Source organism: Zingiber officinale, chromosome 2A (assembly GCF_018446385.1).
Source record: "Zingiber officinale cultivar Zhangliang chromosome 2A, Zo_v1.1, whole genome shotgun sequence".
Taxonomy (NCBI): Eukaryota; Viridiplantae; Streptophyta; class Magnoliopsida; order Zingiberales; family Zingiberaceae; genus Zingiber; species Zingiber officinale.
Window position 1 is genome coordinate 156,115,980 of NC_055988.1, and position 72,089 is coordinate 156,188,068.

The window sequence follows — 72,089 nt, forward strand, 5'->3', positions numbered from 1 at the left end:
GTGCTAACTTTGTGGATGCAGGATCCAACTATTATGGCTTATAGGTATTGTGTGTGTGATTGGACCCTTGGACATGTTAAGGGCATTTTATTGTGTGTGCATGATTGTATTATAAAATACAGCAGGAGCTGTATTTAGTTTTATTAGGATTTTATTTTTTGATCTAGTTACATGTACATTCCTTCGAGGAATATAGGATCGGAAAATGTAAAATTCTATTTATGTCGTGGATCGAATCTTGCAAGGCGTGGAACCTTTTGAGAATCAGAGGTGCAGCGGAACAAGAAGCAAGATGGATGCAACAACTAGATCCGGTGGCGGTGGCCAAAGATGGCAGCAGCTAGGGTTGGCGACACACGGAGGACAGCAATAGATAAAAGCCATAATAGTTGAAAATTAGTTTTTCTATTTATTGCTTTTTATACTGTGCTGTGTGTGCTTGTTAGTATGCATGTTAAGTAGGCTAGCATAGTCAAAATTCCTCACTTTAAATAACTAAGTGGGAGAGAGATTTATTTTTAAATAAATTCCACGGTCTCCATTACTGGTTTATAAGTGATGCAACAAGCTTGTGCGTTGGCTCTGAGTGCCTTTCTCCATATCGGATGAGCTTGTTTGTGGATCACTATATTAAACTTCCATTTTGGATGACTATAGGAAGTTAATTAAGAGCGTGTGATCTTCCCCATCGCAAGGGGCACAATCTTATTAATAGACTTAGTGTCAAGTAATGGTATACACTTAGGCACGTCTAATAGTATCCTCCCCATCGGAGTCACTGTTATTATTTGTGTGACCGAAGAAAACCAACTATTAATTTGTCAAATAAATAGGTTGACAAGATAATAAAATTAAAAACCCCTCTTACAAATGTTTAATTTTGTATACGTCCACACTATCGTGACATACAAAATTCACGGTGTTTGAGGTAATTTTATTTGTCATAAAGATTTATTGACAAGATAATTAATGGGTAAACCCCTCCTCTTACAAATGTTTAATTTTGTATACGTCCACACTATCGTGGCATGCAAAATTCACGGTGTCTGAGGTGTTGGTAAATTTAAATAACATTGTTTGAGGAATCAATGTTATTTTAAATTCAAAAGTTTTGACCAAATATTTGATCAAAGACAGATCAACTATTAATTTTATTCGTCATAAAGTAAAGTTGATGAGATAATAAAATTAATGGATAAAATCTCCTCTTTGATTTTGTATACGTCCACACTATCGTGGCATACAAAATTCATGGGAATTTTAAGGAGTTGATCTTGACCAAATATTTTTGTGACTCTTAGGATTTAAAATGTTTGTCAATCCCCTAGTTGTTATACTATAGAAAAGACTTAGTAGTCCAAATTGTAATGATTGAAAATAGGACTTGGACATTAAGGTAGATTGTCTTCTTAGAATTAAGAACAAGATAGGTGTATTTTATTCATACATGTTTAGTGGTATTATCTACCGGTACCTGGTGTGTAGATACAGGAGCCACTGATCATGTCTGCAATTCATTGCAGGGGTTCCAGGAAACCCGATAACTATATGAAAGGTAAATAATCGTCTACATGGGCACTACTGCAAAAAAAGTGGTATCTATTGTAGTGGGAGATGCTTATCCTCTGATAGGAATAAAATATGGATTTTAGAAATTGTCTTTACGTACTAAGTTTAGAAAGAACTTGTTTTCAGTTTCTAAACTATTAAAGAATAGATATTGTGTATATTTTGATAACAAAGTTATTGTCAAGAAAAATAGGGAAGTTATCTATTCTGGTACGTTGGTTGGCAATTTATAAATCCAATAACTCCTACGATGCAACAAATGGAAATTAGTAACACATCTTCTAACTTTAAGAGAAAGCAACCTTCGGAAATGAACCATTTATATCTTTGACATCTAAGGCTAGGATTCATTGGTAGCTGATGAACTTTTGGGTTCATTAGTAGTGGAAATCTTTCCAACCTGTGAGTCTTACTTGGAAGGAAAAATAACCAAGAAGCTTTTAAGTCTAAGGGGTATGAAGCCAAAGATATGTTGGAATTGGTTCATTCTGATTTGTGTGATCCTATGACTATCCAGATAAGAGGTAGTATCGAATATTTCGTCTATTTTATAGACAACTATTCAAGATACAACTACATTTCTTTAATGTGCCGCAAGACTAAGTGCTTTGATTAGTTCAAAGAGTGCAAGGCTGATGCGGAGAAACGTTAAAGTAAAAGTATTAAGTCACTATGGTAAGATCGTAGTGGCAAGTACCTCTTGGGACAATTTAGGAGTTACTTATCAAAAGTAGGTATTCAATCCCAACTAACTGCACCTGGTACACCCCAACAGAATGGTGTAGTAGAAAGAAGGTATAAGGCTCTTATGGAATAATTAGATCGATGATGAGTTATTACCAAATTTGTTTTAAGGATATACACTGGAAACGGAAGTGAACATAGTACCCTCTAAGTCATAACTCTCTACTTCCATAGAATTGCAGATTGGGCATAAGTCTAGTCTGAAGCATATTCGAATTTGGGTGGTCTAGCACATGAGAGACACTGATAAAGTTGGACAGGAATTCACTTGTTTGTGGGTTATCCTAGAGAAACGAAAGTAGGTTTATAGTCTTAAAAATCAGAAGGTCATTGTTAGCATCAATGACCGATTTTTAGAAAATGACTATGTAATAAACCACAAGCCCATAAGTAAATTTGTTCTTAAAGAAATTATAAAGGACATGTCTAATCTAGTACCAACTGTACAAGATGAAATATCACAAGAAACTGCAACACGTATCATAAATGATACACAAACAGTGGCTCATTGTAGTGGGAGGGTTGTCAAGCAAACCTAAAAGATTCATGTTTTGGGAGAGTTTTTGGACTTGATCCTAAATGAACATGAGTCTGATCCCGGACATATGATGAAGCACTCCAAGATAAAGATGCAGCATCTTGGCAAAGAGCAATGAATACAGAATTAGAATATATGTATTCTAATAAAATCTGGAAGCTTGTAGAACCATCAGATGGTGTAAAAGCCATTGGGTAAAAAAATAGGTCTACAATAGGAAAAGATGGATAGACAGGAAGGTGGAAACTTTCAAAGCAAGGCTTGATGAAAAAGGAAACTTTTTTACTGGTAGTCATGCTTAAGTCTATCTGGATTCTTTTATCTATTTGGCAAGTGGATGTCAAGACAACATTCCTTAAATGGAAGTCTTGAAGAAAGCATCCATATAAAGTAACCAGAAGAGTTCATTGCAAAGGGCAAAGAGTATCTTGTGTGCAAGCTCAATCAGTCTATGGACTGAGGCAAAACTTCAAGGTCTTGGAACATCCGGTTTATCAAAATAATCCAGACCTATGAATTTATTTAGTAATCGGATAAGTCTTGTGTATACAAAAAGTGTGATGGAAACGTGGTGGTATTTCTTGTACTATACGTAGATAACATTTTTGGTAGTTGGAAACAATATCAAAATGTTGTCAAAAGTAAGGGTATGGTTGTCCAAACAATTCGATATGAAGGACTTGGGAGAATGTATATATTCTTGGGATCAAAGTAATAAGGGATCGCAAGAAAAAAATATTTTACTTATCCCAAGCTTCATATATCGAAAAAATCCTTGCTCGTTTTAAGTATGCAAAACTCCAAGAAAGGTTTCTTACCTTTTTAGCATGAAGTAACTTTATCTAAAGAAATGTCTCCGTAGACATCAAAGGAGATAGAGGAAATAAAAGCAGTTCTTTATGCTTCGGCTGTCGGAAGCCTAATGTATGCTATACACAAGATCAGAAATCTGTTTTGCCAAGGGCATAGTTAGCATATATTAAAGTAACCCTGGACAAGGACTTTGGACTGCAGTAAAGCATATATTGAAGTACCTTAGCGGCACTAGAGATTATATGCTAGCTTACAAGGCAGTTAATTTGGTCCCTACGGGTTGCACGGATTTTGACTTCCAGTCGGATAGGGACAATAGTAAGTCAACCTCAGGGTTTTATGTTTACTTTATGAGGTAAAGTCATAACTATGGAAGAGTGATAAGCATAGGTATTTTTCTGGACTCCACCATAGAAGCTGAGTATATGACAAACCTCTGAGGTAGTCATAAAAGCTGAATGACTCAATAACCTCAAGATAGAGTTAGATATGATTTCTGGTTTGTCCAAAGATTATTACAATTTATTGTAATAATAGTGGTGCAGTAGCAAACTCGAATAAACCATGAGTCTATAAGGCAAGTAAACACAATAGAGCGCAAGTACCACCCAATACGAGAAATCGTATAAACGAGGAGAAGTTGTTGCTGCTTAGATTACATCAAGTGATAACCTGGAAGATCCTTTCACTAAGGCTCTTAAGGCAAGAGTTTTTGATAGGAGTGTTGAAGGGTTGAATCAGATGTATGGCAGCAGATAAGGCAGCTTAGTCTTTTAGTATAAGTGGGAGATTGTTAGGATGTATACTAAAAGCCTAGCTTTTGGTATAAACATTTATCTAGAAATAAGAATCACATTGGTCAAATTGTCTATATTTATGATAAATGTAGTTGTTCAATTAATTTATATTGTAGATAACATGGTGTGTGGTGTCACACACAGAAGATCATGTTATCAGTACCTTATAAATTATAAACAGTAGCTCACGACCAAGATGGAAAGGAACAAACCATTAGAAGGTCGTAGTGTAATTAGGTATTAGTTTATCTTAACTATATAATTACACTGGTACACTTAGAGTGTATTGAGTTGGACTATTAGAGGTCGTTTCTTTTATACTGACTTTATAAAGGAACTGATCCTGTCCGAACACTGAATCGATGGACGCTGGGCACGTAGCGCTCTTCCAACTGATGATGTGGATCTCTGACCGGCCGTATGGATCTCCGGTGAACCTGCAAAGAAATCGGGCCGGGAAGGGGTTCCCGGCGACGACCTTCCGACGCTCAAGTCAGGCAAGAGGAAAATGAGGAAGTGACTACGAAGATGCGAGATCGCGTGATTGCGTACCTCCGTCGAAGTCTGAGGGCTCTTATATAGAGCTGTGGGGAGGCTTATGCACACCTACTGAGGCGTACACGTGTCCTGTACCATGCCCTAGTATGGGTTTACTAGAGGAGCATGCCTGACACCATACTGCTACAGTCCGAGCACATCTTTGATGGGACAGCAGAACCTTCCGTCATAGGATTCTGCGTATGGCTTGGTCATCGAACATGCCTGTTGTCAGAAGATGTTCCCCAATGTCCCCTTGTCCTTGTCTCTTCTTTCCTCGAGCCGACCGTCCATCCGCTCGGCCGGCAGTGGTCCGACCGGGCGTAGGTATCGATCCGACCGGGAAGATTTCACTCCATCGCGTGCTCGGCTGAGACTGTTCCTTCACAGGCTTGATGCTTTACGCCTCGGTCGAGCGGATTGCCCGCTCGGCCCGGCGACCCTGCTCACCATGAGCGTCGGAAACCCGACTCCCGTCGAGTTGTCTTTGATTCCACTCGGACCCGTTCGGCTGGTCGACCCACCCCTTCTCCGATCGGCTAGCCTTCATGCTGACCCTTTTGACTTTTGACCTTCACGTGACGTTGACTCCCCTCCAGAGGGGGTCCCCGACCTTACTGCCGGATCAGGAACAAAGACCTCAGTTATTATGGAAGTGTGTGCTCTTAATCCTAATATAATAACCGCCGCAACTCGCAAACCTCCGTAATGCAAGTCGTAGTCGTAGAGGTTCAAAACCTTTAGGTGTGCTAGTGCAATCGTGCAGGAGGTGCTGGTGCAGTCGTGCTGGAGGTGCTAGTGCAGTCGTGTAGAGAAAGAGGTAAAGGCGCAACCTCGCTGTGACGCTGTCGCGGAGTCACCGCCTCGCCGGTAGAAAGGAGAGCAAACAAAAATGAAAAGAGAAGACTAAGAGAAAAGTGATGTATTTGTAAAAAAAATCCAAGAGAAAATTGAGAAGTAAAAAAATCCAAGTCGTCAGTCGCGGAGTCGCCGACAGAATTGCAAGAGCTCGAGCTTATGCGGCGAGGGAAGAGTAGGTGCAACAGTGCAAGGTTTACAAAACCTAATTCTTAAAACAATTTATATATATATATATATATATATATATATATATATATATATATATATATATATATATATATTATAAACATTTAAAAGTTGTGGGCCTCTCCCAAACTTGGGGCCCTGGGCAATCGCCCAGGACGACCCGGCCTCTAGGCCGGGGTTGGGCTTGAGTCCAATCTAACGGAGAAGTTCATAGAATTAGGGGTTGCACTTGAGGTTAGTACAATTTATCAAAATACCTCTGTTAGTAGAGAATTAAATAATCTGTATGATAATATAGATAATTATGAAATTATCCCTAATATGGTGCATGACAATCTATTTTTTGATCAAGTTAATCAAGACTTCGATCAAATCGGCATCAACCTTGACTTGGTCAAATAGAATATTGACCAAATCAATTCAAATAAATAAATAAATTTTAAAATTAAATAAATATTTAGAAATAATTAATTCAAATATTAAAATAAATTCAAATTTAGTACTTAAAAATGAGAAAATAGATTAAGATAAAATAAATAAATACCTTAACAAATTATTTAATAATCTAAATAATATCAATTTAGAAAATTCTATCCAAAACTAAGATAATTTAATTAACAAAAATTTAAATTTTAAAGATAAGAATATAGATAAAACTAATCTTATTAATTCAGCTAATAATATAAACTTAAAAAATAAAGAAAATATAAGTATAAAATTAAACACTTTGATAATCTTAAAGATAACATCTTAAATAAAGATAATCTAGCAAATTTAAAATTAACAATTAATAAAAAAGTTAAATATTAAAAATAAACCTTTAAAAAATATAATTCAAGCAATTTAACTAATTCAAAATTAAAAATTAATAAAAACTTAAGTATTAAAAATAATTTCTTAAAGAAAGATAATTCAATTAACTTAATAAATTTAAAATTAAAAAAAATCTTAAGGATAATTTAACTAACTTAATTAATTTAAAATTAAAAACTTAAATTGAATGTAAATTACAATTAATTAAAATTTGATTAAAACTTAATTAATTATAATTAAAATAAAATCCAAGTTTAATAATTTAGGGGAGACACTAAATTAGTTGACATCTCTAAAACAATAGTTTACCCGGCTGGGTAATTAAAACTAATTTAATTAGGGACAAAAGTTTAATTTGACAAATAATACTGGAGAGGTTTTGGATGATAGTATGTTAGGGAAACTCTGGCTATGCATGTCTAAAAAGATATGACTTCGACCTGGTGCATTTGATTTAGTAGAATTAACTGAAGTTACTCCTTATCAATCCTTGCTGGTTAGACAAAAAATTTGTATTAAGTTCAATGGATTAGACTATTTGAAAAATCTCGAAGGCATAGTTACTCTAATTATGTCCAGGTAATTGACCACACTTAGAAGTTTATCCAAATAATATCTGTTAGTTGAACCCAAAGCTAAACTTCAATCTAATACAAGTTAAACCAAGCCTTGAAATTTAACTTAATTCATATCATAAAATCATAGAATCCTTTTGTCTTAAAATTTAGATTAAGTGTGATACATAAAGGATTAAATTTAAAATTAAATTAAATTAAAGTTAAAGTAAAATTAGTTAACGTATTACATTATTTTAAAAATTCTCTTAAAAATGTTTTTAAAAATCTTTTAAAAATATTTTTAAAAATATTTATAAAATTATTTTAAAAATCTTTTTAAAATTTTTTTAAAAATATTTTAAAAATCTTTTAAAAATACTTTTAAAAATTGATTTTAAAAATATTTTAAATTTTTTTTAACAAATATATTAAAAATATTTTAAAAATCTTTTAGTTATTTTAAAAATTCTTTTTAAAATTATTATAAAAATCTTTTTAAAAATTATCTTAAAAACTTTTTAAAAAATAAATTTAAAAATCTTTTAAATTATTTTAAAAATTATTTAAAAGTTAATTAAAATTTAACCTTAATTTAACTTAATCAACTTTAATTTCAACGTTAATCAAAATCTTAACTTTACTTTAATTAAATCATAATTTATCTTAATTATAGGTTGGATAAAAGACTGACCGAGCCTAAAGCACTCAGTCTCATAAATCTCTATGTGCGCTCGGTTGGATAAAAGATCGGCCGAGCCTAAAACACTTAACCTTCTAAATCTCTATGTGCACTCGGTCGGATGAAAGACCGACCGAGCCTAAAATACTTAACCTTATAAATCTCTATGTGCACCCGGCTAGATGAAAGACCAGCCGAGCCTAAAGCACTTAGCCTCATAACTCTTTAGATGCACCCGGCCAGATGAAATATCGGTCAAACCTGAAGTACTTAGCCTTATAAATCTCTCCTTATGCGCCCCGGCTAGGTGAAAGACCGGTCGGGCCTAGGGCACTTGACCTTATAAATCTCTCCCTATGCGCCCGGCTAGATGAAAGACCGGTTGGACTTGAAGTATTCAACTTCATAAAACTCTCCAGGCACGACCAACCATAAGGCTAGTCGGAATTAAGAGACTTAGTTGCATATGTACTTCCAAATTGATCTTTAGTACACAGTTTATTAGATGATAGGTTGAGTGGATTTCTAGCATGACCAATGTATCATATGAATCTCTGATTGAATTTAGGTCAACGCTCAATTCATAATAAAACAACTTAACAGAAGGACAGACATAAGGGAAGTCATCCTTGTTAGCCGGCTGAGATATATTTCTCAAACAAGCAATAGATAACATTTTAACAATCTGTCAGAATTATCGGGGAATATTCTTTTGGGGCTTCCTTCAGAGGTTATCTTGTTTCCTATCAGTCAATTATTTATGACAGCATATTCCTTCAACGGTTTCATCAAATGGCCAAACCATAAATGACAAAAAAGGTATATCGATGGATAGATAAAAGATTCCTCGGATACTTGTTACACAACAAACTAGCAAACTCCGACACACGATGCCATTTCATGATCACGGAAGTTATGATAGATGGTATATAAAGGGGGCCCTCTTCGTTGGCATGGTACACAACTTACATCATCTGCACCTTATTCTCGCACGAACACCTTTCTCTGTTATTTTTCATCCGGAGTCATACTAACTTGAGCGTCGGAGGGTCTTGTCAGGGATCCCTTCCTTGATTTTGGTCACTAATCTTCTATTGGATCGTCAAAATATGTGCAGGATTACGAGGAAGCCTCTTCGAGAAGGAAAAAGTCTTGTAGCTTTAAGATAGGATCAGACGTAATTTGAAATATTTTTATATATTTATTCATAAATTTTTTTCTTAATTTATATTTACAAAAGACACTTTGATTTTTACGAACTAGGTAAAATTAAAATTAAACGGAGTTGAAGTGCAATTGGGCTGGTGGTTTTTTTTTTTTTTTGATAGAGAGGAGATATTTCAATAATAACATAAACAAAATCTTAGATGACAATTTTTAATATTACAAAACACTAATCGTGAATTGAGAAATGAAAGAAAGGAAGGAAGAAACTGAAGGAAAGAGTCAAGAGAAAACAAAAGAAACTAGACGGAAGAAAGGAGAACGAAGGACTATCGGGTCGTCCCCATTGCTTCCGGTGAGCGCGTTTGCTCGAGGCGGCCATGAGCTGCCCGTGGCTCGCTGCCGGGCTTGCGACTTAGTGAGGCGGTTGTGTAGGACCGATCGGTTAAGAACAGCAAGTGACGAGGAAGAAAGAATGGAAAGTGACGTTTCATTCAATTTTGGATATAAAAAATATGTTACAGCGGATTGATTTATCCATCAGTCCGTTGTTTTACAATAACTAAACAACTGAAAAGATTAATAATTCATTTTGTTTCAAATGATTAAAAAATTTTCATTACCAATTCTTAATTTTTAAATCCGCTGTCCAATTAAACATAACATAAAGAATGAACGGGGCCGAAACTTTCCTTAGTTTTTTTTTTGATTCCGCTCTCTCAATTAAACATAGCATAAAGAATGAACAGAGTGGGTTGCGGGGAAACGAAGCCGTCCATTCCACCACCTGCCGACGCGTTCTCGAATCCCGTCGTCAACCACATCGATGGTCGGCGGATCCAACAATCTTTACATCTTTTGACGTGTATGCATCTATATTGATTGATAGTGGATGTATCATGTATTTTTCCATTTTAACAATGGTTAAAATTAATCCTTACTAAAATTTCAGATGAATAAATTATCCAATGAAAAAAAAAATGATATGGAAATACAATGTGCTGCTTAAAATTTTAAGTTTTATATCATTTAACTTAATTATTCCATCAGATAAAAATCATTCCTTTCATTTATCATCTCGACTAAATAGATAAATAAAAAGAGGATGAATAAATAAATAAAATGATGGTTTGAATAATATTTATCCATTTATTTATCTTTTTGTCCATATCTTTTCATAAGGAAATATTTTTTTTTTTTAAAAAAATGCAAATATGATCTTCCAAAAAAAGACTTTGATTTGTTTGGAAAGAAAATTGGAAATAGAAAAATTAGAAAAGACAATTCAAACAATTAAATAATATAAAAAATGAGGGATGACGATGAGTATCTAGAAATATCTGTTTTAAATTTTAATCCAAAACTTAAAATGGCACATTCCAGAACCCTAGATCTCGATCGCATTGTCCGTCTGGTGATTTTGCTGCCGCCATTCTGGTCCGGGAAGGAGGCGACCTTTTTCTCGATATTTTCCGGGATTTTCGGCGTTGAAAAAGGTCATTTGAATGCCCTGACAATGACTTCGATGGACAAACCAGCCTAGTCGTTGGATATCAGTCGGCGGGATTTGAAGGTGTTTCCTGGAGGAACACTTGTGATTGTGCTGGGAGCCGATTTCAGCTTTAGTTGGAGCTACGGATTCGATGAAATTGATAGATCGTTGGCGCGAGATTGATTCACAGGACGATGGTTGTAGAAAAGTTCGTGATCGCGATCGTTATCGTTTTTCTTTTTCTCTCTCATGGTTTGCTGATGCACGGATCAGAAGGGAAACTGGTGGCCGCGGACTTGTCGTTGAAAATGACTGATTCTATGCTGATAGATTATCCTCTGCTGCACGAATACATGGTATGGGGTTCTTTATATTCATCCTTTGAGTTTCTCTATGTGGCTAATCCTTTTACGTCTGCACTGCAAACCTATTAGTGAGTCAAGACTTGTATAGTTCTTTTGCTTAAATTTTTAACTAAATAGACAATTATTTTTGATGCAATCAGGTAGCTTAGTCCTGATAGACGGGGTTGTGTTTTGGTGTTTGGACAATTTGTGTAGACAATATGTTGATGCAATTACACTGTGGGTAATATGATTGAAGGTAATTTAAGTTATACTGGTCCATCAAGATAGATGAAGACCAAATGTGTCAAGGTCAACCAAACATTTGCAATGGAGAATATTAATATTTGATAGGTGTTGGCAATGAAAACTTTAACATATGTTGGTAGATGAAAAGTTCAATAAGGAATTGGTAGTTGGAAAGCCTAATAGAGAATTGACAATTGAGTAGTTCAACAGATATTGACATACAGAAACTCCAATAGATGTTGATAGATCAAAAGTTCAACAGGGAGTTGATAGATTAGAAAATTCAATAGGGAGTTGCCAGCCAAAAATTCGAGTTGGCAAATTAGAAAACTCAATAGGGAGTTGACATCCAAAAAGTTTAACAGGGAGTTACAAGATGAAAGTTAAACAAGATTTGGTAGTGGAAGTCTAAGCAAGTCAAGGTTGACAGGATGTTTAATAAGTGATGGAAGTTTAGGCAACTTAAAGTGGATTGGATGCTCGACAAGTGATAAAAGTCCAATCTAGTCAAGGATGGAATGCTTGGCAGGTGATGAAGTCTCAGAAGGTTAAGGCTGACTGGATGCTAGACAAATGAAAGTTTTAGAGAAGTGACTTCTAGGCATATAAAAATCTTGGCATGTTAAAATTAACCTAAGGTTGGGTAAGTGGAAGTCCTTATCGGTCAAAGTTGACTTGAAGCTATACAAGGTCAAAATTAACCTGAGATTGGGCAAGTGAAAGTTTTGACAGCTTAAGGTTGACCTGAGGTTGGGTGTGGTAGCCCTAGGAGGTCAAATGGTAGTTTGGTAGATTAAGGTTGACTTGAGATTTAACAAGTGGAAGTCTTAGTGAGCCAAGAAATGGATAAAATCTTAAAGGGCTAGGTCTCTAGGCAATGGAAGTCCTAGTAGGTCCAAGTTGATCGGTAATAGGCAAAGGATGAAGTTTCAGAAACATAGTCTCTAGGCATTAGAAGTCCTGGCAAGTTATGGTCGACTTAGGTAGACGAGGAAGTCCTAGGGTCTCCTGACATGACGAGATGAAAAGCTAGAAAGAGTCGTTGAACGGATAAGGTTTGCATGTCAACTGTCGAATTCCCAGATGCTATAGTGGATCAGTTGACCAATTGACTCAAGTAGTCATTGTGGAGCGTAGCAGTCTAATACATTCAAATCCATTCGACTGATTGCTTTAGTTGATTGATCAAGTAGATTGCAGGAAACAACTAGAGTTCAATAAAAGGGGATTGCTTGGAGAATTTGGCATTAGTTTTTGAGTGAGTGCTGTTGCATTCTTGGGCAAATTTGAAGTGAAAAAGGTAAGTCAAAGCAAACTCCATTATATCCTTTCTTTGTATTTATTTTTTAAATCACTTGTATCCTCATCTTGTTGTAAGCTTAAGGTTGTTTCTTCATCTTTGGAGGGTATTTGAGAAGGTGATATAAAGGCATTTTGGGAGTGATCCATCAACGAATAGACCATAAAGTAGGAGTCAGAGGCTATTGAACTACGCATATCAGTGTCTTTGTGCATTTTTTGTGTGCATTGTGGTTGTTGTATTTATGTTGTCCGCTATGCACTAACGAATTGTAGTCACAAGCATGCAAAGAAAAGTGAGTGTCTATTCCCCCTCCTCCCACCGTCCCTTTCCCTTTAGTTGCATCTCATGTTCCTAACAAATTTGTCCAACTTCTAAAACGATGCTTGATTGGCAAGTTATTATCAACCTAAAAAAAGTGGATTTTTTTTAGGTGCACATGAACCTTAATTGTTAAATTGAATAATTATAAATTTTTGAGTGGTAGATTATTAGTTTTTAAATATGATGCCGGTGTCTTTATTCTTCCATGTTTGTGAGATTAATTCTTTGTCGAATAATCGAGGAGTTAAGGGTACATTTGGTACAGTAGAACAAAAAGGAAAACAATAAGAATAAAATTAGGAATTGAAATCGAATAAAATGGAAAAGGTAATGATTCATTCCACTACTTTGTTTGGTTGCAATAATGGTGCTATAACTATTAGTATCCCAAGCAATTGAGGGGGAGATTGTTGGTAACCTAAGTGGTGTTGACCACAATTTTGATTTTTGGTCAAATAGTTTAAGTTAGACCTTGCTTTGACTTTTGATGCGTGTCTAAGTGTGCATGGAGTTATGTGAACACACAAGAGTTTCCAATGACTTTGGGTCTGGTGTGTACGGTAAAGGGTGGTATGGGACACCTAAGAGATCAGAAGGACAAGGAGTATCAAAGACGACTGAACTTGGTGTAGAGAATGCAAGCATGCGAGAAGGATGACACAGGGCGGGAGCCAACGGGCTTTATGCATTCGGGTGACGAGAGGCTTGGTGGAAGAATACTTCGGTGGAGCAAGAAAGATGCACGGGGAGTGAGCAAGAAGACATAGTGCATCCGAGGGACGAGAAGCCGAGAGGAAGAATGCTTAAGTAAGTTGTGGCGAGCCGAGTTGAGTGACTTAAATTCGGGACGTGGGTAGACTCAACTTAGACAGACTCGGTTGCAGTGGACTTGAGTAGGACCGAATTGGATTTCGGGTGGCTGGAAGTCCAGGCGACTTGCACTTGTAATACTTATAAGGTTTGAAGTTGAGTTGTTTGGGAGGTCCGGGCGGTCGGAACTAGTTCCGGGCTCCTGGAATACACGTAAAGCATATATTCGAGTCAAACAGTCAGGGATCCAAATTAATCGATGATCTTGGCGATTGGAATGGGTCCGAATCTTCGGAAGGATGCCACGTCAACAATAGCAGATAGAAGGTGATTTGTTCATGGATGAGGTCGATGCGCTGACTCAACAAGGTCTGGGCGATCGGAAGAGCTTTTGGTTGATTGGAGCAGTGCCACATCAGCAATAACAATCAGATTGTAGAGGCTATAAAATGGGATCAGGAGCTCGAAGACAACACATGCACACTTGAAATATATTGTGTTGCTCTCCTTGATTGTTCCATTTCTTACTGCATTGTATTGATCATTCATCATTGTACTAAGAGGTTTCTCCATCTCTAGCCGTTTATTGAAGAGGAGAAAGATAGTGGACAACATGGTGGATTGGCCTTGGACGTAGCAATCTAGGGGTTGTGAACCAAGTAAATATTGGCGTCCATCTTGGTATGTTTTATTTGCATGTGTTGATTTTGTTTATCCTGATGTGTGTCCTTGCAAGGCCATTAGCAAGGGAAAGAAACATTTGTTGCAGGGCACTAATCACCTCTTCCCCCTCTAGCGATCTCAAGATTCTGCATCACATCGCACTAACAATAACAAGTCAAATGGTTCATTTTATGTTTCACCCCTTCACTTCATCTATTTTTTTTAATCAATATGACTCGGTCTGTATCTAATCTTTTATTGTCTGTTCGACACACCTAACTTTGTGGATCCACCCAACATGCTCGGTTTGAGCGATTCACTTGGCGTGCACAACTCGTTAGATTCACTAGGCCTAATAGGTCCAATTTGTTCAACCGCCCCTACCCTATCCATGGAGGTTGATCGTGATAATTAGGATGTTTGGTTCTATATGTTTACTTGACCTGATCAAATACCCACCTGGCACTGCCGATTCATCTGGTCCTCGACCCATTTGACACAGTCAATCCACTTGGTCTGCTCACTTGGTTGATTGGCCCAACTAGGTCACTAGCAAACCAGTCCAACCAATTCAATTGGTTTGATTGGCATTTCTAGTTTATTGATTTTATTTATGGCTATTTTAGAAATGAGTCATTTCTTAGCATAATGCACCATTCTCATTCTTTCCATTCTACCCTACTAAATACACTTGTAAATCATACAACATCATAATCTTCTTTTTGTTAATTCCTTGTTCCTCAATGATTGGATATATTTTCATTTGGGGTTAATTGACAAATCTATTGCAACATTTTAATATTCTTTTCACAACATTTGTAAATTAATGTCAAACATATCACTCATTTAATTTCCATATATTCACTGTTAATTTCAGCCAACCCCCACCTAGTGGAATAAGGCTTGGTGGTTGGTTGGTTACTGTTAATTTGATGATATGGTGATGACCTGACATAATATGAAGAAATTAATCTAGATTTATTTATGTAAATTATTGAGAGGATACCATGTAGCTTATCTAAAGCAATTCTTGGGCAAATTCTTCCTCTGAACAAACTAAGCATGACTTTTCTTTCCTCTTTGAGTTCCTGCTTATCTTCCATAAATTGTTTTAGAAAAACAGCATTCTGATTATTGTGATTTCCTATGTTACAACTATTGCAATTGTGAAAACTGACTATTGCAGTTGTGGAAACTATAATGTTAGTTTTCAGAATTTTCTTATTGTGTTTAGGCAAATCAACTGGAGTGGTGATGAAACTTAAATGGCTTCTAACACAAAAGACTATCTTTGTTTTAACCTATTTTTTATTCATCTAAGTTTTTGCTAAATAGCTAATGTTTTTATCTGATTCCTGCTGAACCACCATTTTTTACGAGTGCTTCTTTTCAATGACTGAATTATTTTCCATAAATTATCCTATGTGGATATCTGTCTGGATTTGATTACAAGATGTTTGTTTTCCTTGTGTAGGGTAGAATGTATGGTTACGAAGTTGTGAACACTCTTCACCCAAAAGTTAAGCATGCAGTCAACCAATGTTTCATTAGGAGAGGATTTGACTTGGATCTTGCTAAAGATGATTATAGACTTAATAGCATGCACATTGAGTGCTTAGAGTTAATAACTAATTGGCTTCATGTACATGGAAGACATTTAACAAATCAATCTCCAAGGTCTGTGCCCAACTTCTCCCTAGACGTAGGCAAATTTCCTGCTCCAGCTGCAGGTTCAACACCTTCTCTAAGTGCATCACCTAAACTTACAGATGAACAGCTAACATCTGCTCCTGCTATATCCCAATCACCAGATCTAGCACCTACAAGCTCTGCATCTCTCCATCATTACTCAATTGTTTTGTCAATTTCTTCACCAAAACCACTCAAAATTGCTCCTGCGATCCCTTCATCTTCACACGGGGATCAACAAGATAGAACAAAACTAGTTATCATTGCAGTAGTTCTATCATCGACTGGGACATCTATTCTCCTCCTGTGTATATTCTGTTGTTACTGGAAATTTTGCAGACAGCGTCAATACTTAGTAAATGGGAAAGATGAAAGACCCCTCTTGCATCTATGTAATGTCTCTGGTATGAAAGCATTCCACTTTCTTATAAACATAGTGTTTTTTTGGTCAGATACTGATAAACATAGTTGACAACCCTGCTAATTGAGATGCATTTCTAAGTATGAAATTTATAAGATTTGTTATTTCAGGATTATCGAATTTGTCATTTGGTCCAGTTGGTTTGAGTAATCAGACAGATAATCTTGGCGGCTTGCCATCTGATGGTGGACTTAGCCAAAATGACCATGTTCTGTATGAAGATTTCAATCCCAACAGCACTTCTCTATCTGATATAGTGTCAAGCACTCAATCTTTTGGGCTTAAAAATAGTTCTGAATCTAAAACACTTCCTCTTCCTCCTGGTAGATCAACCATTCCTCTTAGTGCCCCTCACCATCCAACTGCTGCTGTTCCTCCACCTTCAGCTCCTCCTCCTCCTCCTCCTCCCCCTCCCCCAGTTATACCTCCCGCTACTAAGGCTGCACCTCCACCCTCTGCTCCACCACTACCATTTCCAAACCGAAAATCTGGTGCTCAGATACCATCACCACCAGAAAGAAATACTGCTGTTCAACCACCTCCACCATCACCAAATGCTGCTTTTCCTCCTCTCCAAGTTCAAGGAAATTCTAGAACTAAGCAGCCACCAAGTTTTGAGCTGAATCATTTCATAAGTCTCAATGCGGATAGTGACAAGAGTGGCCCTAAAACAAAGCTGAAGCCGTTCTTTTGGGATAAAGTTCTTGCAAACTCTCAGTCCAATGTTTGGTCTCATATAAGATCAGGTTCTTTCCAGTAAGTTTAATATTCAGTTTCTCCACTTTAATCTTGCAAAATTGGGGTTTGATAATGATTTAACTAAATTTACAGGTTCGATGAGGAGATGATTGAATCATTATTTGGCTACAATAACGCTGCTGGTGGAAAGGTTGATGGAAAGAAGGAATCAACTAGTGGTGTTCCCTCACCTCAGTTTATCCAGCTTCTTGAGCCAAAGAAGTCTCAGAATCTAGCAATATCATTAAAGGCTCTGAACATAAAAAAACACGAAGTCAGTGAAGCACTCATGGAAGGTAAGTTTGAATTTTGTGTTTGGTAAATGCAGAGATTGAAAAGTGCAATATTTCAAATGAGGTGCTTCTAATAAAGTAAATCATGTTAGCTTCTATCTATTGCCACAAACCTAACTATTTTTTTTTAATAGTACTTTGGTTTTACTCTACCTTACAAATTAGTGAGTCGAGCTGTTACTCTGCTTGAAGCCTTTACTTTAGTCGTTACATCCTCGTATATATCCTTAATTAGTTCAACATATGTTACGCTAACACCTCTCTTTTCTAGAATTCTCCGTATAATTTCTCTTTGGATTCTATCATAAGTTTTTTCTAAGTTCATTATCATGTGTAGATCTTGTTTTTTCTTCTAATATTTTTCAATTAATTATCTAGAAGATGTATAACTTCTATTATTTGGAAGGTTGACAATAAAAGTTATACATCTTTTTAGACAATTAATTGAAAAATATCGGGAGTGATCTTGTCGGAAAACAGAGATGGCGGCAAACTGGGGATGCGGTTGGAAAGTTGACGAAGCGAAGATTTCTCGTAAGCTTGCAACACAAAAAGTGTTAGTGTCGGGCCGGGAAGAGGTTCCCGGCGTTGTCCTTTGATGCTCAAGTCAGTCTCCAGTGATCTAGAAAAATCGAGAACTGTAGCAAGAGCCTGTAGAAAACGAAGTTGCACCTACCTTCGCCTGTAGATGAGAGCCTCCTTTTATAGTATCACTGTAGTATTCGTGCACGCGTTAGGCATGTTTTTCTAGGTGCCCTAGGAAAAGAGAAGTCAAAAAGTGTCATGACACCATTCCTTAAGCAACCAAAGTTTCTAAAGTACAATTCGTTTGCTAGACATGCTACGCTGTCAGTGACACAAACTCTTAAAAGGATATGATAAGATAGTCGGCAGGTTCACATGCGGTCGATTGGCCGCTGCTTGGTTGGATAGTCCCCGTCTGGGCGTAGTGATATGAACTCTTGTCCCGTTTTTCGTTCGGCTGTGTTGTTGTCAGAGGATTGCTCTTTGTCCGATCGGCCATGCCTCCCTTTCGAGGGTATTGGTTCAGTAGAGTTGCTACTTGGCTATGGGCCATAATCACGGACTTTCCCAGAGCGGCTGTTCGGACATGGTTTGGGCTGACCGGGTGGTCGCGCCTGGCCGGCCATACGAGGTGCTGTTCAGCTTAATTGATTTGCTTCTCGGACCGGGGCCTTTGACCTCTACATTCACTGCTTTTCTTCTACTTCGACTCACTAGTGGGGCCCCCTTTTATCACTGCACCAGGGAGCAAAAACAAGATCTACAGATATTTATTGACTTAGAAAAAACTTATGATAGAGTTCCAAGAGAAATTATATGGAGAATTCTAGAAAAGAGATGTGTTAGCGCAACATATATTGAACTAATTAAGGATATGCACGAGGATGTAACGATTAGAGTAAAGACTTCAGGCGGAGTAACTGAAGCATTTCTAATAAGGATAGGGTTACATCAAGGATTAACTCTCAGTTCTTATTTGTTTATACTAATTATGGACGAACTCACACATATTCAAGACAAGTGTCGTGGTGCATGTTGTCTGTAGATGATATTGTTTTGGTAGATGAAACACTTGGCGGGAAATACTAGAAGGGAAATGTTTTAGGCTAAGTAGAATAAAGATAGAATATATGGAATTTAAGTTTAGTAATGTTAGACAAAATGAGACAATTGTTAAAATAGGAGATGGTGAGTTATTCAGAATCGAGAGCTTGAGATATGCAAAATGATGGAGGGATTGAGAGAGATGCCTTACATCGAATATAAGCAGGATAGTTGAAATGGAGGAGAGCGTCGGGTATTTTATATGATCGTAAAGTACCTCTAAAACTTAAAGGAAAATTCTATAAAACCGCAGTTAGACTTGCTATGTTATATGGAGCTGAACATTGGGACTCGAGCACATGAGCAAAAGATGAGAGTTGCAGAGATGAGGATGTTAAGGTTGATGTGTGGACATACGAGAATGGATAAAATAAGAAATGAGAGCATTATAAAAAAAGTGAGTTATATGAGGAAAAACTCCGAGAGACACGTTTAAGATGATATGGGTATGCACTTAGATGATTAATAAATATTCCAGTTAGGTGAAACTATGACAAACACGTATATCAAACGAGAAAGTGGAAGACCAAAAACGACTTGGTAAGCAACAATAAAACAAGATAAAATTTATTTAAGTTTAAATGATGATATAGTAGGAGATAGAGCTCAATGACGTAAAAGAATCTATATAGCCGACCCCATTTAGTGGGATAAGACTTGGTTGTTGTTGTTGTTGTTTCAATTTCTAATTTTTCATATGGTTAATTTCATTTCTATATAAACTTTCAATCACTAGAAGATCTTCAACAACTTCTATTGGCACACTCAATTTTACGTGTTACATGATAGATACTTCTCCATTTAATATCTTGGCTCTTTCTGTTGGTTTTTTTACTACCAGGAAATGAGCTTCCTACTACGCTTCTTCAAGCATTGCTGAGAATGCAACCTACCACTGATGAAGAGCTGAAACTTCGGTCGTATACTGGTGATTTGTCCTTTCTAGCTCCTGCAGAACAATTCCTTAAGGAATTGATTAATATTCCTTTTGCCTATAAAAGGATGGATGTCTTGCTATTCATGTCTCTTCTACATGAGGATGTCTCAATCATAAAGGAATCTTTTGCAATTTTAGAGGCAAGTCTTGGAATTTTAGATATTAAGCTAGATTTCATTATCACATTACCTTTCTCCTTGTTTTTTGGCGTCTTCTATGTCTCTCTCTCTATATTATTAATTTGTTTTCACAGATTGGATCATGCATTTACCTTCAGGCTAGCATGTTATCTTTGAATCCATGGATTTACATTTGTCAATTACTTTTCTGTTTGGATCATGCATTTACATTCAGGCTATGTATTATCTTTGAGCCCATGTGTTTATGTTTGTATTCACAAAGTTTTGGATTACTAGCATGCAGCGTGACGCTCCAGTCCCACCTTTATACCTAGACGTGGTATGGGTTAAAGATCCAGAAACCCATCCCCAGGTGTCAAAGGCTGTTTATACTTATGAATCTTGTTTTTCATTAAAAAAATGTGAGGATGTGCAGAATGTTATGTTTGATGAACTGTGGCAATATAGTCCAAATAGTTTGAATGATTTATATGCAGCTATTGGAATTCATCTCTAACACAAATCATATGATCCGGCGGTAAGAACGAGGGACCCCCTTTATGGGGAGTCAACGCCACGTGGTGGTCAAAGTACCAGACGTCCGATCGGAGAAGGTGAGACCGGTCGGCCGAACGGGGTCCCAGCTGAACCAAAGACGACCCGACGGGACTAGGGATTCCGACGCTCGGGTTGAACAGAGTCATATGGCCGAGCGGATAGCCCGTTCGGCCGAAGGCATAAAGTAGCATACTGCGAAGTCTCCACAAAGCACATTACCGGGAATCTCCTAAGCGGACCAGTACATATGACCGACCGGACGTGAGGTGAGTGCCGACCGGCCGGACGCCCGGCATGGAGTAAGAAGAGAAAAGGACAAGGAACATCTTCTGACAACGGGCATGCTCTATGACCAGGCCATACTCCAAACCTTACGACAGAGGGTTCCGCTGTCCCATCAAAGACGTGCTTGGACTGTAGCAGTATGGTGTCAGGTAAGTTTTCTGACAAGCCCTTACTGAGGTATGGGCTGAGGACACGTATTCGCCTCGGTATGTGTGCATGAGCTCCTTCCCAGCTCTATATAAGGAGCCTCGCACTTCACCGGAGGTACGCATTCTACGATATTTGGAGCCACTTCTTTGTTGTCTGCTTACCTGACTTGAGCGTCGGAGGGTCGTCGCCGGGAATCTCTTCCCGGCCCGACTTCTTTGCAGGTGCGCCGGAGGTCCGTGCGGACGGTCAGAAATCTACGTCAGCAGTTTGGAGAGCGCCACGTGCCCAGCGTCCGTTGATTCAGCTTTCGGACAGGATCAATTTGGCGCCGTCTGTGGGAACGCACCTGCATCCGAGCGGAAGCAATGGACGAAGCTGGACGACCGCACACGGTGATGCTCTCCACGAAGGAGCTCGACGCTCTAATCAAGGCAAGAGCAGCTAAGCTCGTGGAGCAATAGAGAGAGAATGCGCAAGCCAAGCGGCTGAAGCAACAAACAACGTCAGCATCAGGTGGCCGAGCGGAAGCACCGCCAGCCACGGTTGCATTTCATCGGGCCCTATTCCGAACGTCTCCTGAAGTCGCAACAGGCAAGGCTCCCCGAGCGGACGCCTCTCCTGAGACAAAGATCTAACCAGGCATTCAAGAGGGAGCACCGCCCGAGCGGATGAAGATGGATTGGGACTTGGATCAACCATGAAGCGCAAATTATCTATAGCCTTTCCGGGGTAGGGTGAAAGGTGCGCCAATGTAATGTATGCTGTATATTTAATGTAATGTATGCTGTATATTTTCCGTTTGGCTGTATATTTGAAATGCAGGAAGCAAAATGTTAAAAAACGCAATTGGCATTATCCGCCGAGCGGCCTATCTCCATGATGTATAAGATCCGAGCCACTAACTCAATGGCGGATACCCCGTGCCGATCGGCCGGGCGTATAGTTACACGTCAAAAGCTCGATGGCGAAGACCACGTGTCGTTCGGCCGGGCGTAAAAATTATCCGAGCCAAGTTATCAAAGACGAAGACCCCTCGCCTCTCGGTAGGGCGTATATCATCCGTGTTGAAATTAGCCTTAAAAGGCCGTCGAGCTCCGACGTTAAAAATCGAGAGACGAGCCGGCGTCTATAAATAATCCGAGCGGAAGACTGTCGAGCTCCGACGTTAAAAATCGAGAGACGAGCCGTCGTCTATAAACCCTCCAAGCGGAAGACCGTCGAGCTCCGACGTTAAAAATCGAGAGACGAGCCGGCGTCTATAAATAATCCGAGCGGAAGACTGTCGAGCTCCGACGTTAAAAATCGAGAGACGAGCCGTCGTCTATAAACCCTCCAAGCGGAAGACCGTCGAGCTCCGACGTTACAAATCGAGAGACGAGCCGGCGTCTATAAACCCTCCGAGCGGAACACCGTCGAGCTCCGACGTTAAAAATCGAGAGACGAGCCGACGTCTATAAATAATCCGAGCGGAAGACCGTCGAGCACCGACGTTAACTATCGGAAGTCGAGCCGGCGACTATAAATCTTCCGAGCGGAAGAAGGCAATAAAAAAGACTTTGCGAACAAGTATCCAAAGGTATTCGCCATCGATAATCGTTCGACCGCTTCTATGTTCTGCTCGGCCCAGTACCCAAAGGTACTTCAATATCCGCGAACAACATCTTCTGTCGAAGTAGGACATATTCAGCTGAGCGGAATACTTACTCAAAATACTTCGTAAAAATCCCTTTTGAACACGAGAGGTATGATAGGAGGCGAGCGGATAGCACACATATTGACTAGCAAAAGGACAAAGCAAGCAAAAGGAGATTATATTAAAGAAACTAAGGCCGAGCGGCCAAATTACAAAAAGGGTAGTCTTTGCCCGAGCGGCCGAATTACATATAAATTTCTTATTCAAGATAATCGTACAGATCCTTCGGGATATTGTCGAGAAGAGCCACTTGATCTGCAGCCGGGATGACGGCGGACTCGGGAAGTTGCCCCTTGGACTTCAAATATGTCATCGTGGCGGTCATAGCAAGGTCAAATGCAGTATACATCCGCTCGCAAACCTTCTCCGAAAATTCAGGCGAGCGGATGTAATTCTGTCTCAAGGCGGCGACCCAGTTTGGCTCGGCCTCATGATATTCTTTGAAGGCCGCTTGGGAGGCGGCGAGGGATTCCTGCAGAGTTTTCAGCTCGTCCTTCTGCTTGATTGCGTCGGCCGAGCGGCCCGCCTTCTCTCCATCGAGCTGCTCCATCAACTCCTTTACTTTCTGCTCCAATCCCCGAGTCTCGACATTCTTTTTCTCCAGATCGGAGATGACCGTGTTTTTCCAAGTGGTGGCCAGGGTTATTTTTTGGTCGAGCGACTTGACTTGCCGCTCGAGCTCGGCCAAAGCGTGGGCCTGATCGGCCGTCTTCTTCTGCTCGACCGCCAACAAATCTTGAGCCTTCTTCATCTCCTTCTTCAGCTCGGCATACGAAGGGCCTTGAGAGCCGGACGGACCGCTTACAACCTTCAGTTGTCTCAATTCCTCGTCCACCATCGCCAGGCGGTTGGAGACAGCTATCTCCTCCACCCATCTCTGACGAAAAAGAAAAATATAAGTTGTTAGTGGCCGATCGGAAAGAATGCATACTAAACCTGGAAGAAAACGAATTTACCCCCGTGGCCTCTTGCATGTGGATGTTAGCCAAATTGCGAAGGGGGATCATCGCGACGCACGCCCGAGCGTCGGCCCACATCTCGGCTAGGGGCCCCTTCAGGGTGATTATGTGCTCGGGCGCAGTTGGGCGATCAACCACGGGTAGCAATTCTTCAGTCGGAAGGTGAAGTGTAACCGGGACGGTGCGGCCATGACCGGGGATCGTCCGAGCGGATGATGGGAGAGGATCAGAGGTCGGCGCCGAAAATTGGGATAAAATGGTTGAGCGTTGGACTTGACGGGGAGCAGGCGGAAGGACGCTAACTGGAACGGCCTCAAGAGGGTCCGCCGGCGCGTCCAATTGAGATGGAGTCCGGTCGGAGGAAATAGCCTCGACCTCTGGAGCCTTGCCGCGAGCGGTTGCAGTAACCCGCTCGGATGGTTGGACTGCGGACGTGGTCGATCGGAGTGGAGTCTCCACTCGGCGCCTCTTTTGTCCGGGTTGTTCCTCTCCCCGAGCGGAACCTTCCTCTTGGACAGTTGGTCCTCCGCTGGGGGTGGCTCCGCTTGCCACGTTCTGATGAGAGGCCTGAGCGGCCGACTCTTCCTGAGTCCCGCTCTCCCCTTCATGCGAGCCGACCGGTTGGATGCCGAGCGTCTCCATTTCTTTGGCTGCCGCGGCTTCGAGCGCCGCCGCCTTTCTCTTCAGAATACCAGCCATCACCGACTCCATGACAATATTCGCTGCAAAGGAAAAAGAAAAAAATCAGTTAGCAAGCAAGGCAAATGTACAAAGTGAAAATCTTATCGAAGCCGCTCGGGAGAGGTGTTCTGATCGGACTCAGCCCGAATATGTACATAACACCTCCTGGAAGAATTTTGTTGATATCAAAACGCAGACCGGCAAGCATGTTGGCGGCGTGGAGATAATCTGGCCGGGTCTTGAACCTTTTGAGCTCTGGGGAGAGAGGACGGCCGACCTGCCATTGGGTTCGGAAGGCAGCCCGCTCGGGAAGGCGAATGTAGAAGTAGAATTCCTTCCAATGCTTATTGGAGGAATGTAGTTTATTGAAGAAGACCAAGCCGGGCTGAGCCTGGAACATGTAAGTGCCCGGCTCGGATTGTTTGGGGTAATAGAAGTAATAGAAGACCTCCGGCCGGAGGAGAATGTTATGGATTTTAAAAAGGACGACAACACCGCATAGAAGACGGAAGGTGTTGGGAACTAGGCTTCCGAGCGGAATGCCGAAAAAATTGCAGACGTCAATGATAAAGGGATGAATCGGAAATCGCAGACCGGCCTTGAACTGGTCGCGGAAAACACAAAAAGCTCCGCGTGGCGGTTTGTGTGGCCGAGCGGAGTCTGTGGGTAGGATGATTTCAAGGTCAGAGGGAATGTCAAAACTATTAATCAGGGCATCGGCGTCGCGCCGATCGAAGCGCAACTCCATGGTATAGTACCATGGGCCGAGGGTTTGGTCTTCGGGTTGAGAAGATTGGGCCATTATCCGAGCGGACGAAACCAAAAAAGACGAAGGCAGAAGATAAAAGCAAGAAGATGGCAACGGAACAGTACCCCGAGGACGAAAACTTGGGAAAGAAGTGCAAAGAAAATGCTAGAACCAAAGGGAGAAAGGAGAAGAACCTTACAATGAAGAAGAAGATCGAGGGAAGAGCACCGGAGATCGCCGGAAACAGAAGCGTGAGATCGACGGGAGTCTGGAATGCAAGAGGAAGCAGTGAACTCGCGCAGACGCAAATGCGGTGAATGGGAGAAAGCGAAGATTTTATAGGGCGGAGCCCGAGCGACCTCCACCGTTGGATCCAGGTCGCGAGAATCGGAGCATGAATCGTGCCGTTCATTTCGAACCGCCTCGATCCCGTCAGAACACCACGCTGCCGCCGTACGATGACGACAGCACCGCCACGTGGCATTCAACCATTGGAGCGCATTTAATGAGCGCGTGCTAGACCTTAATGATGGAGATTGGCGGAAAATTCGAAGAGACGCTGAGGAATGTTGGCGTTGACTGGCGTTTTGGCTACCCCCTTTGTTTCCGAGCGGATGGTAGTTGCATGGCGCCGCTCGGCCCAACTGATGGTCCAGTCAGTCGGACTAATCGCCTCCTTCGATTAGACTTGAAGGGGAGGCAAGTGATCCGGCGGTAAGAACGGGGGATCCCCTTTCTGGGGAGTCAATGCCACGTGGTGGTCAAAGTACCAGACGTCCGACAGGAGAAGGGGAGACCGGTCGGCCGAACGGGGTCCAGCTGAACCAAAGACGACCCGACGGGACTAGGGATTCCGACGCTCGGGTTGAACAGAGTCATATGGCCGAGCGGATAGCCCGTTCGGCCGAAGGCATAAAGTAGCATACTGCGAAGTCTCCACAGAGCACATTACCGGGAATCTCCTAAGTGGACCAGTACATATGACCGACCGAACGTGAGGTGAGTGCCGACCGGCCGGACGCCCGGCATGGAGTAAGAAGAGAAAAGGACAAGGAACATCTTCTGACAACGGGCATGCTCTATGACCAGGCCATACTCCAAACCTTACGACAGAGGGTTCCGCTGTCCCATCAAAGACGTGCTTGGACTGTAGCAGTATGGTGTCAGGTAAGCTTTCTGACAAGTCCTTACTGAGGTATGGGCTGAGGACACGTATTCGCCTCGGTATGTGACCAGGCCATACTCCAAACCTTACTACAGAGGGTTCCGCTGTCCCATCAAAGACGTGCTTGGACTGTAGCAGTATGATGTCAGGTAAGCTTTCTGACAAGTCCTTACTGAGGTATGGGCTGAGGACACGTATTCGCCTCGGTATGTGTGCATGAGCTCCTTCCCAGTTTTATATAAGGAGCCTCGCACTTCACCGGAGGTACGCATTCTACGATATTTGGAGCCACTTCTTTGTTGTCTGCTTACCTGATTTGAGCGTCGGAGGGTCGTCGTCGGGAACCTCTTCCCGGCCCGACTTCTTTGCAGGTGCGCCTGAGGTCCGTGCGGACGGTCAGAAATCTACGTCAGCAGTTTGGAGAACGCCACGTGCCCAGCGTCCGTTGATTCAGCTTTCGGACAGGATCATCATACATGTTAGTGATGTTCTGCTTTTGTCACTGCCAATGTTGGAATTCATAATATTCTCCACAGTATGATATTTCTTTCATGTTCAGATTGTTGTTTTCTGATACAAATAAGCAACTTGAATTGTTGCTTTGCTTTTTGGTTGTCTTTGTTCCATGTCAAACCTGAACATTTAGATGGAAGTCCGACTTCTGTGCCTAGTTGGTCTTTAACTAGAAAAATATTGCATCATAAGCTAGAGTAGACTCATTAATTTCTTTCTTGTTAATTTGTTTGCTTATTGGATGAGTTATAGATCCTTGCTATTATAACTGTGATTGTGGTCAACATAAGAGTTTCCTTTATTGTTATAGATCCACACTTCTGGTTGATCTGGTCTCTAGTTGAATATCATTTTTCACCTGAAAAAAAATGTGAATATCTTGTTACTAGTACAGTACAGTGAATGTCACAGTTGTGGAACACTTAAGTCATAACCATGCATATTCTTTTTTTGTTAGGTAGCTTGCGCTGAACTCAGAAACAATCGGCTCTTCTTGAAGATATTGGAAGCTGTTCTTAAGACTGGCAACCGCATGAATGACGGTACCTTCCATGGAGGTGCTGAGGCATTCAAGCTTGACACTCTGTTGAAGTTGGCAGATGTTAAGGGTACAGATAAGAAAACCACTCTGTTGCACTTCGTTGTTAAAGAGACTATCCGTTCAGAAGGTAGACGTGCTGCACGTCTAGCAAGAGAAAGTGGATACATGTCCATCCTCAATAATTATAACTTTTCTAATGATTCCTTTGAAGACTCTAAAGCGGATTCTGAAGAACGTCTCCATGCAATTGGCCTTGAGGCTGTTTCTGGTCTAAGCAGTGAGCTTAATAATGTCAAGAAAGCAGCAGGATTTGATATTGATGCTACAAATAATTCAGTGGCCAGTTTTGGTCGCAAGTTAGTGGAGATTAAGGAGTTTCTAAACAAAGATATGAGAATCTTGGAAGAGGAAAGTGGATTTCATCATTCCCTTGAGTGCTTCGTAGAACATGCTGAATCTGCCATAACTTTCTTGTTGGAAGAACAAAAGAGGATAAGATCCTTGGTGCAGAGAACTACTGATTATTTTCATGGAAGTGCAGCGAAAGATGAAGGATTGCGGTTATTCATCATCGTAAGAGATTTCCTTGTCATGTTGGACAAGATATGCACAGAAGTAAAGAAATCATCAAAGAAAGTCTCAAAGCCAGTAAAAAAAAATAGAGACATTTCAACAGAAACTCCTAGTCCTGGTCCTCGACAACTATTATTTCCTGCAATAAGAGATCGGCAGGTTGATAGTTCCAGTTCAGATGAAGAGGATCTCTGAATGTGTGGCTAAGCAAAGGTAACAACTTTGCTAATGTTTATGAAAGTAAGAGCATTGTATTTGTATATACCCTGTTTGTACTCCATCCTCTGACTAGAAACTATTGTTTTGAAAAGCTGTTGTTTTGTTTTGCATCAGGCAATGTATGTTTTGGAGTCATTTTGAATTGTATAAACGACATGAAAGGTTTTACTCAATTATAAAATGACGGTAAGCTAAGCAGCAAATACCTTTTCTCAGTTTAAGCTGACGGAATGAACAAGGATGCCTTTTTGATAATTCAATAAAAAAAAGAAATGTTGTTTTTAATTTTTACCTAATTATTATTAGTATTATTATATAAAGAGAGAGATTGTGAATATTTGATACTCTAATTAGCTTGCTAATAACAGTTATTTGATTCGAATCAAACAAACATAAGTCCGGTTAATCGAGTAGTTTTCTGTTATCTTTTTGTTTGTTACTTTTTGTATTTAAATTTAATCTCTCCATAAGTATCCACATTAAGGGTGAGAAAAATATCAAACATTTCTATATATAATATATATTGGACTGAAATTTCAATATGTATATAATATATATCGAACTGAAATTTCAATATGTAATTTGATTGTTCGATATAATTTTTCTATATACTTAAATTTTTGATATAATATATGGTATAAAATTACCCATGCCTTAACACGGTGATACATTTATACAAAATTTCTACCCCTATTCCGAGCACACGTAATGGAACCGTAAACAATGTAAAATACCATTTGAATATTTTCCACCAAAATTTGAATTTTATAATATCATTTGCCGCATTTTATCTCTCTTTAAATAGTAAGTTATTCTTTAACTTTAAAGTTATAACAATAGTGATTTTCAATTTTATAATACATATGCTATTTCTTAATTTTAAAAGAGATATACTGGTATTAGTTAGTCTAAATGAATTGATTGTTGTTTGTTTATTTTTTTTCTAATTAACCATATATTTAAAGTATTGATCTAATGAAATGTATTATATTATTATTTTTAATATATTATAAATAATTTTAAAATATAAAATTTATAAATTATTATAGTTTAATATACTTTTAAATTAAAAAGTAAAAAAAAATGATTTTATACTTAATTAAAATTTAAATAAATAAATTTATTAATTCACAAATTTAGTTTATAAATATTGATACACGAAGCTTCTTACTAATATTTGTATTTATTTATTTAATATATTCTATATTACCTAATAAATATAGTAGTCAAGTGATATAAACTCATTATGACTATTCAATTGATTCATAATCCTAATAATAATCCATAAAAAATTTAAAAATCTAGATCATATTTGTTTCTACAAGTCCAATTTATATTTTTAAAAAATAAAAACTAAAAGGATGAAAAAACTCTAGTCAAAATCTATAATATTTTTACTCTCTAGTTACTAATACGTCTGTATATATAAAATTCAATCTATTAAAAAATATTATATATTTTTTAATAAAAATAATTCTTATCAATTTAATTAAAATTATTATAATAGCTGCTACTACTTTTTACAATTAAAATGATTAATGTTAACCTTTTAATTTTTGTCCACAATTTATTTTGAAAGCTGAAGTTACTGCCTTTCCAAAATATCTTCGATTCAAAAATTTACACGATTGTCTCGATCTGTCTAATCGAACCGACTATAGTCTACTTACCGGTAATACCCTTATCATTTCAAATCCCTAACGGATACTCTATCCTCCTCCATTTGCTCGCAGCGATTGATGGCTTCTTTCGGGATCTCCGGCAAGCGTCACTCGCCGAGAATCTCCTCTCATGTAAGTTCTTCACCGTCTTATTCTCCTGTAGGTTTCCGTCTGATCCACTCTTTGTCGTCGCAGAGCAAGGAGAATCGCGACGGGGCGCCCCTTGACAAGCGACGGCGGATGGTCGGCAAGGAGGCGACTCCACCGGATGAAACCAGGGCGCGGAAGGTGTTTTCTTCTGTCAACTCTGATCCAGATCCCGTCGTTCCCCTTCACCATTCCGGGATTGAATTTTTGTCTCGGGAGGATGTGGAAAAGCTATTGGGAGAGGAGATGAAAGGGAAGAACAATAGTGATTCTAAGGTGACTTGAGTCTCGTGGGCTTAATTTTCTGTCTTCTGCCAAGGATTTTGTAATTTTATTCTCTGTGGGTATGTTTCATTAATTTGCAGATGATGGAATACGTTGAGAAGCTCAAGATTTGCATTAAATGGCACATGGCTCGTGAAGATGGATATTTAGAGGACCAGAAAAAACAACGAAATTTCATGGAGGACGAGGAGAAGAGACACAATGATATTGGTACCTGCCCATGGAGAATGTTGTATATGTGATCCAACAGAACTTTTTTCTTCTCAGCTGAGAATGTATAGGGAATTATGCCTGTCAGCTAATATATCTTCAGATTTTGTCTACAGTGACTCAGTTGAGGGCAAAGATTGATGAACTGGAGACCATGAACAACGAGCCTAAGGCAGAAAATAGGAAATTCCTAGAAAATGAAAGAGATGCACAAATCACTTTTGAAAGTGTACGTATTTTCTCCTTAATGAAACATTTACACAAGAGATACAGTGGGTCAAGGATAAGGTGCCTTAGTACTTCACTAGGATTTCAAACATTCTTCTTAGTGTTTTGTATAACAAATTACTCATCTTCATGTTAGTTATATTAAATTTAATCAATAGGTTACTTTGGCCTGAGTTTGGATTTTTCCAGACAAAATTTTTGTTTTGTTCTTTGGCCTGAGTTTTTCTCTTTAAAATCCAAATCATTTTGAGTCAGATCAGGTTTTCCCCATTTCATCCTACCACTTGGCCCAGTATTTCCTCAACTGTAACCTTATTAAACCAAATGTTCAATTCTTTAAAGAGTGATGATTTCTTGCAACATCCATACATGGCTTATGATATATTTACTTTTAATGATTTCTGAAAAATTAAAACACTACCAGAGTGCAAACAACCATGATAATTTTACTCTGGTGCTTCAGTCTAATAACCAACCTATACTGTAACATAAAAATGGATATTAAACTTTATCCATCTAGGGTTCCTTGTAGTTCCATCCCCACATTGACGCCATGAAATATGGCATGTTGCTAAATTGAGCATGCAGTATGTTGTTGGTGTGCTTTCCAAATAAATCTGTGGTTATATATATATATTTATTTATTTATCATGGTGAAACACTTACAATATTCATAATTATCATCTCCAAGTATGAATTCACTGCACGAACCCCTATTGATCCATGAATTGCCAAAATAGTTGTTACAATTATGTAAAAGAATGTCAGAATATAATTATTCAAAAACCATCTTTAATACTACAAATCAATGCCTGAAAAATTATTGCATAATATGGTTTGTGCTTCAGTGAACTTATCAAGTAGACTGCACAATAACTGTGTATAAATTCATTCATCAATTTAAGTTGCAAAATCTCCCACCTAGAAACAATGGATTTAAGTTGAATTTGGTTCGGTGTTGAATCGAAAGTTGATCTTTTATCCTATATTAATAAAAGAAGACAAGGGAGGAACAAAGAAGAAACAACAACAACTAAGCTTTTTCCCACTAGGTGGGGTTGGCTAGGGACAAAGAAGAAAAAGGAAAAAAGAAGAAGGAAGAAACCTAATCTAACATTTGATATCCGGGTGGCTGAGCAGATGGATACTTGACTTTGGCCTCTGAAAGAATGTGATTGCTATTGTTTAGATGAGCTTTTACTATCGAGTTTTTTTCTTCTTTTGGTTAATGTATTGCGAGTTCATCTCTTGAATAGAACATTCTATTTTTTTATTTCTATTTTTGTCAACTCAAAAGGACTTTCCGTGGCATTACTATTTCCTTCTAGTATATATCACAGCTTGGACCTAATTTGTTTACTGTTCTGGTATTCTCAGCAAGAAGAAATTAAACCAAAGGAAGTATTGAACACAAGAAAGAAAAAGCATAAGGAACAATCAAATGAAGAATTAAGTTGTCTTAGAAGTGAATTGCAACAAGTCAAGGATGATTGCAATAAAGCACGAGCAGAAGTGCAGAGCTTGACACTTGTCATTGCCAAATATGAAGAAATTACTAAAACCCTGGATATGATAACTATGAAGACAGTTGATCTTGAGGTTTGTTTTTCTATCATATTTTCATAATGCTGTTGATTGCACTGAAAATTTTCCCCCCTCTTTATGACATAGGAAACCTGTGCTTTCCAAAGAACAGAAATTTTGTCATTGCAGCATCAGCTTTCTGCTAAAAAGGATGAACTTAAGGTTAGTAGTCATTGCTCTTTCAACCATTTAATATTGTTATTTAATGCATTTGAATTTGAAAGAATTTTATTACATCATTACATTTGTGTATTGGTAGACTTCTTTGTTCCCACTTTATATAATGCCCATGTATTCAAGTTTGACATCCTTATTAATTTTGTAGCAAGCTGATTTGTCAGTCAATACAATGACATCCAAAGTTGAAGAGCAAAAGATAATTATAGAGGAGTTGAAAAATCATCTTGTGGAAGGAGAGAAATTGCTGAAAAAGCAGCATAATACCATATTGGTTGGTTAACACTGTTGTTTAACATTTTTAAAGCATATTTGGCACTAAAATTATGAGCTTCTGCAGGAACTTAAGGGAAACATTAGAGTCTTCTGCAGGGTTCGCCCTATTATGGCTAATAATGATTCTAGTGGGACAAATGGAGCAGTGATTTCATATCCCACCTCTGTGGAATCTTTTGGCCGGGGCATCGATTTGACACATGGTGGTATGATGATGCAATTTTTTTTTACAAGTTTGTGTTTTATATCCTTCAGTAACATTAAACACTGATTGTATAATTGTCAACAGCCCAAAAACATTCGTTCACTTTTGATAAAGTATTTAGCTATGAAGCTTCACAAGAAGATGTGTTTGTTGAAATCTCTCAGCTAGTGCAGAGTGCATTTGATGGGTACAAGGTAGTTTAGCTATTTATTCTTTGTTTATTTTTGACATATCTAATTGGAAAAGGCTCTTGGTTTGTTGTAACACTTCAGATAAGATGCTCTTTTTGTCTATATTGCCTCATAAGCTTCTTAACTATATTAATACTCACATTTTAGTTTCTTCAACTTTGCTTTGTTAACATACTAGCAACAATTCCTTTTCATTGTTATTGGCCTAATGAGAAAAAACTGCAATTTCAGTTGCCAGTTATGCAGGAAGCAAATAAAGTTTTATACTTCGATTGACTGTTCAATGTTAAGAAAGTTGACTTCTTTGAAATGCAGGTTTGCATTTTTGCTTATGGACAAACTGGTTCTGGAAAAACATACACTATGATGGGAAATCCAAATATACCAGAACAGAAAGGTCTTATATCTCGTTCTTTGGAGCAGATTTTTGAAGCTAGCCAATCACTTCAATGTCAGGGTTGGGAATACAAAATAAAGGTATATTATATATACATTAACTTGCTTTTACTTATGGCATTTGCTTAATTGTTTTCCTCATGTATTATTGAAGGCATCCACTTTGGCATTTTCTTTGTTATTTTCCTCATGTATTATTGAAGGCATCAATGTTGGAGATTTATAATGAGACAATTCGTGATTTATTATCACCAAGTTGTTCAAGCAGCGTGGAGGGGAAACAATATTCTATTAAGCATGATGCTAATGGCAACACAGTTGTTTCTGACCTTACCGTGGTAGATGTATGCACAGAGCAGGCTGCACAGAGTCTGCACCAGGCTGCATGCAACAGGTGGCAACACTTTTCTACTATTATCAATTCTTAGTATTTATCAATTCTTAATTATTTCTTGACACTAATTAATTAATTCTTTTAACCTAGATGCTAAAGGTGTTGTTTAAGCCATTGATTATTTTGTGACTCTATCGTTTTTCTAGAGCTAATCTATACTTTTCCCACATGCTTGCTCGGTCAATAATAATCATCCCAACTATTGATTACTTTTGATTAGGCCATGGCCTATTTTACATTTGCCCAAACCCACATAAAGCTACTTTTCAATCAAACCATGACCCCAACAATGGATAAGGATTTAATCCATCTCTATGGAGCTTGTGAGATAAAAGGATGTCATATCAGAACATTTCACAAGTTTCTTCAGTTATTAAAATATAAGGATTTTTTTTTTTAATAAAGTTGGACATTGTACTCTTGGTGAGAGAGGTTAGATCAGGAAAAGATAAGAATTGCTGATTCATGGACACAACAAATCAAACATTCATTTTCCGATGGATGCATTGGTCATATTGGTGCAAGGAAAGTACGGGTGCACTTTATACTTTTTGGATGCTAAGCAATATATATTTAACTATATATATTTAACTAGGATTCAATTTTGATGGTTGCTTGGTGCTAGTAGAAAATAACTTGGTTTAAATTTTTGAGCTGTGCCGGAGTTTCGGTTTCAGACCGGAACGATACAGTTTCAATATCATATTGTGCCGATACAGTTTTGGTAGTTTCGGTCTCATACCGGAACGACCGGTCATGGTCGGACCCAACCCGGATAAAGGAGGGTTGCGTTAGGTTGCTAGTCAGTGTTAAAGCTGTGGCAAATATTCAATGAATGGATCCATTAAACTATTGTGCTAATGCTAGGTTATTCCCCGGAAGCAACACGTTACATGATCCGATTGTAACGTCTCGGCAAGGACCGCTATATCTCCAGAACTTCGTGTAGTGCTAAATATGCAAGAGTTCGCGTTACATGAACCGATTGTAATCTATCAGCAAGGACTGCTACATCTCCAAGAGAACTTGGGTGTAGTGTTAAATAAGCAAAAGTTCTCACATCATAGGTTGGATAAGAACAAATATGATAGGAAAAATAATAATCTAAGATTTGGAATATGGAACATAGGAACCCTCACTGGTAAATCAATGGAGGTAGTAGATATGATCAATGGAGGTAGTAGATATGATGATTAGGAGAAGAATTAGTATTTTGTGTGTACAAGAGATAAATGAGTAGGCGAGAAGGCAAAGATGATAGAGAACTTGGCTTTTAAGTTATGATACACTAGAAAGAGTAAAGCAAGAAATGGAGTGGGTATTATTGTAAAAGTTCGTTAAAGGATGAAGTTATAGGAGTAGTTAGAAAAGAGGATAGAATTATAACCCTTAAGATAATAGTGACGAAAGAAACTATGAACATAATTAGCGTATATGCATCTCAAGTAGGATTAGATGAAGCTACCAAATCAAGGTTTTGGGATGACTTAGATGAAATATTACAAAATATTCTACCAAATGAAATGATTTTAATAGGAGGTGATCTAAATAGGCATGTCGGAGTGAAAAATAAGGAATATGAGAGGGTACATGGGAGTTATGGGTTTGGAATGAGAAATAAGGAAGGGAAAACTATATTAAATTTTATGATAGATATGACCTTATATTAGCTAATACATTTTTTTAAGAAAAAGAGAAGAATACTTAGTTACGTTCAAAAGTGGGAATAATAAATAGTAAAATGACTTTCTTATGATTAGGAAGAAGGATAGAAAGATTTGTAAAAATTATAAAGTTATCCCTGGAGAACGCTTAACTACCCAACATAGATTAGTAGTGTTGGATATACGCCTCAAATATAGTATTAATAGAAAAAAATATATACAACTCCTAGAATTAAGTGGTAAAAGTTAAACGATGGGAAGCAAAATATATTTAAGGAGAAGATAGAAGTACAAGTATTAGGTGAAATATACGATGACTCTAATACAACATGGGATAAGATGGTATCAAAGTTGAAAATAGTAGATAAAAGTGTACTCGATGAGTCAAAGGAACATGCACCACTAAGTAAGGAATCTTGGTGGTGGAATGAGAAAGTATAAGAGAAAGTGAAGGAAAAATGAATAACTTATAAGGAATTATATGTTTGTAAAAATGAGGAAACGTTAAAAAAATATACAATAGTCAAGAAAGAAGCTAAGAAAGTAGTGAGTGAAGCAAAGAATGAAACTTTTGAACGATTATATCAAAAATCGGATACAAAAGGAGGGGAAAAAGACATTTATAGAATAACTAAAGTGAGAGAAAGGAAAATAAGAGATTTTATCCAAATAAAATGTATTAAAATGAATGTAATAGGGTATTAGTAAACAATGGAGAAATAAAAGAGCGGTGGAAGAGGTATTTTATCAACTTTTTAATGAAAGTTTAGGTGACCAACTTAACTTAGGTAATTTAAGTAGGGTTAATGAGCATAGAAATTTCAATTTTTATCGTAGAATTCAAACTTCAGAAGTATAACAAACTTTAAATGTATGCACAATGGAAAGATCGTTGGACCAGATGATATTCCGATAGAGGTATGGAAGTGCTTAGGGAAACAAGGTATTGAATAACTTACAAAACTATTTAACATGATATTGAAAACGAAAAAAATGTTTTATCAATGGAGGATAAGTACTCTTGTTTCCTTATATAAGAACAATGGAGACGTACAAAATTGTGCAAAGTATAGGGGTATTAAATTAATAAGTTATACAATGAAACTTTGGGAAAAAGTAATAGAAAAAAAATTAAGGAGATCGAAAATTAATTTGGGTTAATGCCTGGAAGGTCGACAATAGAAGTGATACATCTTAGACAATTAATTGAAAAATATCGGGAGTAAAAAAAAAATCTACACATGGTATTCATTGACTTAGAAAAAGCTTATAATAAAGTCCCAAAAAAGAAATTATATGGAGGATTCTAGAAAAGAGAAGTGTTAGCATAACATATATTGAACTAATTAAGGGTATGTATGAGGATATAATAACCAGAGTACAGATTTTAGGCGGAGTAACTGAAGCATTTCCAATAAAGATACGGTTTCATCGATCAACTCTAAGTCCCTATCTTTTTACACTAATTATGGACAAACTCACTGCGCACATTCAAGACATAGTACTGTGGTGCATGTTGTTTGCAGATGAAACACGTGAAAGAGTAAATGCTAAACTAGAATCTCGGCGGGAAATACTAGAAGGGAAAGGTTTTAGGCTTAATAGATTAAAAACAGAATATATGGAATTTAAGTTTAGCAATGTTAGAAGTAATGAGACAATTGTTAAGATAGGAGAGGAGGAGTTGCTCTGCTTTAAATATTTAGGATTATTTTTGCAAAACGATGGAGGGATTAATAGAGATGTCTTACATAAAATACAAGCAGGATGTTGAAATGGAGGGGAGCATCGAGTATTTTATATGACCGTAAAGTATCTCTAAAACTTAAAGGAAAGTTCTATAAAATCGTAGTTAGACTTGTTATGTTATTTGGAGCTGAATGTTGAGTTATGATTCGAGCACATGAACGGAAGATGTGAGTTATAGAGATGAGGATGTTAAGGTGGATCTGTGGACATACGAGGATGGACAAAATAAGAAATGAGAGCATTAGAGAGAGTTGGAGTCGCATCTATTGAGGGAAAACTTCGAGAGACACGTTTAAGATGGTACGAACATGTACTTAGATGACCAATAAATGCTCCAGTTAGGCGATGTGAAACTATGACAAACACGCATATCAAACGAGGAAGAGGAAGATAAAAAAAACTTAATTAGCAATAATAAAATAAGATAAAATTTATTAAGTATAGATGATGATATAGTAGTACATAGAGCTCAATGACGTAAAATGATTCATATAGCCAATCCACCTAGTGGAATAAGACTTGGTTTTTATTGTTGTTTAAATGTTAAACAAAAACAAGTAAATATTTTTTTATTAAAGAAAATTGATATATCAATAAGTTGAATTAAAATTGATACATTATAATATATTACCTTGCTAATACCAAAAGAAATGACGTAAATCAGATGGAAGTATTGGTTCTTATAATATTTTGGTTAGATCAATTCCATAGTTTTTCAACACCCAAATTAAATAATCATCCCATGACATGCAATATTGATATTGATTTAGATTTGATTTAGCACCACTAGAATTAGAATTTGTACAAGTACAGGATAAGGATAAATATACATCCCCAAGTGCTGATATGATGGATCACTATATAATGCATCAAAACTATAATAAGAAGGCTGAAAGTATAATGAACTTTGATTAGAATCAATCTCAGCTAAACTCTCTCGCATATCTTGATAAGTATGAGCTTCCTTTTGTTTATCACTAGGTCAATGTTGATATCGAGTCTTAATAATTCTAGCTCCATGATCATCTTGGATTGCATGTGTGCAATTTTTCTAACATGTTCAAGGCTCCGGTGCTGGAGAAGGGGGAACATAAATGCTACAACAACTAGATGCATCACCATTGTCACCATTTCCATGAGTACTTGCATTGCTATCGACATCACTATCATCATTTCGACCATCTCATTAGACTACTGTGTTAGAAGGTGATGATGTTTCATCACTAATTAATTGTATCGAGTGAATTTTCACTAATTCTCAATTGGTCCCTTTCCTTAAAAGCAAATATTTTGACTTTTCTTTTCTCTTTAGTAAAAATTGCAAGAGTTTTACCTTTGCCTTTATCTATTGACTTTGGTTGAGTTTGGGGTTGGGATGTTTGAGAACGTCTCGGTCGTGATCTTGAAAATCGAAATTCTTGGTCAAAAGCTTCATCATTATATTCTTCACTTACATCTCTTCTAGTTTGTATTTTTTCAATCTCTTGAATAAGAAATTTAGATGGTCGTGGAGGATCTTTAGTTTCATCAAGTAAGAAGGATTTACAACCTCAACGACGCTCCACCAATCCATCATTGGATCATCCTCAGTTTGGACAAATCCAATATCAAATAGGTCTACATCACTAGACTTTTGTTTTTCCTGTGTTTCTTCTTCTGTTATCGCTCTTTGTTGAAGATGCATATTATAATAAACGTAGATCATCTTCTCCAAGCAACAATAAGAAAGATGATTTCGTACTTTTGTATGAATGACGGAGAAAGTTGACCAATTTCTTTCGCAGCCACTTGAAGACATTGTTTATGAGAGAATTTGTACGGTCATTTTTTCGAATTTGGGGTTTCAAATTTGGAGTTGATGCTCCATATTATAACCACCAATCAACTCTAAGATAAATAAGAATAAAATTAAAATAGTATTTATATTTATTAATAATAATTAGTAATAATTTTTTCTATATTTACTGTATTCATTTTATATCTGCATGACACTGTAAAAAGAATCGCTAAAAAAATCTATACGCCTCTCGAAATAATCAATTTTCATCTCGATAGCTAATTTTCTATTTTTTTTTAGACTTGATATATTACATTTATGAGGGCTACTAATAAATTTTCCTTTGTGGCAAGATTATAACGGTATTGATATGCCGGATTGAGATAATGATATAAAATAATTAAACATCTATAATTATTAATAACAATATTAAAAATTCTTTATTATAAAAAATACACACTTACCAAATGAATATGTTTAACCATTTAGTTGTCCCATCTTGTAGTGATTATATTAATATAGTGTTGATACTTGGTTGGTGATTGTAGTCGTCTCTTAATTTCTTCTTTTGTTTCATGAATTAGAGGGTAAACTATGTATAAGGGTTCTATTACTATAAGAATATTACTGTAGTCCCAAAATCTAGCATATATAATAAATTTTTTTACCTCACTACCATTAGTAGTACTAGAGTATTGAGAGGCTTCCCAATCTTCATAAGTGAAGATGACCTTCGATCCATTTTTTTCCTGAAACAACGATTTTAACAGGAGAAAGTGAGTTGCAAACCTAGTTGCTCCTACCCGTTAATAAATTTCTTCATTAATCCGTAAACCCAAATGATGATTATAAAGGAGTTTTGTTAACGATTGATCATTTGTCACTATCTTCTTTACCATATCGAGTTTATCAAAATCTACCATCATCAAATCAATACAGTGTGTGACACATGATGTCCAAAATAATGTTCGATACTGTTGCTCCAATAACTCTTCAGTACTCTTGAAGTTGACACCGTTGTCTATAATTACCTGTACTATATGTTCTTCACCTATCTCTTGAACTACATTATCCATCAAATGATATATATAAGATGTATCATGATAAGCAGCAGTTGTGTCAATATATTTATGAAATATGACTTTTCTATTGCAATAATTGAGCCGCTTCTTCCACTAGCCCAACTAAGCCGCTTCCACTAGCACCAACTATAGCATCACTATGTTGCATATGCCACTCATATTCATATTGAGTTCGAGAGACTTTAAGAGTCGCTAAAAATTGTTCATTATTTAGAGACCTTCAAATTCATCATAGACTGGTTCTTTAGAGCTCCGCCTATCAAGCATTTCATATTGTTTTTGTTGTTTATTCTTTAATTCTTTTTTGCCATCGAGATCCTCTTTCATTGCACGATGTTGTAGTTTATACTTTAATTATTTTTTTTTGCCAACAAGTTCCTCTTTCATTGCATGACGAATTTTTTGAAAAACTTTTGGGCATTTAGATACATCCGGATATCCACTAGCAAGATGTTTTAGGCATGTGATTCCTCTAACACGTCTAATCATATCATAATGAAACATTACCAATGAAATCGATTTTCTAGAGTAGTAAAAAAGATTAAATAAGTCAGAATAAATATTCATAATTACAACATTAATAACATCAATATAAAAAAATTATCTGATAAAAAATTATAAAAATAATATTTAATTTTAATAAAAATAAATAAATATATTCTTATATATTTTAAATTTTTAAATAATTATTATATTACATAATAGAATTTTTATCTTAAGATAAAAGTTTAAATATTTATAAATATAGATATTAATAAAATAAAAAATTTAATTAATAAATATTATAATTATATTATTAATTATTAATTATTAATTAAAAATTATATATATTAAATAATGCATTATCTCTTTATATATAAATATTATATTTTATAAAAATTTGATATAAACTATTGTAATAAATATAGCAGTTATTATAACATATAAATATATATTTTATTTAAATATAACGATTTTAATTTAAACCGTTATATTGAATTTTTAATAAAACCTTATTCACTTCTCTGCGAAACGCGATTCCGTTCCGTCGATTATGCTTTCTTGTGTGATTTTGCTGCCCTCCTCTACTTGCAATTCCGATAGCCAACATCTCTTCTCTACTTAAATTACAAATTTATTATGGTACCTGACTATCCAAAGAAGTGTGATCGTCACCTCGCCGCCTCGTCGTCTCGCTGCCGCTATTGAACTCTTGCCGGTTGCCCTTGCCAATCGCCTTCACTGACCTAATCTCTGGCTAATCGCCCTCGCAGATGCTTCTAGGTAAGTCTTCATCGTTTATATAGTTTTTTTTCCTGATTAACGTGATCTCGTCTTCGATAGAAGGAATTAATTCCTTCTATTGCGTATTGTGTCACAACTCGACGCACGTGATGACGCATGTGAAATTCTCATGTGCGTGCTGTGCCGGTCCGGTGCCGGTCCCACATCAGAACAGTAAAAATCATGTGTATTGGACAGAACGATTTGGTATTTTAAAAGCATAAATAGTTGATTTCATGGTTTCATTTCAAGTACCAATTGATAGCTGTTGGCATGGTTGAAACGTTTCAATCTAGCTTAATTAAAAACAAGACTGTGTCGGGCATGGTTAAATATGTTCCACCCGTGCCAGTTGTAGGAGCAGGTTCAAACAAAAAAAAAACTCCCCATTACTCATCCTTTAATTTTATTTGTGGATCATGGGAAAGAGGGAAGGGAAGTTCAAACAAAGCAGAGCTTTTCAAAGTAGGAGAAACTAATATGTATCTATATCCTCTATTTGTGTTAGTTCTAGCTCAACTTTTTACTAGTTCAAGTTTAACTTCTAGCTGCTAACTAAGGTATAATTGTTGATATGGTTTAAAATACTGAGTCGTTCCACTCGATGCACACGGTTTTTACCGTTCAGATGTGGGACCGACATTGGCACCCGATTGGCATAGCATGCACTGAGAACTTTGCATGCGTTATCGCATGCTTCTTTGTGTGCGTTGAGTTATGACATAGTACGCGACATAAGGAATCAATTCAATTTCTCCTGTCGATCATGAGATCACATTAATCAGAAACAAAAAGTTATATAAACTATGAAGACTTGCCTGAAAGCATCAATGGGGGAGATAACTAAAGATTATGTTAGCAAAGGCGATTCACAAAGGCAATCGATGAGAGTTCAGTAGCAGCGGTGAGGCGACGATCACACTTCTTCGACATATACCATAGTAAAATTTCAATTTAAGTAAAGAGATGCTGGTAGTTGGAATCGCGAGCAGAGGAGGGTGGGGAAGTCACGAGAAGGCGGAATCGGCGGAAACATAATTGTGATTCACATAGAAGTGAATAGGTTTATTAAAAATTCAATATAACGATTTAATTAAAATGTTATATTTACATAAAATATATACTTATATGTTATAATAATTGTTATATTTATTATAATAGTGTTATATTAATTTTTTATAAAATATATTATTTATATATATAAATATATAATGTATTATTTAATGTATATATAAATTTTAATTAATTATTATATAAATGGTAATTATATATTATATAAATTAATAAATAATTAATCAAATTAATAATATAATAATCATATTTGTTAATTAAAATTTTTATTTTATTAATCTCTATATTTATAAATATTTAAACTTTTATCTTAAGATAAAAATTCTATTATGAATATAATAATTATTTAAAAATTTTAAATGGGTAATTTTGCATGCAGTCCCTATTGGCAAACAAATCTTTGCATGCAGTCCCCATCCATGAAAATCTTTGTTTTCACTCCCGGTCAACATCTTTACCTAATTGCCCATGATATTTTTAGGTACAAAAAGTCTAAAAATCAATATAAATCCTCTTAAATTGAGTATATTAACTTAGAATCTAGTATATTTTCTATCAAATTGAGTACGATTCTTTTTTCACCTCAAAATATACTCAATTTTAGTTTAATGTACTGAATTTAATAGGAATTATACTCATTTTTAGACTATTTGAACCGAAAAATATGAGGGTTAATTTCGATAGAAAATATACTCGATCCTATTATAGAGTATTAGATTATAGTGTAAAGTGCTGAATTTAACATGAATTATACTTATTTTTAGACTTTTTATACTTAAAAAATAAGAGGGACAATTTTGATAAAAAATATACTCGATTTTTAATATAAAGTACTGACTTTAAGAAGAATTATACTCATTTTTGGACTTTTTGTACTCAATTTTGAAATTTTTATACCTAAAAAATCTGAGGGGCAATTTAGGTATCAATATTTGTATGAGGGAGTTGAAACAAGTAATATTTTGCATGTAGGGAGTGGAAACAAAGTTTTTTGGACGTGGGGATTGCATGTAAAGTTAACATTATGATTGAGGATTTTTCTCTAATTTACCGATTTTAAATATATAAGAAGATATGTATTTCATTTATTAAAATTAAATATTATTTTTATAATTTTTTATTACATAAATTTTTTATATTAATGTCATTAATGTTGCAATTATGAATATTTATACTAAATTATTTGACGTTTTTACTACTATTAATTTTTTATAATAAATAAGTAATAACACCAAAACAACAATCTTATGATTATGCTTGGAGATATATATGTCGATTTATTTCATTGGCAATGCTTACATTGCGATATGATTGGACGTGGTAGTGGAATCACATGCCTAAAACATCTTGCTAGGATATTCGGATGTTTCTAAATGCCCACAAGTTTCTTAAGAAATTCAACGTGCAATTAAAGAGGAACTTGAAATGTAAAAAAGAATTAAAGTATAAACAACGACAATATGAAATGCTTGATAGGCGGAGCTATAAAGAACCAATTTATGATGAATTTGAAGGTTGTTGTGAAGATCCAAATAATGAAGAATTTTTAGTAGCTCTTAGTGTCTTTCGAACTCAATATAAATATAAGTGGCATATAGAACCATCAATTTGGATTGGGACCGTCGGATTACCCTATCCTGCCAAATAATTTAAACGGATTGGGTTGAAATTTATTAACCCAAGTCTACCATGGGCCGACCCACCTAGGCCGGCAACTCGCGCGGGTCGTCCCGCGACGGGCTTGGATTGGCCCGCGGGTTGAGAAATACATATAAACCAAATTTTATGTTAATTTATTATCTTTTTTTGTTGTAATTTTGAAATAAAAATAATACTTTTTATCAAATATAAGTATGTGTTTGTGCCCATTTACATTTAAAATGCTTATTTCCGGACTAACTCGTAACTCGCCTTGGATTGGGTTGGGTTGGGGATTTCCCAACCCACCAAGATGACGGGTCGGCTCGTCCTGCCCCGCCAAATGATTGGCCTGTCATGGGTTGACCCGCCCTGCCATCGGTTGACCCATCTTACAACTCTAGTGGCATATGTAACATAGTGATGCTATAGTTGGTGCTAGTAAAAATGACTCAACTACTGTAACGACATTAGGGAGGAGTGAAAGTGTTCAACACAAGATGGTATTTGGTTGTTTCTTTTCTTCTATAGGACGAAGACATGCAGTTGATATTGTTGATATTGATCGACTAGCATTCCTAGACCAAGCTAACAAACTTAAATGGATTGATGATGCTTATACAAGGGAGAAGAAATCAATAGGTTAAAGTATTACTAAATTTTTTCATTTATGTTGAATACTATAAATATAGCTAGGGGTAATTTTGTAATTATGTTGTATATCTCTTCACTATAAAAACAAGAACCCTGTAGTATCCATACAAGGATAGGGTTTTATCCAACCTCTCTAGTTTCTCTTTTTCTTACATGGTATCAGAGCCAAACCTTAATTTTTCCTTGACCGCTGACACCGATTCCTGCCGCCATTAGTCGCGCCTGGACGAAGAAGATCTCAACCAGCAGACGTCTCTCCCAATCCCTCTTCTCCCTCTCGCGTCGCTCATGAGCACAAGCCGCCGCCATTCCTCCCTCGTCTCCCTCTTACGTTGCCCGCGAGCACAAATCGCGCACGTTCCCTGCACGCACCTTCCTTGCGTCGCACCATCGCGCACGTTCCTTGTGTCGTAGCAAACCCTAATTTGTCTAATGCTGCCGCCCTCCTTTTTCTATTTTCTTCGACAACGCAGATCGCTACCGCCCTCTTCGCACACAGATCGAACCGACGTTGTGCGCACACCATCATCCTCTCCTGCAGTCCAGCGACAGGGAGAAACTCCATGCCTATCTCCACAGAGCTGCGACATCGCCGAAGAGTCGGGTTGCTGCCCTCTTTAACTGAGTTGATTAATGGCTACCTCTAGCACTCCAAAGCTGGATATTTTGATCTTTACCAACCACATCATTGGTGCACTCTCTTCCGAGCAGTTGGATGGTAAGAACTACTCCTCTTGGGCCTCTCACATTGAGCTTTAGCTTGTTGGATAGGGTTATGAGACACATTTCTCTCAAACCGAAGAAGATATACAAGTTGCTGATTGTCCTATGTGGAAAAAAGTTGACGCCTAGTTGTGCTGCATTATCCGAGCCACCATCCATTCCATCTCTTAGGGATGCCTTCCGCACTCACAAAACCTATAAAACTATCTCTTTACAAACACCTCTCGGTAACTCTATCAAGTTTGTGAAGATCTCATGACCATCCTTAGTGCCCATCAGGTTAAGGATTCAATGTCAAACTTATCTGGGTTCAATCTCTAGCTTTCTTTGTGATTCAATGAACTACTTCCACCTGCGGCCACTCCTGTTGTAGAACTTGAAAATCAGAAGAAGTTTTTTATGTCTCTGCCTTTATATGGTCTACCCATAGATTATTCTCATGTTCGCGATCAGATCCTGGGCAGCCCCACAGAAGCTACCATGGATAATACCTGGGCGACTCTCCTCCGTGTCCCTGCCAAAGTCTCGACGTTGCCTCCTTCCGTTACTGTTGGCTCGTTAGCTTTGGTCTCTTGAAACAACAACAGGCCTCCACCTAGTAAGGGTGGCAAAGGACGTCCTTGGTGTGATCACTACCACCGGCTAGGACAAAGGATTGATAAGTGTTGGAGTCTCCATGGTCGACCTCCTCACGTTGCTCAGATCGCTCAGAGTTCTGTTGCTTCTTCAGCTTCTGCTGCACAATTGCCACCGGATCTGATCCCACCGCCTTCATATGATGACTTTTTGAAATGGTATGAGGATCGTCAGGCTTCAGATTCCACTGCCGTTGTCGCACACGCTGGTAATTCCTTTGCCGGCATATCTCACTCTTCAGGTCCTTGGGTTCTTGACTCTGGGCCACCGATCATATCACTGGTAATAAATCCTTTTTTTCTTCTCTCTACTTCTGGTTATTTTCCCTTTGTCACCATGGCCTATGGTTCCCAAACTCAGTCCCAGGGTGTTGGTATTGTTCATCCTTCTCCGTCTCTTTTTATCAATAATGTTCTTTATGTCCTCGGAGCTCCTTTTAATTTATTGTCAATAAGCCAACTTACTCGGACCTTTGATTGTGTCATCTCTTTTACTAAAACTTAGGGGGCATTTGGTTTAGGGTAATAAGAGTGGGGAATGAGAATGAGAATCATTGATTCCCATTGTTAATGTTTGGATTATAAGAATAGGAATACAAATAAGGGAATGAATCCTTGAAATTGGGTAATAACTCATTCCCATGTACCCCCTTCAATGAGCCATTACCCTATTTTCATCAATCAAAATATTCCCTTATTCCAAAAATACCCTTGACTTAAAACTAAAATTTTCTCCATTAATATCAAATATCAAAATATATTTATTTATTTTTTTCTTTCATATCACTTCTCTCTCCTTATTCTCTCTCATTATATTTTCTCTCTCTTCATAGTTTCTCTCTCATTATTTTATAACACACTTTCTCTCTCCTTAATCTATCCTATCACACTCTCTTTCCTCTTTTTTCTCATTACACTTTCTCTCTCATCATACTTTCTCTTCCTCAATCTCTTCCATCGCACTCTCTTCCTTCTTTTTTTTCTCATCACACTTTCTCTCTCACCACACTTTTTCTCTCCTCAATCTTTCCCATCGCACTCTCTTTTTTCTCATCACACTTTCTCTCTCCTCAATCTCTCTTATTACACTTCCTCCTTTTTTTCTCATCATACTTTCTCTCTCATCATACTTTCTCTCTCCTCAATCTCTCTTGCCACACTTACTCATTTTTTCTTCAACACACTTTCTCTCTCATCATACTTTCTCTCTCCTCAATCTCTCCCATCATATTCACCGTTCTCTTTTTCTCTCACCATACTTTCTCTCTCCTCAATCTCTCTCATGACACTCTCTCTCCTCATTTTTTCTCACTATATTTTCTCTCTCTTTATCCTCTCCTATCATACTTTCTCTCACATCATATTTTCTCTCATCATGCTCTCTCCAATCACACTCTTTTTTTTTATTTTCTCTCATCACACTTTCTCTCTCTTCATTCTTTCTTATCACACTTTCTCTCTCATAATACTTTCTCTCTCATCATTCTCTTTCATCATATTTTTCTCTCACATTCATCTTTCTCTCACATCTAATTTTTTCTCTTATTTTCCTTTAAGGGTAAAAAAGGAAACTTTGATTTATTCCGATAGAAGATATACAACTAACCAAACATTGCTTTTAAGAATGATATTCATGCTCATACCCATTCCCATTCCACAATACAATGATTCCCATTCCGATTCCTATTCCTAGGAAAGAACCAAACGCCCCCTTATGTTTCCTTACAGGATCGGAGTACGGGGAGGATGATTAGCTTCGAATGTGAGTCTCATGGCCTATATAGGTTTTAACGACCCTCTCTTGTTGGTTCGACGATGACATCTACACTTCTTATTCATGCTTAGTTTGGACATCCAGGCCTGGATAAGTTGAAACAATTACGTCCAAGTCTTTCTCACTTAGAGTCTTTGTCTTGTGAGTCGTGTCAATTAGGATAGCATGTTCGCAGTTCTTTTTGTCCTCGTACTGTGAGTCGAGCTATGCACCCTTTTGCTTTGGTTCATTCTGATGTTTGGAGTCCGAGTCATATTTCTTCTATTGGGATCACGATATTTTGTTGCTTTTATAGACGATTTTTTTCGTTGTACTTAGTTATATTTGATGAAGGGTCGTTAAGAATTATTTCCTATTTTTCCAGTTTTTTTCCATGAAATCAAAACTTAATTTGGTATTTCTCTTCGAACTTTGCAAAGTGATAATGCATGCGAGTATTTATCTACTCAGTTTTGTACCTTCTTGGATCTCACGGTGTGTTGCATCGCACGTCTTGCCCTCATACCCCTCAACAGAATGGAGTTGCAGAACGTAAGAATCGTTATCTCCTCGGGACCACCCGGACTCTTCTTCTCCACTTTCATGTTCCTCTTCAGTTTTGTGGTGACGCTGTACTTGCTGTGTGTTATCTCATCAATCGCATGCCTTCCTCAACTCTCCAAGGTAAGATACCTCATAATGTAATTTATCCTCATCAGTCTCTTCATTCTTTACCACCTAGGGTCTTTGGTTCTATGTATTTTGCTCATGCTCTTGATCCTGACATTGACATTTTCTCTCCCATATCTCATAAGTATGTTTTCCGTGGATACTCTCAGTCTCAGAAAGGGTATAAGTGTTATTCCCCTACTCTCCGTCAGTACTTTATCTCTGCTGATGCCACGTTCTTTGATTCGGTTCCCTTTTTTAGACCTCACGCATCTCCATCTGAGTTCTTTCCTTCTTCGCTTGCACCAGTGACTGTATTTTATACTCCAGGGGTGTCTCTATTACCTCCAGACCCATCTCCTCCTTTGTAGGTTTATCAGCGTCGTCCTCGCCCTGTTTTGCCGCCGCCCATCACTGATACTGCCATGGACATATCTTTGGAGCTGAGTCCTTCGCCTTTTCCTCCGGTCCTGTAGTCTGATATTCCCATTGCACTTCAGAAAGGTATACGTTCCACTCGTAATTCTTCTCCTCATTATATTTCTTTGAGTTATCATCGTCTTTCTCCTTCCTACTTTTCTTGTCTTTCTTCCTTGTCGTCTGTTTCTCTTCCAAAGATTGCAGGTGATGTCTTTGCCCATCCAGGTTGGAAACGGGCTATGCTCGATGAAATGTGTGCCTTGCACCGCAGTGGGACTTGGGACCTCGTTACTCTACCATTTAGGAAGTCAGTTGTTGGTTGTCGATGGGTGTATACGGTGAAAGTTGGTCCAGATGGCACGGTTGACCGGCTTAAGGCTCATCTCATCGCTAAAGGCTATACTCATATTTTCGGATTGATTATGGGAACATTTTTTCTCCTGTTGCCAAGATGTCTTCTGTACACCTTTTCCTATCGATTGCTGCGATTCAACATTGGCCTCTTTATCAGTTGGACATCAAAAATGCATTCTTACATGGTGACTTGCTCAAGGAGGTCTACGTGGAGCAACCTCCGTGTTTTGTTGCTCACGGGGAAGTCTTCTAATCTTGTATGTCACCTGCGGAAATTTTTATATGGTCTCAAGCAGTCACCAAGGGCATGGTTCGGTAGATTTAGTACTGTAATTCAATAGTTTGGCATGACTCGGAGCAAGGCTGACCATTTTGTCTTTTATCGCCACTCATCTACTTGTTGCATCTACTTAGTGGTTTATGTTGATGATATTGTCATCACATGTAGTGATCATATCGGGATTTTACAGGTGAAACAACATCTTTTCAAACATTTCTAGACAAAGGATCTTGGCAAACTCAAATATTTCTTAGGGATAGAAGTACCATAGTCTAAAGATGGGATCATCATATCCCAAAGGAAGTATGCAATGGATATTCTTAAAAAAACAGGAATGTTAAACTTAAAGACAGTCAACAACCCCATAGATCCTAATGTCAAGCTCCTGCCAAATCCGGGGGAGCCTCTTCCAGATCTTGAACGGTATAGATGATTAGTAGGGAAACTAAGCTACCTTACTGTTAGATATTTTGTTGGTAGTAAGTGTAGTAAGTCTGTTTCTCAACTCTCTATGCAAGGAACATTGGGATGCTGTGACTCGCATTATTCAATATATCAGAGGCGCACCAGGAAAGAGTCTTTTGTATGAAGACAAAGGACATACTCGAATTATAAGATATTCTGATGTAGATTGGGCAGGATCTCCTATCTCCTACTAATAGAAGGTCCACTTCTGAGCTTTGTATATTTGTCGGAGATAACCTTGTTTCTTGGAAAAGCACAAACCAGAATGTTATGGCAAGATCCAGTGCAGATGCAGAGTATCGAGCTATAGCCATAGTCAGTCAAGAGATTATATGACTAAAACAGTTGCTTCAGGAATTAAAGTATGGAGAGGTTACACAAATCTCACTTATATGTGACAACCAGGCCGCTATGCATATCGCCTTAAACCCAGTTTTTCATGAGAGGGCAAAGCATATTGATGTTGACTGTCACTTTATTAGAGAGAAAGTCATATCTGGAGAAATATCTACTAGCTTTGTCAACTCACATGATCAACTAGCAGATATATTCACTAAGTCACTAAGAGGTTCCCGAACTGACTCATATGTAACAAGCTTGGTGCATATGATCTATATTCTCCAACTTGAGGGGGAGTGTTGAATACTGTAAATACAATTAGGGGTAATTTTGTAATTATGCTTTATATCCTCTTCCTATAAAAATAAGTAACCCTGTCGTATCTGTACAAGAATAGGATTTTATCCCACCTCTCTAGTTTATCTTTTTCTTACAATTTCAATCAAATTCCTCTCAATACAGTAAATAACATACTATCGTAGCATGGTGTAGCAAACAACACATACTATTGCAGCATGGTGTCTAACATTCAAAAATTTGGATATGGTATTCAACTTTTGACTGTATATAAAATTACCGGGCCATATTTAGATAAATAAATGGAGGAAATCAAGACTGGGATCCTATCATGCAAGAAGCAATGGGGTTTATATGGGATTACATTGATGTGTGATAGCTGGACAAGACCTACACAAATGAGCATTATCAACTTTTTATTATATTGCAATAAAAAGGGTGATGTTTCATGTATACATAATTGCATATTATCAAGATGCATCTTATATATATCATTTGATGAAAACGTAATTCAAGAGATAGGTGGAGACGATGTAGTGTAAGTAATTATAGACAACAATGCCAACTTCAAGAGGGCTTGAGAGTTATTGGAGCAAAAGCATCGAACATTATTTTGGACACCATGCGCAACACACTGTATTGATTTAATGATGATAGATATCAATAAACTTGATATAGTAAAGAAAGTAGTGAGAAAAGGTCAATCGCTAACCAAATTCCTTTATAATCATCATTGAGTTAACAGATTAATGAGCACATTTATTAATGGGGAGATTTTGCAACCAGGAGAAATTAGGTTTCCAATTCACTCTTCTATTAAAATCGTTGTTTTAGAAAAAAAAGCCAGATTGAAGAGCATGTTCACTTTTGAAAAAAAAAGTAGATCTGCTTTCTTAACAGCCCTCTAGTCTTGGCTCACGGATATGGAGGGAGGTAAATATAGGTACACAGGCGTTAGATGCATGATGGGTAAAACCCCAGGTTGTCAGTTCCTGAGAATCGACCCCTGACCATTACGTCAGAGATATCATGCGTCCACCATCTACGCTACACCTGGGGGCACATGTTCACTTTTGAAGATTGGGAAGTGTCTCGATACTCTAGTACTACTAAAGGTAGGAAGGTAAAAAAATTATTATATCGTAGATATTCTTATAGCGATAGAACCCTTATACGTCATTTACCGTCTAATTAATGAAGCAAAAGGGGAAATTAAGAGACGTCTATAGTCACCAACTAGTATTAACATTATATTGATATAATCACTACAAGATGAAACATCCAAATGGGAAACATATTCATTTGGTAGATGCATATTTTTTTTATGAAAATGAATTTTTAATGTTGCTATTTATAATTATATATGTTTAATTATTTTAATTGATTATCTCAATTCGATATATTAATATCGTTATAATCTTGCCATAAATGAAAATTTATTAGTAGCCCTTAGAAATGTAATATCAAGATTATAAAAATTAGAGAATTAGTTGTGGAGGCTATTAATGAAAGTTGATTATTTCTAGAGACATATGGTTCTTTTAGCGATTCTTTTGCCAATGTCATGTAGATATAAAATTAATGCATGTAACTATAAAAAAAATTATTACCAATGATTGTCAATAAATATAAATACTATTTTAATTTTATTTTTATTTATCTTACAGCTGAGTGGTGGTTACAATATGAAGCATCTTGCCATAAATGAAAATTTATTAGTAGCCCTTAGAAATGTAATATCAAGATTATAAAAATTAGAGAATTAGCTGTTGAGGCTATTAATGAAAGTTGATTATTTCTAGAGACATATGGTTCTTTTAGCGATTCTTTTGCCAATGTCATGTAGATATAAAATTAATGCATGTAACTATAAAAAAATTATTACCAATGATTGTCAATAAATATAAATACTATTTTAATTTTATTTTTATTTATCTTACAGCTGAGTGGTGGTTACAATATGAAGCATCTTGCCATAAATGAAAATCTATTAGTAGCCCTTAGAAATGTAATATCAAGATTACAAAAATTAGAGAATTAGCTGCCGAGGCTATTAATGAACATCGACAGTTATATGGTTCTTTTAGCGATTCTTTTGGAGTGTCATGCAGATATAAAATAAATACAAGTAAATATAGAAAAAAATATTACTGATTATTGTCAATTAATATAAATACAATTTTATTTTTAATTATCTCAAAGTTGAGTGGTGGTTACAATATGAAGCGTCAGCCCTAAATTTGAAAAAGATTGTCATACAAATTCTCTTGTAGACAACGTCTTCAAGTGACAGTGAAAGAAATTGGTCAACTCTTTCCCTCATTCATACAAAAGTACAAAATCATCTTTCTTATTGTTGCTTGAAGATGATCTACATTTATTACAATATGCGTCTTTAACTAAGAGATCATAACAAAAGAACAAGAATAAGAAAAACAAGCATCTCGTGACGTAGACCTATTTGATATTGGATTTGTCCACATTAAGAATGATCCAATGATGGATTGGTGGAGCACCATTGAGGCTGTGAATCCCTCTTACTTGATGAAACTAGAGATCCACCACGACCATCTCAATTTTTTACTCAAGAGATTGAAAAAAATACAAGCTAGAGGAGATGTTGGTGAAGAACATAATGATGAAACTTTTGACTAAGAATTTCGATTTTCCTAATCTCATCGAGACATTCTCAAACATCCCAACCGCAAACTCAACCAAAGCCTGTAGCTAAAGGAAAAGATAAAGTTGTTGCAATTTTTACTAAAGAGAAGAAAAGCCAAAACTTTTGCTTATAAGAAAAGGGGTCAATCATGAATTAGTGAAAATCCACTCGATATAATTGATGAGCAAGAACATGATGATGGTGATGAAACATCATCACCTTTTTACACTATAATCTGACGAGAAGTTCAAAATGATGATAATTATGTCGATAGTAGTGCAAGTACTTAGAAGTAATGATAGTGGTGATGCATTTGGTGGTTGTAGCATGTATGTTCCCCTACTCCAGTATGTTCCCCTACTCCAGTGCCAGAGCCTTAGACATATGAGAAAGATTACATACATGCAACCCAAGATGATGATCATGAAGCTAGAATTATTAAGATCGAGTATCAATGTTGACCTAAGGGTGACAAACAAAATGAAGCACATAATTATAAAGATATATATGATAGAGTTTAGCCGAGATTGATTCTGATCAAAGTTCATTATATTCTTAGCCTTCTTATTGTAGTTTTAATGCATTATATGGTGATCCATCACATCAGAGTTTGGGGACGTATGTTTATCCTTATTCTATACCTGTACCAGTTCAGATTCCAATGGTGTTAGTCCAAATCCAACTTGCAGTGGTCAGTCAAGATATGCTGATGGACATGTGGCGAAATCAATATCAATATTGTATATCATTTGATGATTATTTAATCTGGGTGTTGGAAAACTATAAAATTGATCTAACTAGAATGTTTTTGCATGAACTAATGCTTTCATCTGATTCATGTCACTCCTTTTGGTATTAGTAAGATTATGTATTATGATGTATCAATTTTAATTCGAGTTATTGATATATCAATTTTCTTCAAAGAAAAATATATTTACTTGTTTTTGTCTAACATTTATATTTATAAATTTAAAAACTACCAAAACTGTAGCAGCTACGATACAATACCAAATCATATCATTCCAGCGCAGGACCGAAACTTCGGCACGACTCGAAATTTTAAATCATGATTATGGATATATGGAGAAACAATTTTAATAGATTCCTTGAGCCACACACCTTCCCTTATCTTCTTGCTCATCCCACCTGAATGGACCAGCCAGTCTAGATCAAACAACTAATCTACCCAGCTCGATCAACCCACCCAGCCTGACCAGTCCAACTGAACCGACCAACACTGCATTCTATATGGATTGATTAGTCTACTTGGATGTGAATGGACGAGGGTACAGATGAGAGGCTTATTGATAGTTGCTTACTGACGAGTGATGTTCGGAAAATAACTTTTGTACTTTTTCAAAGGAAGTAATTTTTCTCAAAAAATTACCTATTTTTTTATTGACCAAAATAAATTTTTTATTGGCCATGATGTTCCATTTCACCCAATATTGAATATTTTCTTGGAGAAATAAATACATGAAATTATCTGTTGCATATGATAAGTGCTGCTATTCCTGTTCAGATCACTAGGAAAGACAAACATGAATGAGCAGTCCTCAAGAAGTCATGTCATTTTCACCTTGAAGATTGTTGGCACCAATGAGGTGATTAACAGATCATCATTATCTGTTAGAGATCGCCATTGACTACTCATATATTCTTTGATTTGGTTTCAGAGCACCAAAGACCAGGTTCAAGGCATACTCAACCTCATAGATCTTGCTGGAAGTGAGCGTCTAGCAAAAAGTGGTTGCACGGGTGATCGCCTGAAAGAAACTCAGGTTCAACTTCTTTGTGGCGAAGAATAAATTTTTGTTAAAATTTTTAGTTGATAGATTATTTACATGCCTAAGGCTATTTTAACGCAGGCTATTAACAAAAGTTTGTCCGCGCTGAATGATGTGATTTCTGCGCTTGCAAATAAAGAAGACCATGTTCCCTTCAGAAACTCTAAGTTAACTTATCTTTTGCAGGTACACAAACTTCCTCCAGAAATTCTTGTGATGTAATTTAGAATGTGAACTTTTGAATTTCCAAGTGCATCTTGTCTGATTACGTTTAACCTAAACAGCCTTGCCTTTCTGGAGATTCTAAGATACTAATGTTGCTGAACATTTCGCCTGAGGCATCCTCATCTGGAGAATCCATTAGCTCACTACGTTTTGCTGCAAGGGTCAACAACTGTGTCATTGGCATTCCTCGACGACATATCCAGATGCGGTCACGTTCAGATTCACGGCCCCTCTGATTGATAGATACTCATTATCATTAATACTTAATCTCCATCTGTACTCTAATACTCTCTACTGTAATTTCTGTGATCTATCATCTGTTCTGCGTTGGTCTAGAAAAAGTGAGATTTGAGATTGTCAGCATATTTTATTCTGTAGGCAAGAACAGTTTTTAGTTCAATTCAGAGTTTTATATCTTCCAACACACGGGTTGTTGAACTTTGTGATTCTTAAGCTTGTCGACTTCAACATTTTGTATCTCTGACTGGATTAGATGATTAATAAACATTTTTTAGTTCAATTTACACTTGTATAAAATAGTGATAGCCTTCATGAAATTCTTAGGAATCCATTGAAAAGTCATTTCATCAAGGTAATTTTCATCTTTTGCTAGTCTAAATAACTATGATATCACTGTTATTGTATTAATAGTTCTTTTAACAATTCCTTCTCAATGGTGCAAATGACAAAATATGATCATTGATAAATTTGCAATGTCCTTAGAAATTAGTTTATGTTAATTAATGATCTTGTGATTGGAGAAGATTACAAATTTCTTAAAGTCCACATATCATTGGGCATATGAATATATATTAATCACAAGAATCAAAATCCCACATATCATTATTTGTTTAATAACTAAAAAATCCATTTAAAGAAATCCTCAGCATCGTTCAAATCCAACTTAACAGGCCACATGAATCGATTTGGCTGTTTACACAGTTTACAGTAGTTTCAATTCTTTTTTTGCTTTCAATACCTTTTAAACCGAACCAACAAAAAAATGATATCTTCTGTTAACTACGCTCTTTGGAGCAACATTCAGATTAGCATCGACATTACTTTTGTCAATATTTAAAGAGTAGACACAAATATCAAACATGCAGTGAAAAATAAAATTTTTCTTGTAGTAGATGATCTTGTTTAGCACCATGGGAAAAATCCAAGTAGAGTTTATAGCGTGCATTTAAGTTGCAATAATATGCAACAATGTAGCAATTATTCGACAATACTCTGATTCCACTTTTCCAAAGCCAAAAATCCATTAGTAAAAGGTAATTAAGCTGGTAGTAAGTCGTATCATTGAGATTATAGAAAATTAAGAATTGTTGCATCATTGAGATTTTAGAAAATTGAGACTTAACATATGAGTCAAGCTACTAGTTGCATGATACCAAACAAAGATACTTACCAATTGCTGCAGCATTCTAGTGAAAAACCACATGAGAATTTGATAAGCCAGATATCAGATTCAGGAACTGAATATTTCTAAAGAATGTCAATAGCATCCTGACCAGTATAACAGAGAAAAAGAATTATGTAGAGTGATAGGGCATAAAATGACAAGCACTCGGAGATTTTCATGTCACAAATTACAATTTGACTTGCATCTCCAACTAGTAAATAAGTCCACTTATCACTAGCACATGACACTTAAATCTACACAAATTGAAAAGCAAGTGCGCAAAATCCTACCTCCAGGAATTTGTTCCTTGGTTTTTGTCTCTTGCAATACAATTTCATTGCCAAAACTCTGCAGCAAATAGTAAACTATCGCATAGTAAGGCATCAAAGATGCTTTTCTTTCTGCTTGTTGATTATCAGTTCAAGTTCAAATAGATAATGTTATATTGCATCAATTACATAAGAATTAGTATACCCATATACAAGGCTTTTAACATAATACTCAATCTAACATGATGACTAAATGACTGTATATGGAATGTTGACTAAACTTATTTTCTCTAACACAGGTACAGTTAGTATTTAACAATCACATTAAAGATGAAGTATAGATACTGATTAGTGTTCAGTTTGTTACGCAAAATAGATCTAGTCTTATTCCACAAATAAAATGCAAGACTAGGACGGCGACTCACAGATTTGATACAATGTTCTGAACTAAAAGTTGAAAGTTAGTGTCAATCTTCAAGAGAAACTTTGACCAAGTTGATTTGATCATACAATAGTCAATATACTATTCTTTAACTCCATCTCAAACTAAAAATATTGCTAGGTTTTAAAGTTTGTAGGTGGAAGTTAAGTACAAATTTTGAAGGATTGCAAAGAAAAAGAGAAGAATTAGGATGAATATATCCTCTTATAATGAGTAGTTAAGATTGGGCAATTGAGTATAACTTAATAATACACCAAGAATCAAGAAGATGTCATAGACAAAACTGTGTAAAGTTCTAGTAATTTCCCTACTTTGACAAGAGAATAAGCAAAAGTGAATACTTTGACATGAGAAAGAAGATCGAGAAAAAAGTCTGACAATGACTCCAAAATGAGATATTAGATATAGGAAACATTTTCTTTAAATGTAAATTCCTAATTGGATTTGGAAAGAGATTGTATAACAGTCACATATGGTGTCATATAACATATGCATCCAGCATATACAGTTGAAGAAAAAAATCATATGCCTTATTTGAATGGTTCAAGCTGAACCAAATATATATACCCTATACTCTATTTCATAGCTTGCATCTTATAAGTGCTTAAACACTCACTTTGCAAGTAATTTTTTTAAAATAAATTATTAGCTCAATCCTTTTATATATATAATTCATTCCATGCCGTAGATATTGATTGTTTTATATCATCAACTTTACATTGCATGAATTGATTTACATCAAAATAATGAGTTTAAAATTTGCAACTTTTTTGAATAATCATTTATAATAATTACATTATTCATCTTGATCATTCTTACTCTTTCCAATCCTTTTTTTCTTTTTATATATACCTTTTCCATTTTTTCCCTTTTCTCTAGAAGATATTTAGCGTACTTTTTTTTTTCCTTTTCTTTTTTTTTTTTCTTAGGCCTTAATTCAGCCTTGGGCGAAAATTTTGAACCTCTCTTGTAGACCATTAGAAGAGTGAACTTGATTACAGATTGCATTCAACTAGGTTGCACATAATCTAGCATCTAACAAGGTTGTCTCTTTAATACTAATATCACGATTCTTAACAAATTTAATACATCTGCGGCAGAGTTGTTGCTGCCTTAGTCACCATTATGACATCAAATACTAGCTTGCTAGTAGATGTTGGCAATGGTTACGTAGTTTAGTGAATTTGAGGTCTTATCGACTAAGCAATAAAAGGACATGCCCGCATGCTTCATGGACAAGTTAGAGGCCGGTTCATCGAGGAATAATAAAAACAAAGTCATAGATGCTGAAGGAAAGAGACATTAGTGCAATTGGTAGCATTTTAGAAAAGGTATGTATATATAGAGAAAGAGAGGGGAGGGAGTCAGAGTTTGTGGCAAGTATGGGATAAGAGGTCACGCCATCTCATTAAGTGGCAGACTCTCCTTAAGGTGGCTAGGAAAAGAAAGAAGATTAGTTAAGAAATCATTTAAAATAATTTTAGTTAGTTTTATTAATTATTTTTAGGATGATCGGTTCGGTCTCACGGAAATTTTCATCGACCATCAAGGTAAATCGGGAAGCGCACGTGATGGTCAACCCAGAAACCCAACATCCTTTGATTACGCCCCTCCATTTGGAGGAAAAATTCCTACAAATATACCGTAGTTGGGGTTCGAACCGCGATTACCTAGATGACAACCTGAATATCCTACCGTGACACCATGACCCGGGGGACTAGCTAAGAAATCACTTGTTATGATACCAAGTTGAAAGAGATAATATTGTATTGTATCAACTAACAAAAATTTTCACATAATCATCAATTAATATATATCCTAGGTGGAACTAAACTTACTCAACCCCAAACCAAGACAGGCAAGTCTTAACAAGTTGAGTTTGACTATGTGAGCCTTATATACTCGTTTGAGTCTATGCAAGACTATATTGCTAATAATACTTAAATCAATTAAAATCAAATTAACTTATTAACTTTAACAAATCTATAATTATTAACTATTGTTAACATCATGGATATGTCAAACAGGAAAAAAAAGTCATTTTCTTCGCTTAAGCTTAAATGTGTGATATTTTGAAGTTTTCAGACGATAAGAGAGAAAATACAGTTAGGCTTCTAAAGATCATGCACTTTGCTGTTTGGAGAAGATTTTGGTTTATAACACATAGTAAGGATACCTTGCATGGAATCAATGGAAATAGTTACGACAAACACAGCTGACGACGACGACGACGACGACGACGACGACATATATCAAACATGTAGTGTGCAAATGAAATTGACCATTAGCAACAATTGGCTTGTCTATGTGAAAAATATGCAAATTTAACACATTGAGAATCGAGGCAAATGCTCAAGTATAAAAGAATCAACTGTTGGATACACACAATCTGTAGCCGGAGATTTTACGAGGTATTAACTGAATTTAAATATACCGAATTTAAATTCACTTATCTGTTAAAATGACCAGAGCCGATAATCTCAGGCTGCCAGCAGGGGCTGGTTTTCTGACCACGGAGTGGTTAAGTGAGTAGAGTGTCAGAGCAGCAAAGTCCATACGGACTGAAGGTCGACCGGGCCGAGCAGGTGGTCGACCGGGTGAGCAACAAAACAGACTGATCGTGCAAGTAGTGAGACCGACCGAGCGTACCGAGGGCGGACGACCGAGCGAGCGAAGATGCTGACTGGGCGAACGAAGGGGCCGACCGAGCAGCGAGGTCGAGTAGGCAGAATGGCCGGTCGAGCGAACAGCGAGACAAGCTGAACAGGCGAAGAGGCTGACCGAGGCCTGCGAATGACGCAATTTCCTTGAAACAGATTCGTCCACCTCCGGCTGTGCTTCGAGGCTTACTCAGGTCGTTGTTTCCCAGGATACAACGGCGAAACCACAATCTCCACCTAGCACTGGTGGTTGCGGCGAACTGAGAAATACCCGAATGCTATCACCAGGGTTCTGTCGAGTGGAAGAAAGAAACGACAGAGAAGAAAAAGAGGGAAAAGAAGGTGGATGGAAAGATTATTTAATCTTTCTTTTCCTTATCTCTTTTCCTCTCATGCTCAAGGCCTTTTATAGGATGCCTTGCATGAGGTTACTTTTCCATTTGCTAAAGAAACTTCATATGCATTATATTAATATGCATTTCTTATTTAAGCATTAATGAAAAAAGAATAATCCAAATGGCAAAATGTCGGTTAATTTATTTGGGTGTGCATAGGTCGTGCTCACACATAAGCAAACTTGGTTCAGTGCAATCCGGGCCCTAGATTTACACCCTCCCTATGCAGCTACACACAAGAGCAAGCTTCCACTCATTTATTTATTCACAACACACATGCTTGTGAAACAATATAAACCAACCATCAAGCCTTGAAACTTCCAATATGGGACTAAAATCTTCTTCACAATAGAGCTTCTTTCTTCTTCACTCTCTTCTCCATTCACTCATTTTCAACAATCCCCCACATGAATGGAGATAGAGTAAGTGATAACATCCAGCAGTTGAGTCAAGTATAGGATAGGTAGGTTTTACCCTTTGAACCCTCCCTTGTGAAGATTTGATTGCTTACTGACTGATAGTAGACACTATGTCTTTGAACTATACTGTCGTTTGTGTAAGCAGTGACAAATCTCACCAAAGACTCTCCCTGATACAACTCAGTTCTCATGAGTGTGTTCGTTCTTGGCCATGAACACGCCTGGTTCTGTGAGAAGATCTAAGAATTGTGCCTCCAATTCTCTTCAAAGCGGCCTCACTTCTTTCTCACATAGGTGATCCCTCAAGAGTTGTCATATACTCTTCTTGATCATTAAAAGCCCATCAGCTTACCCTGGTGTAGTCACTGTTTCATTAGGGTACTCCCCTACAGTGTGTCTAGTTAGTGCAGATTAGTTGTCCCTTTGAACCTAGTTCTTGGGATCTCCAATCAGCATAGGTTGGGTGTCCTCTGCATTGATCGCTAACAACGACATCAAGTCCATTCCTCGTGACGAGCTTGCAACTAACTCTCGATTTAACCCTTTGGTTAGCGGATCTGCTAGGTTATCCTTTGACTTCACATAGTCAATAGTGATAACTCCCGTTGAGAGTAGTTGTCTAATGGTATTATGTCTACGACGTATATGTCTAGACTTACCATTGTACAGATGGCTCTGTGCCTGACCAATTGCTGAATGACTATCGCAATGTATACAAATTGCCGGCACAGGTTTCGACCATCTCGGAATATCTTCTAAGAATTGTCGTAGCCATTCAGTCTCTTCACCACATTTGTCAAGAGCTACAAACTCAGATTCCATCGTCGATCTGGTTATTACAGTTTGCTTAGAAGATTTCCAGGAAATGGCTGCACCTGCTAGAGTGAAGACATATCCACTCATAGACTTAGAGTCTTTTATATCAGATATCCAACTTGCATCGCTGTATCCTTCGATCACCGCGGGATATCTTGAATAGTGCAATCCATATTCACGAGTATACCTCAAGTACCTCAATACTCTTGTTATCCCTTTCCAGTGCTCAACACCGGGATTACTCGTGTATCTACTCAGTTTGCTTACTGCGTAGGCTAAGTCTGGTCGTGTACAACTCATTAAGTACATCAGACTTCCGATCACTCGAGAGTATTCTAGCTGAGAGATACTTTCACCTCGATTTTTCGATAGATGTTGGCTCGTATCTATCGGCGTTCGTGCCAACGCAGTATCACCTTTGGTAAATTTCTCAAGAATCTTGTCCACGTAATGGGACTGACTGAGAACAAGTCCTTCTGTTGTTCTAAGAATTTTGATCCCTAGAATCACATCAGCTAGGCCCATGTCTTTCATGTCGAATCTTGAGTTCAACATCCCTTTTGTGGATTTGATTATCTTATCATTATTCCCAATGATAAGTATGTCGTCTACATAGAGGCACAAAATGACATAGTCACTCTTCGTGGCTTTCATGTAGACACATTTGTCACATTCATTTATCTTGAATCCACATTCCTTCATGACATTATCAAATTTCTCATGCCACTGCTTTGGTGCTTGTTTCAAGCCATATAATGACTTCACCAATTTACAAACCTTGTTTTCCTGTCCTGGCATAGAAAACCCCTCAGGTTGGTCTATGTAGATTTCCTCTTCTAAATCCTCGTTTAGAAAGGTTGTCTTTACGTCCATTTGATGTATTTCGAGATTCCATAGAGCGGCAATAGCTAACAATACTCTAATGGAAGTTATTCTTGACACCGGAGAATACGTATCAAAGTAATCAAGGCCTTCTCGTTGTCGGTATCCTTTGATTACCAATCTGACCTTGTACTTATCGATTGTGCCATCTAATTTCATTTTCTTTTTGAAGATCCACTTGCAGCCTAGTGGTTTACTTCCTGGAGGAAGATCCACAAGTTCCCAAGTGTGATTTTGCAAGATAGATTCTATCTCAGATGCAATTGCCTCTCTCCAGTGAGGTCCATTAGACGAGCTTACTGCTTCTGAGTAACTCTGAGGCTCACTTCCCAACATAAAAGTGATAAAATCTGATCCGTAGGATTTTTCTACCCGAGCTCTTTTACTCTGTCTAAGCTCAACCTCAACTGGTTCATTATCTTCTTCGCCTTGTGTTTCATATGCTCGGTTTGAGGAGCTAGCATCCTCTCGGGTTTTATATGGAAACACATGCTCGAAGAATGAGGCATTTCTTGATTCGATTATCGAGTTCTTGTGTACCTCCAGTATGTGTGACTCATACACACAAAATCGATACGCACTGCTGTTATGTGCATATCCAATAAATATGCAATCAACAGTTTTTGGTCCTATCTTAATCCTTTTCGGATCAGGTACCAAAACTTTGACAAGACACCTCCACATTCGTAAATATTTGTAAGATGATTGTCTTCCATTCCATAACTCATAAGGGCTCTTATCTATTTTCTTTCGGGGCACCTTATTTAAAAGGTAATTAGCTGTTAACACAGCTTCCCCCCACATGAACTCTGGCAGACCAGAGTTCAATAGAAGAGCATTCATCATCTCCTTTAGAGTTCGATTTTTCCGCTCAGCAACTCCATTTTGCTGAGGAGTATAAGGAGTTGTTGTTTCGTGTCTGATCCCATGTTCAGCACACAACTCAGCGAACGGTGACACATATTCACCACCTCGGTCACTTCGAACCACCTTAATCTTTCTATTAAGCTGGTTTTCAATCTCATTCTTATAGAGAGCAAATTTCTCTATAGCTTCATCCTTACTTTTGAGAAGATACACATAATAGTATTTTGTGTTATCATCTACAAAAGTGATGAAGTATTTATTACCACCACGTGTTGGCTTACCTTTTAGGTCGCACACATCAGTGTGTATTAGGTCAAGTGGTTCATTACTTCTTTCAATATGTTGAAAGGATGACCTTGTCATTTTCGCTTCAACACAAATCTCACACTTGTGTTTTGGGTTAAGGTGGAATGAAGGTATGCTTTGCATGTTTATTAATCTACGTAACACATCGTAGTTAACATGTCCTAGTCTACCATGCCACAAACACGAAGACTCAAGCATATAAGTGGAAGAGCTTTCACTTTTATTTATCTTAGGCTTAATCGCCATTACATTGAGCTTAAACAGCCCATCAGATACATAGCCTCTCCCTACAAACACTCCATTTTTGGACAATACAACTCTGTCCGACTCAAAAACAATGTGAAAGCCGTGCTTGCTTAACAGTGATCTGGACACTAGATTCTTCCGAATCTCTGGAACATACAACACATTGTTCAGAGTGAGGTCCTTGCCCGAGGTCATCTTCAGTACCACTTTTCCTTGGCCCATGATGTCCGAGGTTGTTGAGTTCCCCATGAACAGCTTGTCTCCAGTGACTTCTTCAAAGTTGTGGAGCAGCTCCTTATTGCAGCAGACATGTCTGGTGGCTCCAGTATCGATCCACCATTGTCGAGGGTTTGAACCGATCAAGTTTAGCTCGGAGACCACAGCGCAGAGGTCGTCCATTTCTGGTCCCTCGTTCAGGTTGACCTTTTGCTTCTTCTTCGACTTTCTGCACTCCGAAGATTTGTGACCCACTTTGTCACAGTTGAAGCACTTCCCAGAGAACTTCTTCTTGCTGATGCCTCCTCTGGGTCCCATCTTAGAAGACTTGGGGTTCTTCCGTTTCGAGCTTTGACTGTACTCGACCACGTTGGCTTTCACAGTAGCCTGAGAGAACAGCTTCCTCTCTGAACTCTTGTTGTCTTCTTCGATGCGAAGTCTGACTATGAGTTCCTCCACATTCATCTCCTTCCGCTTGTGCTTCAGGTAGTTCTTGAACTCCTTCTAGCCGGGAGGCAGCTTCTCAATGATAGCTGCCACCTGGAAGGTTTCACTCAGAACCATCCCTTCCGAGTGGATCTCGTGCAAGATCACCTGAAGCTCCTGGACTTGGCTGATCACCGTCTTAGAGTCAACCATCTTGTAGTCCAAGAATCGACCCACGATGAACTTCTTGGCCCCTGCATCCTCCGTCTTGTATTTCTTGTCCAGGGACTCCCACAGCTCCTTAGCCGTTCTCTTCATGCTATACACAGCGTACCGTGAGTCGACAAGGCAGTTGAGGATGTAGTTTCGGCAAAGGAACTCAGAATGAGTCCATGCCTTCACTGCACTGATGGTCTGAGCATCAGCATCCTCAGCATGCTTGGGAGGGTCCTCGGTCAAGAACCGAGCCAGATTGAGCGTGGTCAGGTAGAAGAGCATCTTCTGCTGTCACCTCTTGAAGTTCAGTCCACTGAACTTATCTGGCTTTTCCCCATGATTGATTGGTACAGTTCCAATCGAGGCGGAGGGCGCCTTTATTTGTTGAGTCTGTTGCACCTCAACATTCTGTTCTGTGGCCATCTCAACAGAAACGAATTTGTTTCAAGATTGTTGGATACACACAATCTGTAGCTGGAGATTTTACGGGGTATTAGCTGAATTTAAATATACCGAATTTAAATTCACTTATCTGTTAAAATGACCTGAGCTGATAATCTCAGGCTGCCAGCAGGGGCTGATTTTCTGACCACGGAGTGGTTAAGTGAGTAGAGTGTCAGAGCAGCAAAGTCCACACAGACTGAAGGTCGACCGGGCCGAGCAGGTGGTCGACCGGGCGAGCAACAAAACAGACTGATCGTGCGAGTAGTGAGACCGACCGAGCGTACCGAGGGCGGACGACCGAGCGAGCGAAGATGCTGACTGGGCGAACGAAGGGGCCGACCGAGCAGCGAGGTCGAGTAGGCAGAATGGCCGGTCGAGCGAACAGCGAGACAAGCCAAACAGGCGAAGAGGTTGACCGAGGCCTGCGAATGACGCAGTTTCCTTGAAACAGATTCGTCCACCTCCGGCTGTGCTTCGAGGCTTACTCAGGTCGTCTGTTTCCCAGGATACAACGGCGAAACCGCAATCTCCACCTAGCACTGGTGGTTGCGGCGAACTGAGAAATACCCGAATGCTATCACCAGGGTTCTGTCGAGTGGAAGAAAGAAACGACAGAGAAGAAGAAGAGGGAAAAGAAGGTGGATGGAAAGATTATTTAATCTTTCTTTTCCTTATCTCTTTTCCTTTTATAGGATGCCTTGCATGAGGTTACTTTTCCATTTGTTAAAGAAACGTCATATGCATTATATTAATATGCATTTCTTATTTAAGCGTTAATGAAAAAAGAATAATGCATAGGTCGTGCTCGCACACAAACAAACTTAATTCAGTGCAATCCAGGCCCTAAATTTGCACCCTCCCTATGCAACTACATACAAGAGCAAGCTGCCACTCATTTATTTGTTCACAACACACATGCTTGTGAAACAATATAAACCAACCATCAAGCCTTGAAACTTCCAATATGGGACTAAAATATTCTTCCCAATGGAGCTTCTTTCTTCTTCACTCTCTTCTCCATTCACTCATTTTCAACATCAACTAGTTTCCAAGAATATGAGTACTACGATTCGTTAATATTCAAAACCTTTGATAGGGCAAAATCACCATGCCACTTAGTGTAGTCCACATAGTTTGAGTGAACTGAGGCAATAAACATCTGATATAGAAGGAGTCAAAGGAAAAAAACTTTGAAGCAATAAACAAAATCAAACTTACTCTAGGTGGTAGTAGATACACTTAAGATGTTTGGAATATACAAGAAATTGCACATGTTTGGTAGGGAATTTTGATTGTAGGCCCATCCAAGTGATTTCTCAACATATGTTTGTGTAAAGAAAAACATATATTGATGAAGTGAAATTAATTAATATAGAGGTGAAATTCAAATCAGTCGAGAAGTTGGTTACTTTTCATTGACCAGATCTTGAGAGTATAATCTATACCACAATTAGCTATTTGGTATATGCCAGAAGGGTTGAAGCCCTACATTAGAAAATTTTGAGAACAAATAACTGCTTTTAGAACTGCCAATTTGGATTCAAATATGCAAAGCAGAAATAATCATTTAGCTGGACTTAACAACACTCAACACTTCATTTCTGTGACCATCTACTCCAACAAAGATTAGTATACAAATTCTTGTATGTAAATTCCATATCCAGACCGACTCATCCTATTAATGATTATCCATTCATCTCTGTGATTTAACTAGAGTGAAACTAACAAAAACAGGGAGACAATTTTATCAATGATCCAAAGAATATTGAGCATATTATTTTTACCCCCTCCTCTCCCTTATCAAGAACTCTAGTCTTTCTGAGTCAGATAATTAATGAGAATACTGTGAGTAAGAGCTAAGACTGCAGGACGAAAGGCTAAAGTAGATAAGAACATATAATTAAGGTTCTTTTTTCTCCTATATATCCAATCATTTTCTCTCATCTTCTCACCTTCTTTTCTCATATTTATTTATTTTCTTCTCTTCCATCCTATTGATCAAATAGAGTGTGAGGGCTTAAAAGATATTATTATTATTATTATTGGTGTGCAATCAACAAGGTTGGAGTCCTACACCTTAATTATTTCTCTAGGCAACACCATAATAAATTGCAAGCTCATTAAGCCCAAAGTTTTAATTAATTTCTCCAAGGCAAAGTGTGTGCGCGCTGTATCTTCATGTGACTAATAAAACTGCGTACACTAAAGGCATACAGCTCATCATGCATCTAGCTTTCATGCCAATGTCAAGGACCCTCAACCCATGATTGAGGGCCTTAACTCTTTCAGCATCTCACTATATATATATATATATATATATATATATATATATATATATATATATAGATATATATATATGATATTTGGCTTGCTAATCTGAGTTGAGTTGAGTTGCCATTATTAAGAGGTTGAAATGTCAGCGTGGAATCTTCCTCTCTGCCATTCTCAAAACACATGGTGATTGACTTGTCAAACTAAGGAACATGTTTAATTATTGTTGAACATTGCATTTGTTAAATTCTTTTAGTGCATTTCACTGTCCTCGTCTTAATGGAAAAAAGCGTTTGCAGGGAGAGAACCAGCAAGACACTTGCCATATAGTTTCAGACCATGTAAAATAATAATAATATTAATAATAATAATAAACATGTAACCTTGAATCTAGGGATGATTCAGTCATATAAAATTTTTTTATTGATTATCATGATAAATTGGGAAGTGTTAATGATGAATAGATCAAAAGTCAACCTCCTATGATTGTGCACTGAATTAAAAAAAAATTCTATAAATATATATAAATATATTATAATTAAGGATCAAATTATATATACTTAAATAATAACTTGACGTCGTTATGTGGCATCATAGCTCGGGGCGGTTTTAAGCCATTCAAGCTTTTATATGTTTGTCCCACACCTTTATTAAAGGCATACACAAATGCAGTATTTTATGCATACATGCAAATGCAGTGTTTTATATGGTTAGGTATAGCCCTCAACCATGAGGATGTGCTCATACAATTGTATCTTAGATTGGCGCACTGGTTGGAATGGTATCGTTATTTTTATTAATTGAAATTCCGATTAATTTTATAAATAACCTAAACCATTAAAAAAATCATCCATTAATTCATTAAAACTTGAATTCAATTTTAAATATTGAGAAATTAAGAAGAATCCTGTTGTTGAACATTACCCCGGGGCTGTGATAGCATCATTTTCGATCTTTCATGGATGACGCTAGTGTTGGGTTTTTGATGGGCATTAAATAAGTTTGATTCCACAATTTTTTGAGCAGTGCAAGGTGGAACAATAGGGCCCACTTGGATGTGCTCTTAGATACCAAGAAGATAACTAAATTGCAAGGGAATTATTATTATAATTTTGTATAATTGTTAAAATATAATAAAAATATTAAACCACATTATGTGTATATATATATAAACTTGAATTAACAACACATGTCAATTGTCATTAAGATTAAACCATATTATATGATCTAATATATTTTGTATTAAGGGGAGTTTATGTTATTCATGGGGCTTGTTTGTGTTGGTCCGATTATCCGATTCATTAATATTGATGGGTTGTTAACAAGCAATGAACTTTATGCTAGATGGTTCCTATAATATGAGCTTGTTAAAAAAGGGAGAGGTAAAAATTCATTTGGAAATGATCTTGTGATTATTGACTCTTCTTCTTCCTTGGACTCTCCTTCATTGACACCAAGATTTGGTTGCTTCCCATTCTGGCAAAAGACTCTGCTATGCTTGAAAGAATGTCTCTGGCGACAAGTAAGAAGAAATGACATCGACTCTCGATTCAGGCAGCCCATCGATTTTCTATCGTAGTCTTATAGATGATGATAACTAGATCCTGTGGATACATCCTTTAGTTCAATTTTGATGTATCACAATGCTTTCAATTGGCATTAGAGTTTAGGATTAGGTTATCGTCGTCTTTAATGAGTAAGGATTTTTTTTCGATGATTTGGTAGAGAGTCGATGTACATCCGTCGAATATATGATTGGATATGCTAGGATTTAATCTAGACTTCGAGTTTTTCACATCAGTTGCAAAGAACACGAAGAACAACTCAGATTTAGGGTTTTCCATCCTTTTTTTGTGATTGCCTTGCTATAATTTGACCATTGACACATGTAGAATGACTATTTTTACCCTATCAATCGATTGCTAGGAGTTACCAATCGATTGCCAATATCAGTCAAACTAGCCAATCGATTCTGTAACATTTAGTTTGTTGCTACAGTGCCACTAATCGATTGCCAGAATCCACCAATCAATTGGTAGCCTACAATTCAACTAGGAAGTTGAGACGTTGCAAGCCTTCTTTCTCACCTCAAACCCCGAATTCAGGGTTTAGGGTTAGCAATCAATTACTACATATATTTTAGACTCTTAATGGCTAAACTCTCACTTCACCTAGTATCCGATTGATCTCAATTTTACTAGGACTTTTCGTTACCTAACGTTCGACCAACCTTAACTTATCAGAACTTCGTCATTGTCTAGCATACGGTCACTCTTGATCTGTCAGGACTTCATCCATGTGTCAAGTGTCTGATTCTTCATAATCCACTTGGACTTCATGTCTTGCCAACTCCTTGTTGGAGTTTCCTCAATGTCAAGTATCCAGTCCTTCATGACCTACTTGGTATTTCCTCTTGTTAACTTCCTATTGGACTTTCAATTACCAAGTTTCCTATCAATCGTGACTCGCTTGGACTTTCATCATTTCTAATCACCAAGTGTCAGGTCTACTTTAACTCCCCTTCAATTTCTTCTTCTTGTCAAGTATCTGGTCCTCTATGATTCACTTAGACTCCCCTTCTCATATCGACTCCCTATTGATTTTTAGACTACCAAGTGTCCTATCACCCATGATCCACCACTACAAGCGCATCATCAACGATGTGGGTTAGAGCACACTGTTAATAATAGTTTTTACAGCACACCCAATTATGTGCGCTGTGGATAGTACAATATTTATACAAATGACGGCGTGCAGAAAAAGTATGTTGTTAATAAACTTTTCTACGACGTGCAGAGTGCACTGTTAAAACATAATATTAATGACGTGCAAAGCGCGCTATTAATATTATTATACTTATATCAATGATGGCGTACAAAAAATGCACATTATCACTAAATATTATTTACGATGTTGTTAACATGAATTATTAACAGCATGCTAGCATGATGTTAATCATCTTTATTTTTTTAAAATTTTTAAATCCCTAGAATCCCACTCCCACCTCTCAAATCTTTAGCTGAATTCTTTCGGCCAAATCTCTAAAGCCACCCCATGACTCCCTCTTCACCGAAATTTTTCCGCCACAAGCCTTACTCCCTCTCCACCAAAACCCTTCCTCTATGCCTGAAACCCTTCCTCTCTGTCGAAACCTTCCGTGCTCCACCTCCTTCTCTAGCTCCACTCTCTACCTCCATGCTCCACCTTCATCTCTACCGTACTCTACCTTCCATGCTCTTGCCCAGAGTCGCCGCAAGATAACTACACCCTCGCACTCCACAAGGCCCTTATGTTCTTCAACGCCTAGCGATGCGAGTCCTCATCGACGACCTCTTCAGGAAAAAAGGATTTTGATGGAATAAAATACATTCCTATTATTGGTGCAGGTTGCACTAATAATCTTATTTTGATGTATGACAAATAGGTTAAAGTTAGATGTGATGTCTGTCTAACCTTTCTACCAAGTATTGATTGGTTTGAAGGACCTGACAGTAAGTTGAAATACAGCTAGGTCCACGGGATTCAATAGCTAGTGGGAAGTCCAAATAGGTCCATAGGGCCCAATATCTGGCGGGAAGTCCAGTTGGGTTCGTGGGACCTAACAACCAGTCGAAATCCAGTTGAGTTTGTGAACCTGACAACTAGTAGGAAGACCTGGTGAGTCAAAGTAAAGTCAAGTGACTGTAGTTGGTAAGTAAAAGTTAGTAATTGGAGGAGAGATCTAATGAGGGCGCGTCCCCATTGAGGGAACTGTAGGCATTGATCCCACTTAGGTCTATTTGGGAAACCTAAGTTGAGATCTTGACTAGATCATAATCTTGAGGAGACAAGATCTAATTACTACTACTATTTTATTATATTGTGCTAACTCTGTTTTGCAGGGTAAATATATTTTCTATTGTCTGGACTAACCTTTTTACAGGGAAGAAGCTGTTGAAGAAAAGGAGAGTCTGGGCGCTCGGACCAGGCTCACCCGAGCGAGTGTCGCGGGCACCATGGTGCCCGAGTCGGTCCAGGCGCCCAAACCCGAAAACTCATCCACAAGCTGATGTGGAGCGCGTCGACTGACCGAGCCACGTGATCCAAGTGCCCAGAGGGGTTTTAGGCGCTCGGAATAGGCCTACTTAAAGGCCTTCTATAAAATATTGGAAAAAACATATAAGGATTTAAAATGATTAAAATTGATATATATAAATT

The 72,089-nt window shown here is 37.4% G+C and overlaps 2 protein-coding genes across 6 annotated transcripts; both read left to right on the plus strand.

Moving 5' to 3' along the window:
• Positions 1-10,624: 10,624 nt before the first annotated feature.
• On the plus strand, positions 10,625-28,464 carry LOC122042859 (formin-like protein 5). Of its 3 annotated transcripts, XM_042603206.1 has the most exons (7): positions 10,970-11,106; positions 14,357-14,458; positions 15,915-16,533; positions 16,661-17,306; positions 17,382-17,584; positions 20,052-20,287; positions 27,476-28,464. In XM_042603206.1, exons 3-7 carry the CDS (start codon positions 15,921-15,923, stop codon positions 28,325-28,327), a joined length of 2,550 nt encoding a protein of 849 aa, XP_042459140.1. In that variant the 5' UTR covers positions 10,970-11,106; positions 14,357-14,458; positions 15,915-15,920; the 3' UTR covers positions 28,328-28,464. The 3 variants fall into 3 exon arrangements, with proteins under 3 accessions (XP_042459139.1, XP_042459140.1, XP_042459141.1); XM_042603205.1 differs by lacking the exon at positions 14,357-14,458 and having other exon boundaries at positions 10,625-11,106; XM_042603207.1 differs by lacking the exon at positions 14,357-14,458 and having other exon boundaries at positions 10,972-11,106; positions 15,920-16,533.
• Positions 28,465-30,039: 1,575 nt separating this feature from the next.
• Positions 30,040-56,132, plus strand: LOC122042860 (kinesin-like protein KIN-14H). 3 transcript variants are annotated; one of them, XM_042603208.1, is made up of 15 exons: positions 30,040-30,144; positions 30,208-30,435; positions 30,525-30,654; positions 30,771-30,883; positions 32,260-32,481; positions 32,554-32,628; positions 32,792-32,917; positions 32,984-33,125; positions 33,209-33,318; positions 33,631-33,792; positions 33,915-34,105; positions 55,123-55,204; positions 55,277-55,381; positions 55,469-55,573; positions 55,672-56,132. In XM_042603208.1, the coding sequence occupies exons 1-15, from the start codon at positions 30,091-30,093 to the stop codon at positions 55,846-55,848; spliced, it is 2,022 nt and encodes a 673-aa protein (XP_042459142.1). In that variant the 5' UTR covers positions 30,040-30,090; the 3' UTR covers positions 55,849-56,132. The 3 variants fall into 3 exon arrangements, with proteins under 3 accessions (XP_042459142.1, XP_042459144.1, XP_042459143.1); XM_042603210.1 differs by lacking the exons at positions 30,040-30,144; positions 30,208-30,435 and having other exon boundaries at positions 30,531-30,673; XM_042603209.1 differs by lacking the exons at positions 30,040-30,144; positions 30,208-30,435 and having other exon boundaries at positions 30,550-30,682.
• The last annotated feature ends 15,957 nt before the right edge of the window (positions 56,133-72,089 follow it).

What these genes read in the sequence shown, in the direction of transcription:
- LOC122042859 (XM_042603205.1), top strand. Translation starts at nt 10,945, where the DNA reads ATGGTTGTAGAAAAGTTCGTGATCGCGATCGTTATCGTTTTTCTTTTT. An exon ending in GCATCTATGTAATGTCTCTG is followed by an intron (nt 16,534 to 16,660) that starts GTATGAAAGCAT and finishes TTGTTATTTCAG; the next exon opens with GATTATCGAATTTGTCATTT. An exon ending in CAGTGAAGCACTCATGGAAG is followed by an intron (nt 17,585 to 20,051) that starts GTAAGTTTGAAT and finishes TTTTACTACCAG; the next exon opens with GAAATGAGCTTCCTACTACG.
- LOC122042860 (XM_042603208.1), top strand. Translation starts at nt 30,091, where the DNA reads ATGGCTTCTTTCGGGATCTCCGGCAAGCGTCACTCGCCGAGAATCTCC. An exon ending in CATCGATTTGACACATGGTG is followed by an intron (nt 33,126 to 33,208) that starts GTATGATGATGC and finishes AATTGTCAACAG; the next exon opens with CCCAAAAACATTCGTTCACT. An exon ending in ATCGCCTGAAAGAAACTCAG is followed by an intron (nt 55,382 to 55,468) that starts GTTCAACTTCTT and finishes ATTTTAACGCAG; the next exon opens with GCTATTAACAAAAGTTTGTC.